This window comes from Kogia breviceps, chromosome 3, assembly GCF_026419965.1.
Source record: "Kogia breviceps isolate mKogBre1 chromosome 3, mKogBre1 haplotype 1, whole genome shotgun sequence".
NCBI classification, from domain to species: Eukaryota; Metazoa; Chordata; class Mammalia; order Artiodactyla; family Physeteridae; genus Kogia; species Kogia breviceps.
In genome coordinates this window covers 65,248,764-65,320,852 of record NC_081312.1, presented here as the reverse complement: position 1 = coordinate 65,320,852, position 72,089 = coordinate 65,248,764, and the positions used below count along the sequence as shown (strand labels likewise).

At 41.3% G+C, this 72,089-nt stretch overlaps 1 protein-coding gene and 1 non-coding gene across 5 annotated transcripts in view; both read left to right on the top strand.

Annotated features, from left to right (window-relative positions):
• Nucleotides 1-1,847, top strand: part of NPAS3 (neuronal PAS domain protein 3) — an 868,173-nt gene extending 866,326 nt beyond the window's left edge. For all 4 annotated transcript variants that reach the window (XM_059059545.2, XM_059059547.2, XM_067028590.1 and 1 more), the window contains one exon: nucleotides 1-1,847. This exon is cut by the window's left edge and continues 2,546 nt beyond it. The gene's annotated coding sequence lies outside the window, so the exon portion shown is untranslated.
• Nucleotides 1,848-58,310: 56,463 nt separating this feature from the next.
• On the top strand, nucleotides 58,311-58,436 carry LOC131754196 (U6atac minor spliceosomal RNA). Its single transcript, XR_009335227.1, has one exon. It is a non-coding gene; the product is annotated as a U6atac minor spliceosomal RNA (small nuclear RNA).
• The last annotated feature ends 13,653 nt before the right edge of the window (nucleotides 58,437-72,089 follow it).

Below are 72,089 nucleotides of genomic sequence, written 5' to 3'. Positions count from 1 at the left end.
AAGAATGGGTTAAAATAAACTTCAAACAGATATAACTGCAACGGAAAACTGCACATTAAGTTTAAAAAAAAAGAAAAAAAAGAAAAAGAAAAAGAAAAAAATATCCTATTTTGTCTTTGTTGCCAGAAATCAGTGTAGTGTCAAACACTCCAAATGACTGTCAAGTATAAATTCTTCTTCCACTCCATTTTTGGCAGCTGTTTGTTAAGGCATCTAATAACAGATGTGAGAACTGTAATGTGTGCACTGTGTATGTGTCCTTGGCTGTCAGTCCATTGCAGTTTCAATGTGTGTTTCTATATGCAGTATATACTAAGCTAATGTAGTTGTTTTGTCCTTTGTCTTCTCTGTGCTCTATCTCTAGTACAGTCCCATTCCTGCAGTCCTAGTGAATCAGTGATTCTTGGGGGTTAGTGATTTTTGTGTGGTGGCCTTCCTCTATAACGTCACCCTATGCTGCTTCTACTGTCTGTGAATCTTCCATTTCACTTTTTAAGATTTCTGCCGTTGCTTTGCTGGTGTATATTCTCCCAACCTCTCCTCTTTCTCTCCCCCTCTCTCTCCCTCTCCCTCCCTCCCTCTCTCTCCCCCCCCCTCCCTGCTCTCTCTCGTCTCCCCTTTTCCTGCCTCATCTCCCCCCAACCCCAACTTTTCGAAAATCTTTTTCATTCTCAGAGATAAAAAGACTCTTAACTAGCTCAAGGTTAATGGAGCCATTTTTCCCATAATGGAATTCTGGGTATGACTCTTTCTTCTGGAGTGCCACACAAAGCACTGAAGAATAATGCTCAGATATATGAAATAAATTGATGCCATATAGCCTCAGTTGTTAACATTCCCAGAGTCCCTTGTGTTCTACCTATAAGCAGTGGGTGCTTTGCTTTGGTTTCCTTCCAGGTTGGCTGATGGAGCAATATATAAAGCAATTTACCAGTGAGACAGAAAATTATTTCAAAGGTCAACCAACATTTTTTAAAAACAAAAGGGGAGGGGGGGGGATGGACTATAGAACTGTCGTATATATTTGTTTATGTGTGCAATGCTAATATAGTAACTCGGCTGTCCTTTGAATATCACTGTGTTGAGTGGATTCCTCCAGGCCCTTTGATTCCATGAGTTGGGCCCAAACCACTGTGGAATAGTGAAAAGAAGTTTAATGCCACAAATTCTAATAGTGAGCACTTACTTGAAGGATTTGAGTAGGTTTAGGAAGTGAAGAAGGCCAATCACGAAATTTAAAGAGTAATTTTGGAAGCTCTACTCTAGCTATTGAACAATCAAAGGAACGCACCTATCAGCTACAAAGAACAGCTAGACAGCTGTTTTTTATTTTCTTTTATAAATGTTTCTGTGTTGTGTCAAAATGATTTCTGGTGATTTAAACTAACAGATAATCACAGCTGCTGTCTAAATCCATAGTGTTAAAATTACAAAGTGAAAAAAAAAATACTTCATTACCTGTGAAGACTGTGTCTGTGTTTTTAACTATTTCTTGTACAAATATATGAAAACTTTTATGAGGAGACTGGTGCCAAGTAGCTGAATAATGGGGAAAGGGATATTCTGTTCGTAAAAATCGTAGCAGTGTTACCAACTCTACAATATATATATAAAAAAATTAAAACATTACAAAGCGACAGCTATGGTACATTTGTTTTGTGTGAAGCTAACGGGACCTAACTTCCTGAGTGCCTGGCTTATTTTGAAACATTTTTTTTCATTGACCATTTATAATGCTGCAAATCAGAAATGTACATACTTCATTTACAACAGGGTTCTTTTTATACTTTTGTAGATTCTCATACATGTCACATACATGGTTGTCTTTATGTAACTTAATTTTTCATCTGCAGGTGCCATTTTCATAATAAACTTCTCTTGGATTTGTTACTATCTGGCATCATTTCTTTTACATGTAACCATCCTAACTAATGAATGCTGGTAGTATTTGTTTAAGCAGGTACCTTGGTCATTATTCTTGATTTAAACAAAAAAGAAAAAAATTTTTAAAGCATCCATATTTTTGCTAGTTTCGGACAAAATGCGTAGCTTGTATACCGATGAGGCTGACTGACAAGGCACAGATTAAGATGCTAATCCAAATACTACACCAAACGTGCAACCATCCTAGATTTTCAGCTACCCCAACTCATTGTCATATGAGCATTATTATGTACGTTATCAAAGCTGAACAATGGGCCTGCGACATTAAGCACTATGGGAAGTGTGCATTTTTTCTTGATTAATGCACAGTAAATGATGAGAGTTTTCATACATTAATCATTTAAAATGCACTTGATATTTTCATTTATTATGAGCTCTAATGTATAACCAACTGTTCCATTGCTTATATCGTCTCCTTATACTAAATATGTATTTTCTTTCTCCAGATAAGCCAAGTAAGTCATGATTGTGCTGCGTTATTGGGTAGGTCAGCATCCAGCCTGTCCCTTTTTGAGGCAGGTCAGCTGGCCAACTCCAAAAAATAAACAAATAAAGAGGGAAAACTTCAGCCGCTCTCTCAAAGTTAAGGATACAGGTGGGTCACCTGTTAAGTCTGTGCTCTCCAGAAAATGAAGACATATGGATGGGTTGAGTGGAAAGAAAAAGCAAACGCTTTGTCCAAAAGCTCCCAACTATAGTAAATATCATGTCCTACTTTAAGTCTTTGATGACATTTGCTAATTTGAGGGTACTTTTGGTTAATGGAGGATAGCTTCAGACTGGTGGATGTGGAAATGCAGTTATGGTTGTGGGGTCCTAGATCTCTCCACTAGACCCTTTATGGATCCCTGGAAATAAGTACTTAAAAATTAGAAATAGGAAGAGGGTGACTGAGAATACAGAACTGGATTCTCTCAACTACTTTGCCAAAATCTATCTTTCCTTTTTGCTCTTGAGTCAGAAGAATGTAGTAGAGCAATATTGAGAAACAAACAAATTGATGAAGCTGGAAACGCGGTCCTGAACAGATGACAGTGAGTGTGAAGCCAGCTTACCCAAGGCACTCTGTCTGAAGGTGTTGATGGACCTGGCTGTTAGCCATGGCTTCCAGAGCTTTGCATGGGGGAGGGTCTACCAAGGCTGAGGGCTGACCCTCTGTTGGCTCGATGACAATGTTGGTTGGCCAAAACACTTTAATTCTGGACACCCCTTCACCCTGTGATCTGGAGGTAGTAGCAGTTGGGAGTTGAAAAAGGAAAGCCAGACATGGTGATGGGTAAATTGAAATCCTCATGATACTTGGAGCTTCTGCAATAGAGGTGCCAGAAATCCTCGATGCTTGCCCAGACTCAAGCCTCCTTAGCGTCAAGTTTCCTGTCCTTTATTTGTACCCATCAATGCTAAAATATGTCACTAATTAAATAAAGAACACCTCTTAGCCAAAAAGAGAGGGCGTGAGCTCTGGGCGCAGACCCACTGACAACTGGGCAGCCCTGCCACTTCCCCAGCCCTGGGGCTGCCAGCCAAACCAGAACCCTGAGCTCCTCAGAGGCACAGGACCTCTCCCTTGCCAGTCTGGCAGCAAGTCACTTTGTTAAGGCTTCAGTTTGCAGGTGATGGATGGAACAGGGACCTAAGGCCAGCCCTCTGCATCTCTTCTCCTTCCCAGCTGAATCTGACACCCATTTGGCAATGAGGAACAACAACAGCAGCAAACCTTTAAATAAAGTTGCAGGCAGGACAAGAGGGAAGATATGCATTCAGTTGAGCGTAAAGAAACTGGTCTTAGTCCTTTAGGACTATAACTCTTACCTGTCTTCACCTACCCCTAGACAAAGTATATTTATGTTGAACAGCATGCTGAAGAATGTGAAATCAACTTGGTCTATGCACTGCATTGAAGAGATAATGTATATTTTCAAGCCCAGAAGATAGTCTGTTCAAGCCAAGAGATTGTTATCCAGGTTCAAAAATTAGAAAGAGTGAAGGACTTGGAAGAAAAGGAAGAATACCTTTGCTAATCCTTCATATCATGTAGTGAAAAAGGCAAAGCTTATTCGTGAGCATGAGTCTCAAAGAATGATGACAGCTAGCAGGCTTAAGAAACAATTCTGGCTGCTAAGGTAAGCTAACACCCTTAGATGCTTCTGCTTTTCTGTATCTCCTAGAAAACCATTATAAGGGCGGGGGGAGGGGAGCTGACCTGGTAAACTCGCCACAGGCGTAAATCATGGCTTGTTCATCTTCATGTCCCCCCCACAGTGCCTAGCTCAATGAGTTATGAATAGTCTTGGCTCCGTGAAGATCTACTAAATACTGATGGATGAGGACACGTGGAAAAATGAAAATGAAACATGACTTGTCAAGAGTCAGTGATTCCACAAGAAATGACCATGTGGTTTGGCAGGATAGATTGAGTTTCCACCAAGAAAGGAATGGCAAAATGGATAAAGCAGCAAGTTCATTCATTCCTGCCTTCGCGGGTAGTCCATATGGCTGGCACAGAGTTGGCCATCGAGAAATGTTGGTTGGAGGATGTGTGTGTGTCCACAATACTATTTACTCTATATTCAGCAGTAAGTTAGGTACCACAAATAGAGAAAGGAGGAAGAGGAAACAGCCCAAGCAGTTAGTAACTGGCTTACAAAAACGTTGACAATGTAGCCCACGGACAGCTAGTCAGATGGAGCTTAGATTCACAAGAAGGTACCATTTAACAGTGTACCCTCACAGATGAGCAGTGAGCTACCTAAACTCAGTCATCACCCAGAGACTCTTAGCAACCGAGAGAGACTCTGTTGTATAGAAATCACATCTCCTTAATTCTAGTGGTGAGGGTCTTTCTAGCCCACAATTGAATTGTTAACATTTTTAGAAGGTGCTGAACTGAAATCTTCCCTCTGGAGTTATATGGACTAGATGTCAACCCTCTGCCATCTGAGTGGCCTTCAAATATGTGAAGATGGATATCAGAGTTTTGATAAGTCTCTAGGTTAACTGTCCCCTGTTCTTTCCATTGTCCCTCCAATGGCATTGTGGCAGGTCCCTTCACCATACCGGTCACCCTCATCTGGGTGCACCAGAATTGGTCAAGGCCCCCGAATTGGTTTCCTATGGTTGCCTGACTACCACAAACTGTGTGGCTTGAAACAGCAGGAATGTATTGTCTCCCAATTCTGGAGACCTGAAGTCTGAATTCAAGGTGCCACAAAGGTGGATTCCCTCTGAAAGGCTCTGATGGAGAGAGTCTGCTCCTTGCTTCTCTCCTAGCTTCTGGTGGGGAGCGGCAATCCTGGGCATTTCTTTTTTTTTTTTTTTTTTTTTGCGGTACGCGGGCCTCTCACTGTTGTGGCCTCTCCCGTTGCGGAGCACAGGCTCCGACGTGCAGGCTCAGCGGCCATGGCTCACGGGCCCAGCCGCTCCGCGGCATGTGGGATCTTCCCGGACCGGGGCACGAACCCGCGTCCTCTGCATCGGAAGGCAGACTCTCAACCACTGCGCCACCAGGGAAGCCCTGGGCATTTCTTGATGCATCATTCTGATCTGTGCCTCTACCACCACATGGCCATCTTCTCCCTGTGTGTATCTGCGTCTTCACATGGTATTCTCTCCGCTGTGTGTGTCTCTCCTCTTCCAATAAGGACACCAGTCATATTGGATTAAGGGCCCACCCTACTCCAGTATGACCTCATCTTAACTAATTACATCTGTAATGACCCTACCCTGAGAAGGAAATGGAACCAAGGTCACATGCTGAGGTATGGGGTTGGCCGGGGGTGGAGGGGAGGACATCAACTCTTTGGAGGACACAATTCAACCCATAATGGCCCCTTTTAAGATGTGGCACCCCGGACCAGTCACAGAGCTCCAGGTGTTATCTGGTGCCTGCCTGGGCTAAAAGTCCCATTACGTCTTTTGCTCAGGACTCTGAGATTTTAATTAAAACAGTCTGAAACTGAAGTCACTTCTTAGCAGCCAGGCCAAACTGTTATTTCATCTTGAGCCTCTGGTCAACCAGAACACCTTGGTCTTTTCACAAACTTTTGACAAGGTAGGTCTCCCACCTCCTATACATATATAGCCCTCACGTAATGCTGGCATGTGCTTAGGGTTAGGGGAAAAGCAATTTAAGGAAAGAAGTTCACTTGTTCCCTAGGCATGGAAGGTGAGTAAGGGCCTGTCCCTGTGAAAACATCGCTCATTTTCATTGTACTCTATGTGCCCTCTGAGACGACTTTGCCCAGTCCTGCTGGAGAGGAGAGACCTGGCCCCAGCATTTATAGAACTCTGAACCCTGGGATAAAAGCACATAATGCATCCATAACAAATTCCCAGTGGGCTACTCTCTTGTAAATAAACTGAGGCAGGGAAAAAACGACCATGAGAAGGAAGTTGAAAGAATTAGAGAAACTACGGCATCAGCCATTAGAAGCAGAAGTGGGGTGAGATGCCAAGACCCCTGATATGTACGTGTAAAATCATTCACTCAAACGTCAAATAAAAATCATGAGGCCAAACTCATCAACCTTCTGAAAATGAATAGACCTCTTTTTGTCTCCTTTCACGGACCAAAATCAAAGCGATTAGTGTAAGATTGTCTTTTACTTTCCTGGGGACAAAGCACAGTTGTTTTTTGTTCTGTTATCTTTCTACAGGCAGTCCTGAGATACACCAACAGGAGTGACCTAGATAATGTTCCTCTGTTGAAATTTTTCTACAATAAAATTAATTTCTGTTTTAAAAATAATATATGCAAACTACTAAGACCACTTTAAGAAAAAAATAAAGGAGCAGAGGGTAAGGAGATGGCTCTTCCTTGTACTGAAGGAGTTCTCAGATTTATAGCGGAAGTGTCAGAAACAGGATGTAATATCCCTGTGACCCTCCTACCTCCCCCCAGACAAAACCATTACACCCTTGATGAATTATTGACTTTAGAGTTTTATCTGTGCCATGAATAATCACAAACTTGGGAGTCTCAGGGCACAGTTCATAAACAAATAATTATATCATAATGATAATTTTTCAGGAATTACAACATCAATCACGGCCATGTTATTATCAAGTACATTTTCTGGTCGCCTCTATTCATCAAATCCTCCTCCCTCTCCACCCTCCGCACCACACAAGCAAAACTCATCACCAGATTGCCTCTTATTTACACATCACTCAAAGCAGGACAGAGCAGGCACACACAAAATGGGCCAACCCAGCATTTATGAGAGATGAGTTTTCATTAAGAAAGTTCAAATTAAATGCATTGAGAAAGATGCAGGGGAAAGAATTAATTATTCCAGACTCCCCCAAAGAAGCATCTTTGAAAAGATCTTATTTGGAAGACAAAAACAGACAGAAGGTTTATTCCATTTCAGACAGTTCTAGTACCAAAAAAAAAAAAAAAAAAAAAAAAAGAGTTAGTCTCTGAAAGCCAAGGAAATAACAACCATGCAATAACACGTGCCCTGTTTAAATAATGGTGATACATGTGCATCAAGCTTGAGCCCTGTTCTCATGGCTCCGTCCTTCAGCTGGAAGAGGTGAGTGGAGGTGGGGAAGGAACTCAGAACAGGTATAAATACCTTACCCAAGTCAATATACGAGTCAGGAATAGAGCTGCTCAGAATGTTCAGATCTAAACCACCTTTACTAAAACTATTACAGAAGGTTAATAACTCCAAACACAGTAATGGTTTGTGCTTTTTATGAAGCACCCACAGTCAAACTGCTTTACTGAGTAATTTAACATCACTTAAGGTCATAGGCCTACTCTCCCTAGATAACAGGTGCATCTCACAATTCAAAAGAAAAATAGCAAAGCAACATGGAGCAAGTACCCTCTTCAGAGAAAACTTTGTACAATAGGGTTAAATCCATCATACACTGGTGCTTACCATTAACTCCTCGTATGAGAGAACTTTCTCATTGGCCTCTGCTTCTAACCGGCAAGCTATGCAGGCAAAGCAGTGTAATTCAGAACGGAGAGGGAGGACATTCAAACTCCTCAAAAGTAGATACCAACCCAAGCACCTGAGACAATCCAATGAGTCCCCCAGTCACACTTCGCCCTCGAGGGCAGCCCTTGGGGACGAACGGCTTGCACTTAAATCAGAGTCTCTTCTCCTTGGCATTAAATCATCCGGGAAAAGGGAGGGCTGGTGCCCAGCAGTGAGCAGCACAGGCGGGGGAGGCGACACTGCTGACACTGGGAGCTCGGCTCCTGCGCCCAGGCCGCCCGCCGAGGCCGCCCCGGTGTTCAGGTGCCCGCAAAATTCCTCGAAACCTTGGTCAGCCCTCTCAACGCTCTCACTAAAACCTTCCAGTTCCTTGAATGTACCTAGTCTATTGTAGGTCACCTTGCCTTAAAATCAATCTTATTTAATATATAAACTCATCAAAGGGATGGGAAGGAGAAAGATAGGACACCAGTCCAGTGGCCCAGCAAGCTGATAAATCCGCCCCTCAAAGCCTCTCTCCCCCCCACCTCCCCCCCACCCCCGGCCTACCCTTGTCTTCACAGGCAGACCAACTCCCTCCCCTTCCCCACCCCCCAGGCAAAGGAGCACCACCTCTGGGGCGTGTTGCTCTCTCCTCACTGTGGCCGGCTCCCCTCAGGGCCTGGTCCTGTGCCGGCCTCCCTCCCTCCTGCACGGAAGAGCTCCTCTGGGGTCCTTTCATTGTCTCTCCTGCGGCGCAATTTGACCTCCCTTGGCCGCCTCCCCCCTTTCCTCCCCCCCTCCCCCCCAGTCACCCCACTCAGCATGAGGAAGCCCTCAAGCGAGCCAATAAGCCAAAGGTCCTTAGGCGAAACCTTCCCTTTTTAGAAAGCTGGGGAAGGACTGACCGTAAACCCTTAACCTTTTTATTTGGGGATCACATTACATGATCCCAAGAGCGCACATCAGCCTCCGATGGAAGCACCCCCCCCCACCACCATCCTCTCCCTGGAGGTGGAAGCAGGGCAGTGGGCAAGGAGGGGAGAAACAAGGCAGCTCACACCCCACCCCGGGAAGCCGACAGCAGTCTGCACTGGCAGAGTCCACCTGGCACGAGCGGCTTTTCTACTTCCTATTGAGTCATCCAAGAGGCCTTTGTCCCACACACCTGGAATTCACAAACCTCAGCAGACACCTCTGCTTTGGAGTCACATGGATGGGGGAAGGGGAAGACTTATAAAAGGACATTTTTCCCAATATGAAAATCTAACTGCTATTTCCTTAATAGCATTTTTCAGGATAAGGACACTAGCGATTATTTTTCCTTTTTAACATTTTGGATAAATTGAAAGAAAACTCAGATTTATTTCTCTGGTATTTACACCTGACTTTCCTACGTGCTACACTAGATATTTACATAGAGTTTCCCAAGTTAGAGACATTTTTCAGACACTGATTAATCTGCAATTCTTTGAAGTAAGGAAGCATTATTATCTCCACTTTACAGATGTGGAAACTAAGACACACAGGTTAATGACTTGCCCAGAGGTCAAACATCCAGTCAATTGCAAGAGTGGGTTTTAAACAGAAGCTCCCCTTTCTGCCCTTAGGTTTAATTCAAGTCGCTTCTGAGCTCATGTGCCCTGTTCACATCACAGCTGTCTCCTGCGTCTGGCCACCTCTTAAATCTTGCCTTAAAGGCCCTTAATATGCTTTCTGAAAGGCCAGTGCTTTCGCTGACTACTGTCAGCATTTGCCCTCTCCTATTCATGCCTTTACTCGTAAGTGAGAAATAACAGTTCCTCTCTGGAGCATTTTGTAATGGTTTTGCATCACTAAATAGTATCATTCTTTCCTTAATTTTTTAATAATAAATGTAAGCTCTATAGCTCTGTCTAAACCTAGATAGAATCTGATGTTTTGTTTAATTTCTGGCAGTTGCCCTACAATCAATTCAGTGAGAATTTACACAAGCCAGGCCAGGATTATAAAGATGAATAAAGCATTACCCTCTGCCCTTAAGTTGCTCACAAAGTAGGGAAGGAGACAAAGGTAAAAGTTAATCATTACAACAGCCTGACAACAGGACATGACAGACATATAGACTGGGTGTCAGGGTTGCACTAAGTGACGGCAATTAATTCAGGCTGAGAGGGCAGAGAAGCCTCCCAGGAGGCAGTGATGCTTAAAGCAAGTCTTGAAAGATAAGTAGGAGCTAATCGTGGGTGCTAGAGGAAGAGTGGTTCCTGGAAGGCACGGGCACCATCATGGAAGCAGGAGAGAGTCTGCAAAGAATCTGATATGCTGGAGTTTGGCCACACTCCCACACCATGTGTAGATGGGGCTAGAAGTCAGGTGACAAGCACACGGAATGAGTTTAGCCCAAGCTTTGCTAGCCAAGCCCTGCGCCCTCGTGCAGGGCTGCCCCCACCAATGGAAGGGGTGCCTTGTTCTCACATAAAGTCACGCTCCACTCACCAAGCCTTCCTTCTGCATCTGCTGGACTGCAAAGGGGTGTCTTCTTCTCGTTCATACAAAGGAGCCATGTAGACAGGCAGCAGCCCTGCAAGGGACTACCGTGAATGCTAAGTTCGGGAGTTTGAATGGCATCTTATGGGCAATGGGCAGTTCAGAGGATTTTATTCAGAGAAGTAACATAAGAGAGTTTTTGTATTTGAAAGATCACTCTGATGGCACTTTGAAGGACAGCCTGGGTTGAACAGAGGCAGTCAGGAGGTGGTTGTAGTAATATCCCATGTGATAAAGGATGAACAGTGGTAGGGCTGCAAGGAAGGGGGTGTTGAGAGACTCAAGGAAGAGGGCTTGGTGATTGGTTACATATGGAGAGAGATTACGGAAAGAAAGGAATAGATGACTCCTAGGTTGCTGGCTTTGAGATGGGTGTTTACCAAGATAGGCAGAGAATATAGGAGAAAGGAAAGGTTTAAGAGAATGAATGAGTAGGAGGAGTTGAAGAATTCCATTTTAGAGGTGGTAAGTTTTACGTGCTAACGGGGAATCCAGGGAGAAGTGTCCAGCGAGCAGTTGGAAAAATCGCTCTAGATCTCTGGAGAGAAATCTGTTTTAAAGATATAGGATCAGAGGGCTTCCCTGGTGGCGCAGTGGTTGAGAATCCACCTGCCGATGCAGGAGACACGGGTTCGTGCCCCGGTCCGGGAGGATCCCACATGCCGCAGAGCGGCTGGGCCCGTGAGCCATGGCCGCTGAGCCTGCGCGTCCGGAGCCTGTGCTCCGCAATGGGAGAGGCCACAACAGTGAGAGGTCCGCATACCGCAAAAAAAAAAAAAAAAAAAAAAAAAAAAAAGATATAGGATCAGAAACAGCAGCACTTAGACAGTAGGAGGAGCTGTAGGTCTAGGGGACATTGCACAGGAGAGAGGGTAGGGAATGAGAAAGGGGCCAAGAATGGAGTGCAAGCACACATCAGTGGGGTAGTCAGAGGAATGAGCTTATGACAGAAACGAGAAAAGTAAGAGGCAACGGGAAGTGAGTCACAACATCAGTGAGGGAGAGGCTTTCAAAAAGGCCAGAAGAAGCAACATCACCAACATGCTGTACAAACATTAGGTAAGGACTGAAGCGTCAAACGGTTGTGCAAACAGTGACAGCAAATGATGGCTACGTTTCCTAGAATTTGGCAGTGAAGGAAATGAAAAAGAAAAGGCTTCATTCCTAAGGAACAACCTTGTATTTGACACTGATTGGTATGACCGTTCTTTGAAAAAGTATAATCCTTTCACCACTCATATCAAATGGGTACTGAACAAGTGGACTTGAGGAAAAGCCTTACCCTTGTGGAACCTGCCATGTCACCTGTTCCTATGAGCATCGTGTGGACTTACCTACAGCTTAGGCTCTGGAACAAACACTGCAGTCATAGAAGACACTGTGCATGCCCTCAGGGAAGACACACAGGATGCTGTGCATGTATCAAGAACTTACTGTACTCTGACATTTTTTCCACAGAGAAATTAATTGACTTTTCTTGGCATGACCTCTCTGGTAATTTACAGTGGCTCTTGTGTGATATTCTATATTTTTAAAAAGAAACCTCTTTCCAAGAAAGATAAAGTAATGAAGTGTACAATTCGGGCTTTATTCCATAGAGAAAGACGAGTTTGGTCCCAAACCTGGATGAGACTGGGGTTGAGTCATATGGAGTCATCAACCCCAGGTAAGCCACTATAGCCAAATACCATTATAACAAAGACTGCTGGTTGACTATCCAATATCCATTCTCCTTTTTCTCCTTGGTAACAGAGCCCAAAACCTTAGCTAGGCACAGTGCTGCCCAGAATAAAATATTATATTTCCTATCCTCCCTTGTAGCTGAACATAACCATACCATACGACAAAGTTCTAACCAATGAGATCTGAGCACAGGATGGAACATCAAAGAAAGCTGATACACTGGAACAGCACCTTTCTGGTTTTGCCTTTTCTCCTTGTTCTAGCCTATAACTAAGATGTAATAACTGGAGATCCAACAGCCATGTTGGATCATGAAGTGACCTAAAACTGGAAGCTATGGACTAGGATAAGGGAGCAGAGTTTAGTTTTCTGACGACATCATGCAAGCCATGGACTACCTACTCCTGGACATCTTTTATACGAAATTGAATAAACTATCTTGTTTAAGCCATGTTATTGGGTGGCATGAGCTTATTTTGCTACTGAATTCAGTTCTTCATTGGTGTAGTTATTATATTAGATTCACGGGATACTGGCTGTTTATTACTAAAGCAATTTCCCTAGTTCTTTCCTAAAGTCTGTCTTTTGACTTGCACTGTTCCTTACATATTCTAGTACAGGAATGGGAAAGCATGAGACATCAAATGTGAGGAAAGCTAGAAGCTTCAACAATGTAGGAAGGATTCAGTGAGGTCCTTTAACTCTTTAGCAAAGAGTTGACAAGTGAGGATTCTAGATTACTCCACATATCTAAAGAGAAAAAGAATCCTGCAGGAAAGGTAAAGTACTTCACAATCAAAACCAGAACCAATTCTGGCTGCACAGACAATACACGGAAGTTCTGTATCCCATTTGTTGACAGGTGGAGTCTTCTGTGAAACACTCATCTCAGAAGCATCTTCTGAAGTGTTCTTAAACAACAAACATGGTCACAGCTCAAAGAAAAGGTCAAGAGGAATCTAGAGTGAGCAACTTGGAGAATGAATCAGGGAGCCCCCCAAATTAACTTTACTACCAGATTACGGTGAGAAGGTTTATGGCAAACGGATGTTTGGCAGGGATGGAGTCGGGAAACCTTCTTAGTGGAAGCTAGACTAATAATGAGAACACAAGATGCTGCTGCTAAGCAGCCACCAGTTATCTGGAGACATGGCACATTCCAAGCTGGGTGCTTTGAATGTTGCCTAATAAGAGGAACTGAAAATTCCACAAAGAAAACATCAGGTCATCACAAGAAGATAATCACAGGTAATATTTACCATATACCAAGCACTTTACATCCATTCTCTCATTGACCCAATATTGGTAGGTGCTACTGTTATGTCTATCTTACAGATTAAGAAGCTGAGATTCAGAGAAGTTAGGTGAGTTGTACCAAGTCTCATAACTAGTAAGTGGTGGAACCAGGATAATAACTCAGGTCTCCCTGGTTCCAAAGCTTGATTTGTCTTTAACCAGAAAGCTATGGGCATTTTTTTTTTTCTTGCTGTGGAAGGGAATTCAGAGGAGAAAGTCATTTCTGAAAGCACCAGTACCTATTTTTTCTTTTAAATACTTTGTGAAAGAGATTTTAAAAAACAACCAAAACAATGTACTGAAAATAAAGAGGGCTTCTTCTTCTTTCTTTCTTTCTTTTTTTTTTTTTTTTTGCATATTTATTCTTTAATTTGTATCCAAGAGCTCTAACACTTAAAACTCAAAAGAGCTACAGCACTCATTTCTGGTTTAAAAAGTAGCTTACCCTAGGACAGGTGAAGACTGGTAGCCTGAGGTCTTAAGGCTGATGTGGAGATCTAGACATGACTGTGATTCTGGGGGTCTGGCCAGAACTGTCATCTGCTAGGGTGACACTTACCTAGCACCCCTCTATGCAAGAACACAAAGCCTGCAAGTCATTATAGCCTCTTCTAAGCCAGTTGCTGAGCCTCGAAGTGTGAATGGGGCATGCATTCCAGCATGACTACCATCACCTTGGGACAATATCCAGTTTAAGTGTACAGGCCTGTTCCCCACACCACTTCTAAAACATGTTCCAGCTTTCCATCTTTTCTGGATGGAGGTTAAAATAGGGCTTCTTGATAGGACAAAATACTTGATTTACCAGAAATTTTAACATTTTACATTTTATTCCCTCATAACACAATCTAAACATTTACAAAACCAAAAATTTCAAAACCACAAACTCACATCAATAATCATGTTGGAAGATGTACACATATGTCTCTTGGAAATTGATAGAACAGGCAGGAAAAAAATAAGCAAGTATATAAATGATTTGAACATTATTAATAAACTTGACCTAATATATGCATATATAGAGTACTGCAATCATTGAAATAGTGAACTTCTCAAGTCCATATAGAACATTTATAAAATCAATCATATACTGGACGTTAGCAAGTCTCAACAAACGTCTAAGGATTTCAATGTTCAGGTTCAGTATGTTCTCTCTCCATAAAGCAATTAGGCTAGAAATCAATAACAATAACTGGAAAATCACCATATGTTTGGAAATTAAGAAAAGATTCATAAATAAAGAAGGAATTATAATGGAAACCAGAAGATAACTGAACAATAATGAAAATACTAAATATCTAGGGTTCTGCTAAAGCATTACTTACAAGGGCATATATAACCCCATAAACATATATTAGAAGAAAAATGACTGAAAGTTAATGTAAAGCATCCATATCAAGAAGTTAAGAATGATGAAGTTAATCCAAGGAAATAGAAGAAATGGAATCATAATAAAATCGCAAATTAATAACTGAGAACACTCCAAAGAAAACAAATATCATGTCATTGAAAGAAGATAATCACAGCATTCATTAATAGCAGAATGAAGAATTGTACCAGCCTTCCCCACTGACAATAAATAGAAAAACTGAACAAAATAAAAAATATTTTCAAGGGGTCAGTTCAAAACGAGGATATAACATTTGTAAATATTTATTCACCCAACAAAGTAGCACCTAAATATATAAAGCAAATGTTAACATACCTAAAGGGACATACAGACAGCAATATAATACTATTAGGGGACAACAATACCCCACTTTCAACAAAGAATAAATCAACCAGCAGAAAAGCAATAAGAAAATATTGAACCTAAAAGACACATTAGATCAGATGAACTTAACATACATCTACAGAACATTCCATCCAAAAGCAACAGAATACACATTCTCCTCAAGCGCACATGGAACATTCTCCAGAATAGATCATATGTTAGGCCATAAAGCAAGCCTCAATAAACTGAATAAGATTGAAACCATATCAAGCATCTTTTCTGACCACAATGGTATAAAACTAGGAATCAGTTACAAGAAAAGAACTAGAAAATTCACAAATATGTGAATATTTGTGGAGATTAAACAACATTCTACTGAACAACCAATTGGTCAGAGAATAAACCAAAAGAGAAATCAAAAAATATCTTGAGACAGATGAAAATGGAAATACAGCATACCAAAACTTATGGGATGCAACAAAAGTGGTTCTAAGAGGGAATTCCATAGTAACAAATGCCCACATTAAGAAACAGTAAATGTCTCAGATATGTGCACCCCAATGTTCAAGCAAAATTATTTACAATTGCCAAGATATGGAAGCAACCTAAGTGTCCATCAAAAGATGAACAGATAAAGAACATGTGGTATATATAAAATGGAATACTACTTAGCCATAAAAAAGAATGAAATTTTGCCATTTGTAGCAACATGGATGGACTTGGACGGTATTATGCTAAATGAAATAAGTCAGACAGAGAAAGACAAATACTGTATAATATTGTTTATATGTGGATCTAAAAAATACAACAAACTAGTGAATATAGCAAAAAAGAAGTAGACTCACAGATATGGAAAATAAACTAGTGGTTTCCAATGGTGGGGAAGAGGTAATATATGGGTGAGGGAGTGGGAGGTACAAACTGTTGCATGTAAGATAAGCTCAAGGATGTATTGTACAACATGAGGTACATAGCCCATATTTTGTAATAACTGTAAATAGAAAGTAACCTTTAAAAATTGTATAAAAAATGTTAAAAACATTTTTTAAAGAAACAATATGTGTTTCAAACAACCTAACTTTACACTTCACAGAACTAGGGGAGAAAAAGAACACACAAAGCCCAAAGTTGTAGAAGAAAGAAAATAACAAAGATGAGAGAGGGGGGAAAATGAAATGGAAACTAAAAAAGACAATTGTGAAGATCAATGAAACTAAGAGCTAGTTTTTTGAAAAGATAAACAAAATTAACAAACCTTTAGCTAGACTAAACAAGAAAAAAAGAGAGGACTGAAATAAATAAAATTAGAAAATAAAGAGGAGATATTACAACTGACAGCACAGAAATACATAGAATTGTAAGAGGCTACTATGGACAGTTATGTGGCAAAAAATTGGACCTAGAAGAAATGAATACATTCTTAGAAACACACAAGACTGAATCATAAAGAAACAGAAAATCTGAACAGGCTGATTACTAGTAAAGACACTAAATCAGTAATCAAAAATTTCCCAACAACAACGAAAGCTCAGGACCAGGTAGCTACACCAGTAAATCCTATACTGGTGAATTCTACCAAACAGTAAAGAAGAATTAACACCAACCCTTTCCAATTCTTCCAAAATAATTGAAGAGGAAGGGACACATTCAACTCATTTTACAAGGACATTTACTAACATTACCCTCATACTAAACTCATACTAAAGACAAGGACACTACAAAAAGAGAAAATTACAGGTTAATATCCTTGCTGGACATAGAGGCAAAAACCCTCAACAAAATATTAGCAAACCAAATTCAACAATACATTAAAATGATCATATGCCATGATTAAATGGGATTTATTCCTGGGATGCACAACTCAATTAACATCATACACCACATTAACAAAATGAAGGCTAAAAATCATATGATTATCTCAATAAATCCAGACAAAGCACTTGACAAAATTCAACATCCATTCATAACAAAAACTCTCAATAAACTGGGTATAGAGGGAACACAGCTCAACAATAAAGGCCATTATGACAAGCCCACAGCTGACATCATACTCAATGGTAAAAAGCTGAAAGCTTTTCCTCTAATATCAGGAACAAGATAAGGATGCTTACTCTCACCCCTTTTATTTAACATAGTACCAGAAGTCCTAGCTGGAGCAATTAGGCAAGAAAAACAAAAGGCATCCAAATCGGAAAAGAAATAAAACTGTCTCTATTTGCAGATGACATGATAGTATATATAGAAAACCCTAAAGACTCTACCAAAAACAAAAAAAAAATGTTAAAATTCATTTTAAAAATCTGTAAAATTACAATACACAAAAATCATTTGCATTTCTATACACTAATAAAAGACTATCAGAAAGAGAAATTAAGAAAACAATCCCATTTTATGATTGCATCAAAAATAATAAAATACCTAGGGATAAGTTCAACCAACAGGTGAGAGATCTGTACACTGAAAACTATAAAACACTGATGAAAGAAGCTGAAGATATAAATAAATGGAAAGATATTCCATGCTAATTGAAAGAATTAATATTGTTAAAAATGTTCATATACCCAAAACAATGTACAAATTCAATGCAATTCCTATCAAAATTCCAATGGCATTTTTCACATAAATAGAACAAGCCTAAAATTTGTATGGAACTACAAAAGATCTCAAATAGCCAAAGAAATCTTGAGAAAGAACAAGACTGGTGGCATCACACTTCCTGGTATCAAACTGTATTACAAAACTACAGTAATCAATACAGTATGATACTGGCATAAAAACAGACACATGGATCCATGATCAGAACTGAGATCCCAGAAATCCACACATATATGGTCAATTAATTTACAACAAAGGAGCCAAGAATATACAATGAGGAAAGGATAGTGTCTTCAATAAATGGTGTTGGGAAAACTAGACAGCCACATTTTAAAAAAGAAGGAAAGAAAGAAAGAAGGGAAGAAAGAAAGAAAGAAACTGAACCCCTACCTTACACCATACACAAAAATTAACTCAAAATGGATTGAAGACTTGAATGTAAGACCTAAATCATATAACTCCTAGAATAAAACATAGATGGTAAGCTCCTTGACATCTGTCTTGGTGACGATTTTTGAGATTTGATACCAAAAGCAAAGGCATGAAAAGCAAAAATAAACAAATGGGACTACATCAAACTATAAAGCTTCTACACAGTAACGGAAACTATCAGTAAGATGTAAAGGTAACCTACAAAATGGGAGAAAATTTGCAAATCATCTATCTAATATCCAAAATATATAAAGAACTCATAAAACTAAAAAAAAAAAAAAATCCAATTAAAAGATGGACAGAGGATCTGAGTAGACGTTTCTCCAAAGAAAACATACAGATGGCCAACAGGGACATGAGAAAGTGCTCCACATCACTTACCATCAGGAAAATGCAAATCAAAACCACAATGAGAGGGCTTCCCTAGTGGCGCAGTGGTTGAGAATCCACCTGCCGATGCAGGGGACACGGGTTCGTGCCCCAGTCCAGGAAGATCCCATGTGCCACGGAGCGGCTGGGCCCGTGAGCCATGGCCGCTGAGCCTGCGCGTCCGGAGCCTGTGCTCCGCAACGGGAGATTCCACAACAGTGAGAGGCCTGCGTACCACCAAAAAAACCACAATGAGATATCACCTCACAACTTTTAGAATGTCTGTCATCAAAAACATGAGAGATATGTGTTGGTGAGGATATGGAGAAAAGAGAACCCTTGTGCATTGTTGGTAGAAACGTAAATTGATGCAACCACTATGGAAAACAATATGCAAGCTCCTCAAAAAATTAAAAATAGAACTACCATATGATCCAGCAATTCCACTTCTGGCTATTTATCTGAAGTAAATGAAAACATCATCTCAAAAAGATTTCTGCACCTCCATATTCATTGCAGTATTGTTTACATTAGCCAAGACATGGAAAAAATCTAAGTGTCCATCAATGGATAAAGAAAATGTAGTGTATATATAGAGAGGATTATTATTCAGCCATAAGACAGAAAGAAATTCTTCCATTTGTGACAACCTGGACTTTGAGAACATTATGCTAAGTTATACAGGTCAGACAGAGAAAGACAAATACCGTACAATCTCACTTATATGTGGAATCTAAAAATATTGAACTCATAAAAACATAGAACAGATTGGTTGTTGCCAGAGGACAGGGGTGGGGTGGGGTGTGGGAAAGAGTGAAGGTGGTCAAAAGGTACAAACTTCTAGATATAATATAAAGTGCTGGGGATGTAATACAGCATAATGACTGGACTTAATACTATATTGTATCAGTGAACGTTGCTAAGTAGATCTTAAAATTCTCATCACACACAAAAAAATTGCAACTGTGAGGTGATGGATGTTAATTAAACTCAGTGGGGTGATCATTTCAAATATATACATATATCAAAGTAAGTCATACACCTCAAATTAATACAATATTATATGTCAATTACATCTCAATAAAATGGGCAAAAAAAAAAAAGACTATGGGAACTTAATCACCACAAAAGAATACCAAGTATTGGACTAAGAGTCAGGAAACAGAGAAATTGACAAAAGGTCTCGTACTATGTGACCTGCTGCTGGTCACTTCACCTGTCTGCAGTCCAACTGTTTTAACTCTAGAGCGAGTTAAGTTAGGGTCAGATGACTTCTGAGAACCATAGAGGAGAAGTTCTCTTTTTTTTTTTTTTACATCTTTATTGGAGTATAATTGCTTTACAATGTTGTGTTAGTTTCTGCTGTATAACAAAGTGAATCAGCTATATGTATACATATATCCCTGTATCCCCTCCCTCTTGAGCCTCCCTCCCACCCTCCCTATCCCACCCCCCTACGTGGTCACAAAGCACCAAGCTGATCTCCCTGTGCTATGCAGCTGTTTCCCACTAGCTATCTATTTTACATTTGGTAGTGTATATCTGTTGATGCTACTCTCTCACTTCATCCCAGCTTCTCCTTTCCACCCCACCCTCACCCCCTCATGTCCTCATCAGGACCTTTTTTTTTTTTAGATTCCACATATATGGGTTAGCACACAGTATTTATTTTTCTCTTTCTGACTTACTTCACTCTGTATGGTAGATACTAGGTTCATCCACCTCACAACAAATAACTCAATTTCATTCCTTTTTTTTTAAAAAAAATATTTATTTATTTTTGGCTGTGTTGGGTCTTCGTTTCTGTGCATGGGCTTTCTCTAGTTGCAGCGAGCAGGGGCCACTCTTCATCATGGTGCGCAGGCCTCTCACTGTCGCGGACTCTCTTGTTGCGGAGCCTCCAGACGTGCAGGCTCAGTAGTTGTGGCTCACGGGCCTAGTTGCTCTGTGGCATGTGGGATCTTCCCAGACCAGGGCTCAAACCCGTGTCCCCTGCATTGGCAGGCAGATTCTCAACCACTGCGCCACCAGTGAAGTCCCAATTTCATTCCTTTATATGGCTGAGTAATATTCCATTGTATATATGTGCTACATCTTCTTTATCCATTCATCTGTTGATGGACATTTAGGTGGCTTCCATGTCCTGGCTATTGTAAATAGTGCTGCAGTGAACACTGTGGTACATGACTCTTTTTGAATTATGGTTTTCTCAGGGTATATGCCCAGTAGTGGGATTGCTGGTTCATGTGGTAGTTCTATTTTTAGTTTTTTAAGGAACCTCCATACTATTCTCCATAGTGGCTGTATCAATTTACATTCCCACCAACAGTGCAAGAGGGTTCCCTTTTCTCTATACCCTCTCCAGCATTAATTGTCTGTAGATTTTTGATGCTGGCCATTCTGACTGGTATGAGGTGATACCTCATTGTAGTTTTGAGTTGCATTTCTCTAATGATTAGTGATGTTGAGCATTCTTTCATGTGATTGTTGGCAATCTGCATATCTTCTTTACAGAAATGTCAGTTTAGGTCTTCTGCCCATTTTTGGATTGGGTTGTTTGTTTTTTGGATATTGAGCTGCATGAACTGCTTGTATATTTTGGAGATTAATCCCCAGTCAGTTGCTTCATTTGCAAATATTTTCTCCCATTCTGAGGGTTGGTCTTTTCATCTTGTTTATGGTTTCCTTTGTGGTGCAAAAGCTTTTAAGTTTCATTAGGTTCCATTTGTTTATTTTTGTTTTTATTTCCATTACTCTAGGAGGTGGGTCAAAAAGGATCTTGCTGTGATTTATATCATAGAGTGTTCTGCCTATGATTTCCCCTAAGAGTTTTATAGTGTCTGGCCTTACATTTAGGTCTTTAATCCATTTTGAGTTTATTTTTGTGTATGGTGTTAGGGAGTGTTCTAATTTCATTCTTTTACATGTAGCTGTCTGGTTTTCCCAGCACCACTTATTGAAGAGGCTGTCTTTTCTCCACTGTATATTCTTGCCTCCTTTATCAAAGATAGGGTGACCATATGTGCATGGGTTTCTCTGGGCTTTCTATCCTGTTCCATTGATCTATATTTCTGTTTTTGTGCCAGTACCATATTGTCTTGATCACTGTAGATTTCTAGCATAGTCTGAAGTCAGGGAGCCTGATTCTTCCAGCTCTGTTTTTCTTTCTCAAGATTGCTTTGGCTATTCGGGGTCTTTTGTGTTTCCATACAAATTGTGAAATGTTTTGTTCTAGTTCTATGGAAAATGCCATTGATAGTTTGATAGGGATTGCACTGAATCTGTAGATTGCTTTGGGTAGTAGAGTCATTTTCATAATGTTGATTCTTTCAATCCAAGAATATGGTATATCTCTCCATCTGTTTGTATTGTCTTTGATTTCTTTCATCAGTATCTTATAGTTTTCTGCAAACAGGTCTTTTTTGTCTCCTTAGGTAGGTTTATTCCTAGGTATTTTATTCTTTTTGTTGCAATGGTAAATGGGAGTGTTTCCTAAATTTCTCTTTCTGATTTTTTGTTGTTAGTGTATAGGAATGCAAGAGATTCTGTGCATTAATTTTGTATCCTGCAACTTTACCAAATTCATTGATTAGCTCTAGTAATTTTCTGGTGGCATCTTTAGATTCTCTATGTATAGTATCATGTCAACTGCAAACAGTGACAGCTTTACTTCTTCTTTTCCGATTTGGATTCCTTTTCTTTTTCTTCTCTGATTGCTGTGTCTAACACTTCTAAAACTATGTTGAAAATTAGTAGTGAGAGTGAGCACCCTTGTCTTCTTCCTGATCTTACATGAAATGGTTTCAGTTTTTCACCATTGAGAATGATGTTGGCTGTGGGTTTGTCCTATATTATTATATTGAGGTAGGTTCCCTCTATGTTCACTTTCTGGAGAGTTTTTATCATAAAGCGGTGTTGAATTTTGTCAAAAGATTTTTCTGCATCTATTGAAATGATCATATTGTTTTATTCTTCAATTTGTTAATATGATGTATCACATTGATTGATTGATTTACATATATTGAAGAATCCTTGCATCCTGCGATAAACCCCACTTTGTCATGGGGTGTGATCCTTTTAATGTGCTCTTGGATTCTGTCTGCTAGTATTTTGTTGAGGCTTTTTGCATCTATGTTCATCAGTGATATTGGCCTGTAGTTTTTTCTGTGACATCTTTGTCTGGTTTTGGTATTGTGAAGCCATCTGGCCCTGCACTTTTGTTTGTTGGAAGATTTTTAATCACAGTCTCAATTTCAGTGCTTGTTATTGGTCTATCCATATTTTCTATTTCTTCCTGGTTCAGTCTTGGCAGGTTGTACTTTTCTAAGAATTTGTCCATTTCTTCCAGGTTGTCCATTTTATTGACATATAGTTGCTTGTAGTAGTCTCTCATGATCCTTTGTATATCTGCAGTGTCAGTTGTTACTTCTCCTTTTTTATTTCTAATCTGTTGATTTGAGTCTTCTCCCTTTTTTTCCTGATGAGTGTGGCTAATGGTTTACCAATTTTGTTTGTCTGAGGGGAAGTTCTCTTATCTGACCTCCACCTAGCTGACCATCTATTGATACATTCACTGATATGCTCTACTTCTGATCACAGATCCCCAAAGCATACTGCATTCTCACCACTGTTGGATTACTCTTAGGCTATGAATGACAATTTCCTGTTTACCAAGAGTCAGAGTTTATATAGACCTGTTGTGTTTGTTATTGTAACAATGTATTTTGTTTAATTTTATATAAATATCCCTATTTGAGAACAAAAATAATTGTTTCTATCAGAATCAGGATGAGTGTTTTATAGAGATAATTTCATAAAGGAGAGTGACATTAAAAATTTGATATTGATTGAGGGAAAAAAAGAATTCTACATGGATTCTGCTCTCAGATTATATCAGTCATCTTTAAATTTGCACCTCTCTTTCAATAAACTAAAATTTGGACAATGGACATGATGCATCTTGGATGTCATTTATGTAAGAAACATGATGCAGGACTCTAATTGGTACACTTGCGCTAAAAAAAAAAGCCTAGAATTTATAAATTTAATATGAAATGTTATAGGTACATACATGCATTGGATTTTCTATACTTTTTTAAAAAACAAATTCCCTGCCTCATGCAACTTTTTTTTTTTTTTTTTTTTTTTTTTGTGGTACGCGGGCCTCTCACTGTTGTGGCCTCTCCCATTGCGGAGCACAGGCTCCGGACGCGCAGGCCCAGCGGCCATGGCTCACGGGCCCAGCCGCTCCGTGGCATGTGGGATCCTCCCGGACCGGGGCACGAACCCGTGTTCTCTGCATTGGCAGGCGGATTCTCAACCACTGCGCCACCAGGGAAGCCCCCATGCAACTTTTTGATTAAACTGTCAGTCTTGATTTTGTTAGGTAACAAGGCTTCTTCTGAAATTTTGTAACTGGAATTATGTTTATGCGAAATACTGTTCACTCAGTAGGTTTGTTAAAGCACCCAGCTTCAATAAAATCTCCTTCTCAGCATTCTGAAACGGCTTACATGTTGATTCTTCAATCCTGTTTCTGTGCTTTTTATCACATCATCTGGCTTTTCTAAAGAACAGGTCAATCGGAGACAAGCAAGACCACCGCAGGGACAAGCATTTGCAATGCTGGAGGAAGTGAACAGGAGAGCAAGTTCACCTTTGGGTTCTCTGCAAATATCCATGCCCTGTGCTAGCCCCACTCTTTCACATAGTAATCTTTTGCTTCTACTAGTAGCCTCAGTACCATTAGGTTGGACAGGAAATTTAGTAGAGAGAGCATTATACTTCAAATGAGGAGACACAGGTCCTCAACATAAAAATGACCTTTGCAAGACACTGTCTCGGTTTCCCTATGCTATTCTTCTTGTTCCAAAATAAAGATGTAAGGATAAATGAGGTCCAAAAAAATTTATATAAATTTTCTTCAGAGTATTTAAAATTTTATCTGGTCTTAACACATTTTAATACAGATGAATTAATCAAATATCGAACTGTGTTTGGTATAGGAATAGAGAGGGATAGAGAGAGATGGAAGACAGAAGTAGAATCAGAGAGAAGACCGGCTCACTCTTGTCAATGTCCAGGGGCAATCAGACTGAAAAATACGGACTCACACTAACTAAAATGTACAGTTGACCTGAGGAAAGTAGCAGGCTGGCACTATATTAATTTAAAGTGAGAAATAGAAATGTCACACAGATTGGAATTATTCAGGTTGGCATGACAATCTCCTTTTCTCCCTGTAGTCAGGGAAAACCAAATGGTAATCAGAAGCCACTCATTAGCATAAGAATCACTGTAAAAGACTCAAATATTTAAAATCTGTATATTTTCTGCTTTCTCTCTCTACATGAGCAGACCTTCACTGGAACCAGAAAACTGCTGTGAGGACATGGAAACAGAAAAGAGGGAGTCAGATGAAGCTCATGTTTTAACATCAGGCTCACAATAGGGACACTCTTGCCTTTGGGACTGGAATTTCTGGAAGTCTGATGGTAAATTCTCCCACTCCCAGGGACAACTGTTATGGAGTAAAAGAAAAGGGATCCTTGGTGATTCTCTTTTTCCTATGCTTCCCATACAGACCAAGCCCTCTTCTTTAGACACATTATTTCTGTAAATAAGTGCATATTAGGTTACAGTCTTGCAAGCCAGGAGGCCAGGTTTATTCTTCTAAGTGACTTTTTACATCTTTCCTTGGCTCCATCAGCATTGACCTTGCAGTGTAACTCCACTTCCCTCACTTCTTAGTTGTAGGAGAGGTACTCCAGCCCCCAAGAACCAACCATCTTGACATCATCTTGTGGAGGACACATGCCTGTCTGAAATATAGGTTCAAAATAGATTTCTGGTTTGACTTTGATGTTCTGGATCTTTACTAATTGTGTCAGTTTCCCTTATAGATGAACAAATCTTTTTGAAACAAACAAAATTCCTGAAGGTTATCTAACAAAAACATGGTTTTCCCATTCATCAGAAATTGCTGTTTTGTCATTGCATCTTGTTCCCATTTTCAAATAAGCATTGTTCAATATGCATGTGTAAATATGCATAAATTTTAATAACTTACATTTATAGGCCTGCAGGTTCTTATACAACCTCACTGAAACTCAGGACTTGCTATCTCCTCCTCATATTCAAGCTTCTTAAAATGGAATTCTATTCAAACCAACTAATAGTGAGCCATGCAGAATCACTGAAAAATTACTTGGTGTCATGTTAAGATGGCAGACTGAATTTTTGTCCCTTGATACCTAACAGAATAAGAAAAAAATAACAGATAGGCAAAAAAATTTCATGACATCAGCCAAATACAAAAAGGGTCATAATCTAAGTTAATAAGTTTCAGCATGAGACATTTTGGAGCAAAGAGAAGAGGCTCAACACAAATCCATTTCTGAACAATCCCTTATCCTTTCCCCCAAGAATTTAAACTGTTGATTTTAACAAAATATCAAGAATTCTCACTAATACACACAGACCTGGAGAGTAGCAAGCAGAGTTGTTAACAGTAACTCTCTCCTCTCCTGACAGGAACCATTGCCAGGAGAAATGTATTAAATGGAGAAAATGAATGACAGGGCAGACCTGAGCCAAAGTGAGTGCCCCAGGGCAATAGGCACTATTGAGAAAATGTTCAATACACCTTGAATTATATGCAGTGAAGCCATAGAAAACATATGAAAAAAAAACTCGGGAAGGGGCCCAGATAGTGAAACAAAGACGCTTAACTCTGAGATGAGCTCTCTCCCTTTACCCACCCTCCCCCGCACCTAAGCCCAAGATCCTGACATTTTCTCACATTAGGAAAAAGTAGAAACTCAGTCTCATACTATAATTTGGAGGAAAAGCAAATTGGTTTGAGATATTGTGGGAATAAAGTTAAAAAGTCATCCAAACTATATCAGAGCAAACAGAAAATCTAGACAAAGTTCCCTGAACATGAGCAAGATATAAATCAAGCAAACAAAAATAAGCCAGCATGGAAACTATGTGTGCAAATACAGCAAAACAAACCAAAAACAAGTGGATTGCACCCTAGAGCAACTAAATAAGAATTTTTAAAATCAAGAATTCAAGGACAGGACTTCCCTTGTGGCACAGTGGTTAAGAATCCACATGCCAATGCAGGGGACATGGGTTCGAGCCCTGGTCTGGGAAGATCCCACATGCCATGAAGCAGCTAAGCCTGTGCGCCACAACTACTGAGCCTGAGCTCTAGAGCCCGTGAGCCACAACTATTGAGCCCATGTGCCACAACTACTGAAGTCCGCACACCTAGAGCCCATGCTCCACAGCAAGAGAAGCCACTGCAATGAAAAGCAAGCACACTGCAACGAAGAGTACCCCGCAACTAGAGAAAGCCCATGCGCAGCAGCAACGAAGACCCAATGCAGCCAAAAATAAGTAAATAAACAAATTTGAAAAAAAAGAACTCAAGGACAAAATAATAAGAGTTGGGGTGAAAAAGTAAATTAGAAAAACTAGTTGAGAGCTGAAGCAACATTATAATAAAATGAATATAAAAATTAGAAAAATCCAGGAATAGATTAAGTACTTCTGAAAATTCATTACTAACATATAGGAATGACTAGAGATAAATACAGTAAATGCAGAGGAAAAGACAAATGTAAAGAAATCAATGTGAAGCTAATAGATATGGAAGACATAAAAAGACCTTTCAATATAGAATAATCAGGATGCCTGAAGTATATCCCTCCTCTCCCAATGAAACAAGACATGTTCAAAGATATAAGAGCATTCTCCTGAAATGAAAAACTAAAGCTACAGATCAAGTTCTGGGAATACGTGATATAACAAGTTCAAAATTGAGACAAATTCTAGTTACATTATTGAACTCCAAAGATTAAAATAAATGAAAGAATTATTCAGCATCCAGATAGCCAAATCAAAATCACCTAAAGAAAAAAGGAAAAAAATATCAGTTGGTTTCAAACGTCGGTGCCAGAGAACATTGAAGAAATAGCTACAACATTCTAATGGAAAGAAACTGTGACTCAGATACGTCCAACTAGTACTTCATCTGGGTACAATGGGAAGACAATGGGACACATGAAACACACAAGCAGCTTCTTAAAAAAACTTTATGATCATGAAATCCAACCAATTAAGAGATGCAGCAAAATAATTAATTCAAGAATAAAGAAGTCATGTTAAGAAGGTCAAATGGTAAACACTGAATCCGTTTGAACATTGATTCAATACTACTATAGAAATTATGAATACTGAAGATAATGTGAATGTTGTAAACCTGTACAATAAAAAAAATATAACTAACAAAAATTGAGAGGTATAGGAGAAGAGATGAAGAGAGGATGAGAGTAACAAGGTCCTTGTCTTTCAAAGGTAGATACTAGCTATAATGGTACCCTAGTTTAAAAACTATGACTCCACACAACTGAATGTTTGCCTTAGTTATTTTTAAGCATTATAGGGGTCTTTTAGAAAATAGTATCTCTTATGGAAACAATCTAAGTGTCCATCAAAAGATGAATGGATAAAGAAAATGTAGTATATAAATACATACACACACACACACACACACACACACACACACATATATACACAATGGAATACTACTCAGCCATTAAAAAGATGGAACCTTGCCATTAGCAACAACATGGATGGACCTTGAGGGTATTATGCTAGATGAAATAAATCAGACAAATACCATACAATTTCACTTATATGTAGAATATAAAAATATAAATAAATGAGCAAACCAAACAAAAGCAAACATATACATACAGAGAACAGATTATTGGTTACCAGAGGGGAAGAGGGGTTGGGGTAGGTGAAATGGCTAAAGGGGGTCAACTGTATGGTGAGAGATGGAAACTAAACTTTTGGTGATGAGCATGTTGTAGTATATATCTAGAAGTTATATAGAAGTAGAAACATAATGTTGTACACATGAAACTTACATAATGTTATAAACCAGTGTTAACCTCAATTTTAAAAAATGAAATGGTATCTCTTATGGTATAAAAAATAATTATTCAAAATTCAGCATTCTTTAGTTTTACTTGTGTATTTTTTTTCTATTAAACTCAGTAAACTTGAACTAAATATTTATTTAAAAGAGTGTATACTATGATTTCAGTTTTTAAAGTTTCTTTTTTTAACATTTTCTGGAAACTTTCAAAAACCCCAAAAGTAAACCATCATATACCTATTATATAACTTCAGAATTATTAACATTTTTACCTGTTTTCTCTCATACACACACACAAATATTTGCAGTTAATCTACTAAAGAATAGTAACATCTAGAGAGTAGAATTTGGGGTGATTTAAATTTTATCCTTATATTTTCTGCATTGTTGTATTATTTATAATAAGCCTATAATATTTTAAGACATAGAAATACCCTTTCCTCCCTCCTAGCCACCCCCCACCCCTTGCCTTTCCAAAATAACTGGAAACAAATAAATCAACCACTAACAGTGATTACTTTGGAGTAGTGAAAATGTAGATAATTATTTTTATCTTTTCTATATATATTTTTTATTAGAATTCAGATTTATTTTTTTTTAACATTTGACAGTCTCTTTCTTTTTTCAAACAGAAAGTCACAAAAATTATAATCATCCTCATCAGTTCACTCAGTCCCATGTAATTAATTTTTTTTCATCTTGATCTTTTGTTAGCACTTTTATGAATTCATCAGTTTTCCATTAGAGTTCTGAAAATGCTTATTCATTCAGTTCAGCAGTATAGCCAGTTACCAGATCTTTTCTATATTTTTTTATTTCCAAAAATCAGGAAGACTGTTGGAGAGAACAATGAGAAGATATACTATACAAATTAACAGATTCCCATTAGACATTATTGTCCTCCCCTCAAATCCTTTTCATTCTCACTACAAAGCCTCAGAGTTAGAATGTTCCCCCTTTCTGTTTTAAATTGTGTGCAAGATAAGAGCTGTTATTCAAGCTTCATAACAGCCCTCAAAGGTTGATATTCTTGTGATTACAGCTTTATAGATGAGGAAACCAAAGCATAAAGAATTAAGTAATTTGTCCAAGGTCAACCACTAGTAACTGCTGGAGCTGGGCTTCAGACTCAGGTGGGAGAAAGTGATTCGTGAGGCCCCGATTCTCCTTGTCTGCTGCTTCTTGCTGGAGAAAAGGAGGCCTAAGGCTTGTTTCCCCCCTGGAGTGAGTTTATCAGAGTTCTTTTCATAAGGCCAGGCCCCACAGAAAATTCTTTCATCAGCTGCTAAGAAGATGTTTTTCTCCCAAGGTAACATTCCTCTTGGGGTAATCTCAGTGGCTCTGGCAATCTCTAGTCATTATTTAATGACTAGATATATTGCTTACTGGACTGAAAAATATTCAGTAAATGCCATAGCCACTTGGCCATGAATTGTAGCTAAGAAAATACTAACTCTCCTTTATTATTAGGTTGGCCAAATAGTTTGTTCAGGTTTTTAGTATGATCTTATGGAAAAACCCAAGCAAACTTTTTGGCCAACCCAATATTTCTTAGGCTCACAATCCAATATTAAAGCGTTAAAAGTACTTTTTTTTTTTTGGCCACACTGCACAGCTTGTGGGATCTTAGTTCCCCAATCAGGAATTGAACCTGGGCCCTTGGCAGTAAAAGCACAGAGTCGTAACCACTGGACCGCCAGGGAACTCCCTAAGAGCCCTTTTCTAAAACCATGTGTATCTCACAATGGAGGAAGCACTCTTGCCTTCTGACAACTGCAACATCATCGTCCTCCTTTTATAAATAATGTAGGGACTTCCCTGTGGCGCAGTGGTTAAGAATCTGCCTGCCAATGCAGGAGACACGAGTTCAAGCCCTGGTCCAGAAAGATCCCACATGCCGTGGAACAACTAAGCCTGTGCGCCACAACTACTGAGCCTGCGCTCTAGAGCCCATGAGCCACAACTACTGAGCTCGTGTGCTGCAACTACTGAAGCTTGCGCGCCCAGAGCCTGTGCTCCGCAACAAGAGACGCCACTATGATGAGAAGCCCACACACCGCAATGAAGAGTAGCTCCGGCTCCCGCTCGCCGCAACTAGAGAAAGCCTCACGCAGCAATGAAGACCCAACGCAGCCAAAAATAAATAAATTAAAATAAATAAATAATGTGTTAAGGTACAAAGGTTAAGGAATTTGTCCAAGGCAGGAAAAGTAAGGAGCAGATATAAGAACAACAACAGTCTTCAGGCTTAGTATCAAACAAAGAAAATCACGTTCACGTTTGATTATAAAACTCTTCCCAGGATCAGGCCCTGCACCTCTCCCACGGCGTTCTGGGAGACGCACAGGGAGACACTCTCAGCCCGTGATTTGGAGTCTGACTTGGGTTTTAATCCCAGCTGTTCCTAGCTTAGTTGCTTAACTTCTCAAAGCCTCAGTTTCCTCCTCTGTAAAACTGGAGAAAGCAAAGGTCAATTCACTGGTTGCTGGGAGCATCGAGAAAGATAAAGCATGTAAGGCATTTCTCAAGTTCCCAGCAAATACATTCCCCAAAAATGTTAATTACAGTCCATGTCAAAGTAAAAGATATTCAACACCTCTCAACCCTGATTTTCTCCTAGAGTCTTTCCTTGTTCAGAGAACCCTGATATATTTCATGTGCTGAGCTGCCTGCATGTGAGCATCAGGCTGCTTAGAGCATGAGATCCACACACTTAATCGGTTGGAAGGGGTACTGCCTTCGCCTCTGTTTTGATTTGGATTTTACCAAACAGAGCAGCCTCTCCAGACCTGCAGAACAGAACCTACATACATACCACATTGGCTCTATGAAGGTTCTTTAAAAGAAGGTTCTATAAAAGACCTTTCTTTTATATTGAAAATGGGACCCAAGAAAACTCAGAAGATGTAAAACCTAAACAAGCTGAGCCTGCACGGCCATTCCTTCTCAGAGCACAGCTTCCCAACCAGCGCACCATGAACAGTCACAGGATGCCCGACCTTCATCCTTGGGGCTGATGGCTGCCAGCCCGGAATGTCAGTTTTGTCCCAGGATATCATAAATATCACCGTTATCTATTAATACTTTGACATGTAAAGGGTTGGGAAACAACAGAGAGCTCAGTACTACTTATCCTAGGGTTAAGAACTATCAACTATGATTTAGAATCCTAGTTGCTAACACTTCAGTTAAAATTCCTTGACCATAAACCATCCCAGTCATGGAGTGTTTGCCTCTCCAACTCGGGAATCAATTGGGCAATATTTGCTGCTCCCAAGGACTGCGGCAGTAACCGAGAAGTGGGGATCCTAATTAGACATCCGGTATAACTTAGCTTCTCCCACAAAGGATACTTTGATATGTAACTGTGACTCCGACTCATCTGACAATCCAGAGCTACACCCCGATCAGCTGCCTCCACAAACAGGCAGATATGGCCAGAAGCCACCACATTATGAAAACACACCTTAATGAAAAGCCGCTTTTCCATCAGACCCACACCATTTGAATAGAAAAATGAAATACTTTGTCGCTTCTAATAAGTACAGAGAGCCGGACAAGGTAATGACTTTTTTCTCCCCCGGCACGAATCTCAAATATAATAACGTCTAAATACGATGTTTATCGTTTGACATCCTGTTATGGAGTAAAAGCTGAATTCTTGGACTATGCACTTTGGGTTTGCCTCTCAGTCACTGACTCGGAAATAAAGATGAGTGGGATATACTGTATGAACCGGACTCCTGCATGGAATGGTTTATGACAGATGACGATATATGATGAGAATACAAAACCCTGATGATAATAGGTTTATTTATCGATTGTGAATAAAATTCATGAAGCGTGAAGCTGAAAACTGCACTGGAGGGAATTGGACAGGGAGGCCATCAGGCAACGTGCTCATGACACAGAAACGGAGTGAAGAGCTGCCTGATGGAGGCCAGCGTAGCCGTGGAGATAAGGCTGGGGTGGAATTTGGATGCAGCTGCTGACCTGCTCAAGTCCTTGGGCAGAAGACTCGGTCCTCTTTCTGCCTCTGCCTCCTCAATGGCACGTTAGGCCTGTGGGACGTGGGGCGGAAAGAAAGGCACGGGAACTCAGGAGGCTGGGTTTTCAGAACCAGCTCTGCCACTAGCAAGCTGTGCGACCTTGGGCAAGAGTTTGAGTTCCTAATGGCCTCCATTTTCCTTCTCTGTGAAAGAGGATTTATTCATTGAACAAATATCCCAGGGCACAGTGTTGAGCCTGATAATGCCAAAATGAGTACAGTGAGGCTGCCATATTTACTGGAAGTCCAGCACTGTAAACAGCTCCAGTAGAGACCAGTCCAGTGCAATGAAATACACAGCCAACTCAGCGCTGTGTCTTGGCATCCCCAGCCTTTATGAGTCTAAATTCTACACTTTAAGCAACAAAAGCACGTTGTCCACGCTCTTGAAGATGCTCCCGACAAAAATGGGCTAAAGGGCAGCAAAACATGAGAGGCTTTTTAACTCTCAGGCAATGCTCAGAAGGCCAGGAGGACAGGATCGCAGTCCTGAGAAGTCACGCGCATATCGCTGGATGATTTGCATACCGGAGGGAGCCCACAGTCCCAGAAGCACCTTCCCTTTCAGTCTCCCTCACCAGACCACTGCTGAGAGAGCTCAAAAGCCTACGGAAGGGCTGTGGGTAATGTACACGGGAATTTGCATACCATCAGTTCACAACACAAGAACCAGAAGAAAAGCACCTCTTTGTTTTATTTCTCTTCCTGCAGCCCCCAGAAGCAAGCTCACAGGAAGCCCTTCGTGACAGAACTTCCTGAGAGGTGGTTTCCAGAGAGTCAATGGCAGGTAGTGATTGAAGGAGAGAATAACTGTGGCTCCAATTGAGGTTAGTGACAAGAAAGTCTTAAAGTAGACGGCATCTTGAAGACTTGTCGAGATTTCATTTAAAAACAAACAAACAAACAAAACAAACCACCAGGATCTGTATTTGTTTTCATTACCACTAATTTAGCCTCTTAAAATAACACAGTTTTATCATCTCACAGTTCAATGTATCAGGAGACCAAGTGTGGCTTAGCTGGGTCCTCTATCCAGGGTCTTGCCAGGCTGAAATCAAGGGGTCAGCAGGGGCTGCAATCTTGTCTGAGGTGTGGGGTCCTTTTCCAGGCTCACTGGTTGTTGGCAGAATTCAATTCCTTGCAGTTGTAGGACTGAGGACCTCAGCTCCTAGAGGCCACGCACAGACAACTGCCATGTGACCCTCTCTCTAACATGGCAGTTTGCTTTTTCAAGGCCAGCAGAAGTATCTGACTTCTTCTGTCTCTGATCTTTAGACCTTTCTTTAAGGGCTCACCTGACTGGGTAAGCCCACTTAGGATAGGCCCCTTTTGGTTAAAGTCAATCAATCAGGGACTTTAATCATAGCCATCAAATCTCTTCACCTCTGCCATATAAGGTAACATAATTATGAGAGTAATAACCCATCCCCTTTGCCATGATAGCAAGTTACCCTATCTGCCCACACTCAAGGGGAGGAGATTATACACGGACATGGTCATTGGGGGTCATCTTAGAATGCTGCCTACCACAGAATATGACTTCGTATTTTTTTGTAAGGTTTGGTTTACTTATGTTGGGTTCATTGAACGGGATTTTCTGTTTTTGCTGAAGAGAAATCTTCCAGAAACAAGTCTCTCTATTCCGTCAGTACTGTGCCCAGACTCTGTCATTACTGCTCTGAAGATTGGGAACTAAAGGTGACGGAAAGTTTCTACCCCCCTGCCCTGGCAAATGCTTACTGCTTCTACTGCACTCTGTCAGGAAAAAGAGTCAACAGGTACAATACAGAGATCCCACCAGCAACTCAAAATCCCCATGGATTACATGAAATTACCCTGGAGAACGTCACCTCACCCAGGGAGATTTCTTATTGAGAGCAGCCCAAGCAGAAGTTGTGTCCGAGGGGAGATCACAGAGGAGGTCCAGCCCCCAACACATTGCAAAGGCAGCGTCAACCATCAAATCAATAGCTCCTCTTGTTTCAAAGAAAAACCAACTGCCTCCCTCCTCCCCTGTATGGCTTTACCAAGCCGCCTGCAGTCCAGATCAGCAAGCTTATCCACCTCACCCCACACTCTAGCAGCAAGAGATTTAGCTTCTCACTGTTATCTTCTCAACAGGAAAGAACTCTGGGGTTAATGTGAGCAATGGTGTTTCCACAAAACCCATTTTGTTTCTGCACTCATTCCTGGCACTTTTCTATGCACCTGCCCTTCCACCCGCCTTCTCCCTGGTACTTCTGGCTCTTTTTCTGCCTCCCTCCTGCCTTGCTGGATGACGTCAGCCATCACTTCAACCCATTCGCCAGGCTTTCTGTCATCCTTTCCTGGGCCTGCCACCAGCACTCTCCTTAGCCCATGATATATTGATTGACTAAAAGGAGAAGCCCTTTGCACGAATGAAGAACTGGTGCCAAATCACCCAGCAAGATTGAAAGAGAGAACACTCTTTATAAGCAAAGGAGAAAAGGAAAAAAGTTAGGAGAAGAAAGAAACGCAGCAGGACCTCTCAGAGACAATGGAGAAATCAACTGAATTTCTATAAAATAAAACTGGATCTTCAGACCAAGACTGATTCAGACTTTGGGTAGGGAGAAATCAAGACCTAACACTTCCAAGTCAAAGGAGGTACTGATTGCACTACAAAGACCACGCTGTTAGAGGAGCCGTTTCCATGGGTTCCAGAGAGCCAGAGCTGGCACAGCATTAGCATCTCCCTAGGGGATCATCAGCACACATCCTTGGGGGTCCACTTTTAAGAATGTGGGGGGACTTCCCTGGTGGTACAGTGGATAAGACTCCGTGCTCCCAATGCAGGGGGCCCAGGTTCAAACCCTGGTCAGGGAACTAGATCCCACATGCATGCCACAACTAAGAAGCCCGCATGCCACAACTAAGGAGCCCGAGTGCCACAATTAAGACCCGGTGCAACCAAATAAATACATAAATATTAAAAAAAAAAAAAAAAAAGAATGTGGGTCAAATGAGCCTCAATTGGAATCCTAGCTCTCTTACTTCCTGACTGCATGATCCTTATCAAGTCACTCATTGGCTGTGTATCCAGAGCCTCAGTTTCTCCTTTGTAAAATGAAAGCCATGTAGCCACAACACAGCTGCTCTTGTGAAGATCATATTAGATATATGGCCTGTGATAAGATTAGCGCAACGCCAGGCATGTAATAAATATTGTTGTTGACACTCCCTGGATCGGGGAGCAAACACCTGCCAGCATCATGCTGCTCAGGCTTTACCCTCCTCCCTCACTTCAATGTTCTGACCAGACTGGCTTCTTTGTTTTTGTTTTAATTCATGAGAGAGAAGAGGATTGGTTAATTCCCAGATTAAGAGTTCCTGTAAAATAGTCACTTGAGGCAGGAGCCGTGGAAATGACTGAGCCATCTGCCCCAAGATTGGGGGTCTCGTAAGTGGTTTTCCTTGGGGACAAAGTTCTGTAGAAGCACGCTGGCAACAGAAGACCAGAGGAAAGCCTGGGCTTCTTTTTTCTGTGACTGTACAATTGATATCCCAAGAAGGTCAAGAGAGACAGCAACATTAGAAGATCAGCTTTTGGACTTCCCCAGTGGTCCAGTGATTAAGACTTTGTGCTCCCAATGCAGGGGTCCTGGGTTTGATCCCTGGTCAGGGAACTAGATCCCACATGCCAGAGCTAAGAGTTCACATGCCGCAACTAAGACCTGATACAGTCAAATAAATAAATAAATAAATAAATATAAAATAAAAAGAAGAAGAAGGAGAGCAGCTTTCCTGGAACTAGAGTGAATCAGATCATCTCCATGAGCTCATTTGGAAACTCTAAAGACACTGGCTCAAAAAAAAGCATCAGCAAACAGAAGGGGCCATTTCTAATCAAAAACCAAATAATTTTTAAATGTTTTGAATATTTTTTAAAAAAACAGTTTGATTTGGAAAGATTTCAAGCATACAGTCAGCAAGTGAAATGCTAATTGTCTTTTCTGTAATAATCCCCTTAACCATAAACCAAGTTCAAGCCCTTCAGAAAAGTCTCATAATTACATCAGACCCCGTTCTATAGACACACGTACCAGCCCTCTCACAAAGTATCTGGCAGAAGGTCATGATCTCTGGTTTCCAGCCAAGGTCAAAAGTCATCAGATATGAAGCAAATTATAGAGAGCAAAGATAAGGCCCAAATTAGATTCTATTTATGGCTTGATTCCTAATAAGTAGAACTTCTAAAGCAGGAGTTCTCAAAACTTAGTGAGCCTAAAAAGTGGCTTGAGATGATTGGCATTAAGACCCACATATTGGTTTTTATTCATTCAACAAAGATTTATTGAATGGCTTATGTGTTGAGCAGGTCTCTAACCTCACAAAAGCTTATGGTCCAATGGGGATATGGACAAAAAACCAGACCATCGCAATAGGGCAACACTGCTGAACCGCTGTCATAGAGACCGCTCTCACTTACTCTTAGATCGTCCCAGAAATAAAGGAGTTAGGCCAAAGAAAGATGAGAACCAACATCTACTTACTGGACAACGATGATGTTCCAGGCCATTTTCATATATTTGGCCTTGAAGTCCTGAGGCAGGTGACATTCTCCCCATGTCACAGGGAAAGAAACTAATAGTTTAGCAGGTGGGTGCCTACACTGAGCCTGGAGCCTCCAAAGCCCGTGTTCATACCTACAGGCTCAGGCTCTCAAATGGTAACAACCCCATTCAAGGCTCTATGGCTATGAAATGGCACTGGACTTCGGGTCCCCTGGAGTTTTCAATCAGTCAGCACGTTATTGTAGGGCATGGAGAGAGAAAGGACTGAATGAAAGGAACAGAGAAATTCATGCAAGAGAATGAACGCTTTGGACAGAGAGATTGTAAGGTGCAAGGCAGCTCCAGCAATACCGCCCTGCAGGGGTTTGAGTGGATACCCCTCAGGTCGTGGGAAAGCTTGGCCACAAGGGGGCAGAATGTGCATTGAACAATCACAACAAAAATCCCAGTAGCCCTTTGTGAGGAAGAAACCGAATGGGGCAAGCTTCATTAGCTGCCCCATGCTTATAAGTATTTGCTGCCTCCTGTTCAGACAGGGAGCACAGAAGGGATTTTTTATATTATGATATGTTTACTGCATCTCAGACCACAATGTGTGGGAAGAGGCTTCCCTCTGATCAGATCCATTCATTCCCAATATTATAAAGCTGCATGCAGTTCAATTACCCTAGGTCTTAAAAAGAAAAGCCTTCTTTGGTATACTGTAAACTTTTCGCCAGCATGAAGTACACAGCACAGTTTAAAAACAAAAAAAGAAAAGGTACTTCCCTGGTGGTGCAGTGGTTAGGAATCTGCCTGCCAGTACAGGGGACAGGGGTTCAAGCCCTGGCCCGGGAAGATCTCACATGCCACGGAGCAGCTAAGTCCATGTGCCATAACTACTGAGCCAGCGTTCTAGAGTCTGCGAGCCACAACTACTGAGCCCTCACGCCGCAACTACTGAAGCCCACGCACCTAGAGCCCGTGCTCCGCTACAAGAGAAGCCACTGCAATGAGAAGCCCTCGCACTGCAAAGAAGAGCAGCCCCCGCTCGCCGCAACTAGAGAAAGCCCACACGTGCAGCAATGAAGACCAAACACAGCCAAAAATAAAATGAATTAATTAATTTAAAAAAAAAAAAAAACAAACCTTAAAAAAAAAAATTTGGCCCCTAATGTCAATGTAATAGTAACAGCCATACAATAGTGGTAGTAATAGCAATAGCAGGGGTTTGGGAATCAGCTCAGAGTTCAAGTGCTGGCTCTATTACTGACCACCTGTGACGTTGGTCAAGTCACTTAACCTCTGTGAACCCCAGTTGCCTCATCTATAAAAGAGAACCTATTCCCTAGGTCGGTTGTGAGGACCTGACTAGTTCATTGTCCTCTCCCCCTTCCCGGGCCCCTTCCGTTCCCACACTGAAGCACGCTCTAATCTCTTCTGCCTTAAAGATAAATATACGTCAACCAAACCAAACCACCCCACAACCCATATGCCCCTTGAGGCCCTTATTTCTCCCCACTTTGCTGCAAAACTTTTCAGTGGAGCTTTCTACAGCCCAGACTCCATGCTTCCTCACTCCCCGCTTACCTCTAGGCCCATTCCCACCAGATTCCACCTGATCTGCTCCACCGCCCCCAGCAAGTACCCCTGAGTTCTCTTCTTACTTGGCTGCTCCACAGTGTGTAAGGCAGGTGACCCTCTGGAAACCCTGCTGTCCCTCAGGCTCAGTAACCCCAGACTCCTCCTCAGTGCTCGTGGCTGACTGCTTTCTCTAGTCCAACCCAGATGCTGGCATCTTCCAGGCTCTGTCTTGGGCTCTCTGCTTTTCTTATCTACTCCCTTTTAGATGCTCTTGTCTAGTCCCAAGGACCCAGCGGCCATCTCCACATCTTCACCTGAATGTCTCATAGGCACATCCAGCTTCAACGGGTCCCAAATGGAATTCCTTCTCCCCAGCCCCTCCACCTGCAGTCCCACAGCTGAATCAGTCTCTCATTATGAAATCTGTACCCCCACGCAGCCAGCTATTTAAGTCAGAAGTTTGGCAAGAACTCTTCATACTGTTCTTCCCCTTATCCCTCACATCCAATCAGTTGTGATTCCTATCCATTCTCCCTACTGGATTTTTTTTTTTTCCAAATTTCTTCCCTTTTTCTCACTGTCCTCATCAAAGTTATCAACTTTTGTCTGCCCCTCTCCATTCTTGCCTGCACTGAGCCAGAAAGGGTTTTGAATGCCGATTTTCCCATATCATTTCCCTCATTTGAAATCCTGTGTTGATTACAGTTCTTTGGGTAAAATCCAGACTCCTCAAAGAATTCTAAACTTCCCTTCTCCATCTGGCCCTTTCCTATCACCTCTGCAGCCTCATCTCACCTCACTCATACCTTTTCTTTCTCCTCAGCTTCCCCAAATCCTTTTTCTTCTCATCTCAAAAACACACATTTGAAAGTGGGTTAACTTGAGAAGTTCTTGCATGCCAGGCACCAAAGAAATTTCAAAGCTGTGTCAGTCCCTGCCCTCCAGGAGTTTCCAGTCGTGGGAAAGGGGAGTCCAGCTATGTCCATGAGTACAAAGTAAAATGTGGTCAATAGCATTAAAAAAAAAATGCACACAGAGGGAAGTTCAGAGGAGAAAGCAGGTGGGGGAAATGTACAGGGAAGTCTTCAGAGGTATGATCTGCGCCCGTCACTGTGTAGGATGGTGACAGCTGGCTATTCCCAGACACGTGTGGGAAGACGAGAGCGTAGACAAGGATGAGAGAACGCAGGAGACGTAACGTTTACGTCAGGCTGATCAAGGGAGAAATGGTCTCAAGAGAAAAGTGTGTTCAGTATGAAGTACTACAGACACCAGAAAACACAAGCACTTAAGTCTGACAACCGGAGGCCATTGTGGATCTTCGAGAAAGCAGTTTCGGTAGGAGGGTTTCTGGAGAAGCCAGATCACAAAGGACAAAGCAGCCCATGGGAGCGTGAAGACTGGCTATAATAGTCTATGTCAAGAAGTGTGGTCATAAAAGAAGAAAGCATGAGAGAAAGAAGTGTGGGAATTTAGTATTTCCTCATCTTAGCCTGCACTAAGTCCCAATTGGGATGACATCAAACTAGTATCTGTTGCTTTAGACCACAGACAGTTGGTAAGAATCCCAGAAAAGGAGAGAACCAAAGAAATGGCTGTTGACACCTTAGGCTCACCTGGAGAGCCCCTCGCCAGCCCCTGGGAGCAACCTTGGGGCCAACAGGAGGCAGGGACAGCAAGCCCCACACTAAGCACTAGCTATACAAAGTGTGGAACCACAGAAGCTGATTGTAAAACTTAAGCAGATCAGACACTATAAAATACTTTGTAATGCGCCATTGAGGCGACCAAATAAGAGGCTTGAATAAATTTATATTCCAATTGCTAAACATTACAGTCAATTTAAACACCCACAAAAGTTTTGCTGAACAACTGTATAAATTAGAATGGATCTGCTGCACTGCACAGTACCTAATAGACTGAGACATAAAACAATCGGAGCTCACTCCCTCTCACCTGTTAAATCATCGTGGACTAGATCTGCTAGCTCATCTCTTTTTTTCTTTTCCCCTCTCAAAACACAGTGTGAGATCATTCTCAGGTTAATGTGAATTTTATTTATTTATTATTTATTTGCCTTTTTGCCCCTTAAGACAGAAAAGACTAAAAGTTGTCAGGGCTAGGAATTTATCCTACCTGAACCTGTCTCTTCCCTTGGAAGCTCTCCACCTTACTATTGGGATGTCTCTTCTATTGAGCTGTAGTGGAATAATCAGCTGGTGGCTATTTATTTATCGAAGTTGAAATCAGTACATACACACATACACGATCACACACTAACACATACACATGAATACACACACACCCATACACAGAGGCAATACAACATGAAGAATATGAAACTAAGCCAAGAGCCAAAGAAAGCAAATTCTGCGTCTGTTCCTGTCATAAATGTGCTGTGAGAGTTTGGGCAGGTTCCCGGTCCTACAGTTCCTTGGTTTCCATGCCAAATTCTTTGACTGACCACAATTGGAAAACATGCACTGAAGCAGTGCAGAGGTGAGGATGGTTGATCATCCCCTCAGGTATGTGTTCATGTTTAAAACCCAGGAGTTCAACAGTAGAGCAAAGTGCAGTGCTCATGTAATTCTCACAACACTCCTATGGAATAAATATGATTATCTTCCCCATCTTTCAGACATGATAACTGAGATACAGAGGTTAAATAATTTGTTCAATGTCACACAACTAATAAATGGCAGTTCGGGGGTTTGCACTCGAATTTTTCTGAGCATACCATATAGAAGACAGCAGCAGTGTGGCCAAGTCAGGAGCAGAGAGAGGACTAACCCCCTCTTCCTCTAATCCAGGAGCAGAAGATTGTCCTGAAGTGGGGAGAGGCTGAAGGTGGGTTACTTGTCTGTTTCTCTCACTAAATATTACCAACTCTGGAGAGAAGCTTCCTCCTCCCACTGCTATAGCCTGGTCAAGATTCTGTGTCTAGGGAAAGCAAGATTATTAGACAGATGCAGCCTTAAATCTCAAAGAACATCCAAGGATAGAAAACAAGTTCAGTTGAGCCTTACGGGGTCTAGAATCTCTTCTATCCTTACTGTTAACTGAAAAATATTTTTTGGAGTGGGGAAGGCCTTTGTTCAAATTTCCCCCCCCAAAAGAGATGAATCCAGTTCATCTTCATTAAGCCTGAGCCACAAAGCCAGCTTATGAAGGGATTGCTCTTGGGTCGCAAACCTATCCCCGGGCCGGTAAGATGAAGGTGGGGCATAAGGAAGGGACTCAAATAGTACATATGAAACCTGGCTGCCTGGGCAGCAGCAGCTGTGAGCAAGCTGTGAGTTTCCCTCAGAAACTGGGGAGGGAGCACGGACTGAAATGGACAAGGTGACGGATCCAGCTGAAAGGTGCACTATCTTGTCCAGGTGTTTCAGTGACCTCCCTTACTGCGTGAATAAGGAAACCTGGGCCCTGGGAGATCAAAGGACTTGCCCAAGGCCACCCAACTTCGTTGTGGCTCAACTTAGACCAGAACTTAATTCTCCTGTCTCAGTCTAGTGCTCTGTCTTCCAGAAGTGAGTTAATTGCCCAAGACAGCAAGAAAAAGGTCCTAGGACACCCCTCAGAAGGGCACAATCCTGTGAGGAGGAGAGGTATAGGTGGCCCAGGTGTGTCCATGATGGACGAGGTAAAAGCTGTAACCCCCTCCAGACTCAGCTGTAACTCAGCTGGGATTCGGGAGTGGAGCAGGGTGGACATGAGTATATGTGCTGTGGTCGGGGGTAGCAGGATTGTACCTCTGCCAAATCCAAAACAATTGTAGATGAGCTCCCCAATTTACAAATCGAGGGCTTTGCTGATGTCATTTTTTAAAACACCACCTCCATCAAGTCTTCAAGGTGTCATGCATAGAAAGTGATCCTTGGAACCTAATCTACTTCATGCCACTTGGGGGCAACACCTACATGCTTGATTTATTGCGACTCCCCACCTCTGCTTGCCTCCTGAAAGCCGAGCAATGTTGCAATTCTAAAGGCCATCTTCTCTTTAAATGACCGCAGCAAACCCCCAACCTGCCCGACTACTGAGAGCTCAGGACATGTTTATATACGTATTTCTTTAAAGTCCAATTGCTTTCTGGTTATTGCGGGACAAGGCAAGGTGAATGTCAGCTACGGAGACTTGATTGTAGGTACTGGGTAAAATCTCTCCCCGGGGCATGAGAGGGGGTTCTTCGCAGACAGACCATGGCTTCCTAGAGGGTCTCCAAAGACAAAAGGCAATACAGTCCAGACGACCACCAGCAACAGTCTGGCCTTTTACAAGTTGGGTAGGCAACTTTCAGAAATCCAAGGAAGCGGCAGGCAGCCAACACTGAGAACATGAACAGGGTAGCAAAGCAGCAGCTATCGTGGTGATGCATGTGCAGGACAGAACTCCAGGCTCGGGGCAGATAACCAACCAGAACAAACCAGGGCACCAGGCAGAAACAGACTTGGAGGCTCAGGTCCCAGGACGAGTCTAGGGTCCAGCTGGAGCTGTCGTTTCTCCTTGTAGGGCTAGTTCTAGGCCTAGGCTGCTCCCAAGCAGCATCAAACAAACTTCTCTCCTGACCTCCAGATCCCTACACGCTAACAGACTTCTCACCCGGATGTTCCCCAGGCTCTTCAACACCACGTCAAAATGCACTCATCATCCTCCCTCCAAAACACCTTTTCCATCTTTGAGTCCTTTACCAGAGAATGGCACCACCATCCAACTAAGCAGGCAAATGAGACTCCTTAAAATAGTCCCAGCTCCATCCTGTCCCTCACCATTTACACTGGTCCCAGATGTACTACTTCAGATCCATCCCAGCCTTCGCTGCCTTAGGTCAGGCCCTCATCATCTCTCACAACTAGGGTAGTAGCCTCCTAATTGGTCTCCTGCCTCCAATAATCCCCTTCCAAACCATCCCCCTTCTCCTGCCACCAGAATTAGTTCTCTGAAACTCCAATCTGACCATGGCATCTCTCCTATTTTATAAACTTCAGAACAACAAAATGTAAACCAGAGGATGGATCTGAAGGTCCTTGTGCCCCTGCCCATTCTATTTTCCATTTGCCAGCCTGGCAAACTCCTATGCATTCTTAAATACCCAAGTCAAATGTCATCTGTATCATGAGATCCTCTCCAATTTCTTCCCCTCCACTGCTCTCCTTGGCTAATTAATTCCATTCTCTTCTATAAGACCTTTGTACTTAGTCTGGAGGCTTCTACTGCAACATTCACAACATATTATAATTATTAATCTATCACTTGTCTCCTCCATGAAACAGCAGGTACATCAGAGGCAAGCACTACTTTCATATAACCAGTAACTAATATGTAGTATAGGTGCTCAATAAATGTTGAACTGATTCAGGCAATCACCCAGTTATCACAGGTGGTAGAAGCAGTGAATTAATGTTGATTACTGAGCTAGACCTCCTAAAATATCTCTAGCATAACATCGGACATGGTCATAGAAAGCAGGTAAGTATTTAGGTAAATTAGATTTAGTTTTGCTTGCTCTTCTCAGAGAATTGCCTCCCTGTCTATGGGCCCAGACAAAGTAAGAGTTCAGAGGCCAACAAGAAGCACATGAAAAGCTGCTCAACATCACTAATTATTAGAGAAACGCAAATCAAAACTACAATGAGGTATCACCTCACACGAGTTAGAATGGCCATCATCAGAAAATCTACAAACAACAAATGCTGGAGAGGGAGTGGAGAAAAGGGAATCCTCTTGCACTGTTGGTGGGAATGTAAACTGATACAGCCACTATGGAGAACAGTATGGAGGTTGCTTAAAAAACTAAAAATAGTATTACCATATGACCCAGCAATCCCACTACTGGGCATATAACCAGAGAAAACCATAATTCAGTAAGATACATGCACCCCAATGTTCATTGCAGCACTATTTACAATAGCCAGGACATAGAAGCAACCTAAATGCCCATAGACAGATGAATGGATAAAGAAGATGTGGTACATATATACAATGCAATATTACTCAGCCATAAAAAGGAACGAAATTGGGTCATTTGTAGAGATGTGGATGGATCTAGAGACTGTCGTACAGAGTGAAGTAAGTCAGAAAGAGAAAAACAAATATCGTATATTAACGCATATATGTGGAACCTAGAAAAATGGTACAGATGAACCGGTTGGCAGGGCAGAAATAGACACAGATGCAGCGAACAAACATATGGACACCAAGGGGGGAAAGTGGCAGGGGAGGGGGGATGAATTGGGCGATTGGGATTGACATGTATACACTGATATGTATGAAATGGATAATGAATAAGAACCTACTGTATAAAAAAATAAATTTAAAAATTCAAAAAAAATTAAAAAAGAGTTTAGAGGCCAAGTTTGTGTCACATGACCCTACTCCTTTTGGCAATAGTTGATTGGACCAGAAATGGATAGTTAACTATAGGTTCCAGAGACCAAGTCTCAAAAATTGAAAGAATGTACTAAAGCATCAAGAATAGCATTCACTTTATATTAAAACAAAGCTACAGGCAAGAAAGTTAGGACAGAGCTCAAAACAATGATAATAAAACATTGATGATACAATAACAGCTAGCGTTTCTAATACTTTCTAGATGCCATATTGTGCTAAATAATTTGTTATCCGTTATTTAAACCCATCCTTACAACAAGTCTGTGAAATAGCTGTATCAGTGACCTTTCCATTAGCTCCCCCTCCCTTTTATTTTAACTTAAATCACAGCTGGTTTCTACTGTTTGCCACAAAGAGCCCTGACTAGTACAATCACTATCTACATGTTATACACCAGCCATCAACGAAGGCAACAGAACTTTCTGAGTTCATACTGGTAGAAATACAAAGATCTAGGATTGAAATCTAGTCCCCCCACCTCCAGAAACCTGAGCTATTAATGCATCATCATCATTTGTAATTCTAGTCCCCATTAGGCCTTTCTGAATTTTACTTTTGTAATACCTGTATCGTTTATTGGAGAGAGTTCATGAACTACTTCTCTATTGCCATATTCAAAATGAAAGAAAGGAAGGCTGGAAAGAAGGAAAAACCAGACAGAAGGTCATGAAAGCAGGTCAAGTGGTGGTAACCAAGCAGAGAAGAATGCAACCACAGCTGGGCATCAAGAAGAACCTGACAAGCAGTCCGTCTTGAGTTTTTCTAAAAATAAGCCTTAGAGGTGGAAATGAACATTCTCTCTCTGCTTTTTTGCACCTAGGTTGAGTGAGGTCGTATTACCAAGGCTGCTGCCCCAGAATCATACCTCTGCCCTTCCCCTTAATGGAAACCAATTGCTCCTATCTGAGTTTCAGGAGGAAGCTGCAAAGAGAAAAAGGAGAAATGGTTAGAACCAACTAGGTCCAAGATGGCAGAAGGTTTGACTTCCAGTAAACCTTGAGCCTCGTTATATGCTCATTGTAATACATTAGCATATGTTAAAAGACACACCCACAGGTGCCATGACAGTTGACAACTGCCATGACAACAACTGGAAAAGCTCATACAAGGACTGAAAAGGAATGTTGCCTCAGTTCCAGGTCCAAATCACACCCTTGTTCTCAGATAAATCATGATAACTCCTGCCTCTCTTTCCAATTCCCTCCCTTTTCCCTCAAACCTCCTGTATACAAGGTGTCTCTGCCCAAATCAGGTTGAGAAATTGATTGGCCAATTAAGTTCTGACTTCTCCATTCTTTGGCCATTGAATAAAGCTTGCGCTCTTCCAGTCTCAGCATCAGTTTCGTTATTGGCTGTACGAATCTGAGCAGAAAAAACCTCCCTGACCCTGACAGAGACAAGGGATCCTGGCCTGGGCTAGGACTCCAGCGCACGTCCAGGCAAACAATTTGCTAACAGTCGGAAACCTAACCCAAGGCTTGTGCTTCTGGAGCCTAAATTCTAAACCATTAAACCACACAGGCTGCGTTTGTTAAACCATCTAGACCTATTGAGTTTTTCCACTGCAATGAGCTAAACCAGGCTTTGAGATACTGTCCTTAGGCTGGAGGTGGGGAGCAGGAGTGAAGCAAAGTAGGCAATTATTACATAAGGACGATTGAAAGAAATTTCTAGGCCCACGACAAAGCTGCTTCTACCCAGGTACCACGTCAGCAAACTGAAACTTGGATAACTTTCCTGTCCCAGAAAATGTTCTGTTTGACAGAAACGCAGTCTACCAGGTCAGCCAACCCCCAAGGTCAAGCCAGCTCTGGGCTCTATGCTTACTTCTTTGTTCTTCTCACCACAAACAAGGTTGACTATGTGGCCCCAGCCAGAGAGTTTCTATTTTTCTCTCCTTGCTCTTATTTCGTTATCGTATAAAAGCTTCCTATCTCCCGCCCCATTTTGTAGTTCTCTGGATGGAGACTGCCAGCTTTGTGAAGTGTTAAAAAAAAAAAAAAAAAAAAAGTGTGTTCGCATCACCCAAATGGTCTTCTTTAATTAATTTTTTAGAGGCAGGACCAAGATGCTGAAGCACAGGAAAGTCAGGATACATCACCCTATTTTGGGGTGGGGACATTTCCTGTGAAGAGACCATGGCGGGGCTTCCCTGGTGGCGTAGTGGTTGAGAGTCCGCCTGCCGATGCAGGGGACACGGGTTCGTGCCCCGGTCTGGGAAGATCCCACGTGCCGCGGAGCGGCTGGGCCCATGAACCACGGCCGCTACGCCTGCGTGTCCGGAGCCTGTGCTGCGCAACGGGAGAGGCCACAGCAGTGAGAGGCCCGCGTACCGAAAAAAAAAAAGAAAAAAAAAAAGTGGCCATGGGGATGAGAGTGAGGCAGGGCATGTGTAAGGTGTGGGAACAGCACACAGCGTGGCGCAGGGAGAAGAGCACTTGCGCAGTGTGTTCCAGACACAGAGGCTGGGGTGGGGGGCGTGAGGGGTGAGGGGTGGAGGGGGAGGCCCCTGAGCTGCCAGGCTGCGCAGGGACACTGGGGCCAGAGCACGAGGGGTTGGGCCTCCATCTTGGTGCACTGAGGACCATGGAAGGATGTTAAATAGGGCAGTGTCTTGACCAGGTTTGTGCCTTTAAAGTACAACTGTGGCTTCTATGGAGAGAATGGATTGGCAGAGGAGGATCAAAGAAGGATGCAGCAAAAACAGTCAGGAGGCCATTGTGATAGTCTAGTGAGAGGATAGGAGTAATAGACAGAGGGTAGATGGAGGCAGACAGAGTCAAGAGACAGGGAGACATAGGGACAAGACCTAGTGTTTGACTGACTGGCTCCGAGAGAAAAGAAGAGATCAAGGAGGCCTCCTTGGTTTCGGACTTGGGCAACTGAATGGACAGTGGTGCTGTTTGCTAACACAGGAAACCTGGCAAGAGGAGCCGTGGGGAGGAGGGCAGGTGTAGTCATGTGTTCAGACTGGAGCCCCGAGTTTGAAATGCTGCTCAGCAACTCAGCGGGAATGTCCTTCAGGCAATTGGACACACATTGTGCTTTAGCTGCACAGCTGTGGGAGCACCATCTTTCTTCCAGTTTGATTGCTGGTCATCTAGAGGCCAGGAGAGGATGGTAACTTTTTTAAATTCTCAATGCCTAGGTCACTAGGCCACTGAAACGCTTGATGAGCAGATACAACGTATGAACAGACTGAAGGGGGAATAATCCACAAGGGAGTAAAGGGAAGGAAGTGAGACAGGTTGGGACCTGGGACCCTTTGCTGCAGTGCTTGCACCTGGACACACGTCTCCTCCAGCAACAAAATACAAAGAAAATGTATGGGACTAAAGATAACTGTGTGCATGAGCAGCTGGGGCAAATTCTGGAACAAGAGACACAAAAAGACCCCAAAAAACCCAACTGCCACTTCTGAAGAGCCGGGAGCAAAAACCAGCTATCAGGAGCAAAAGCAGGGTACTGTGCATGCCCCCGGCACACAGCATCACAAAGGGGTGGGCAGGACACCTCTGGCCCGACCCCTGGACACACCCCTACCCTCACCCCATATAAGGAGCCAGCTGACTCCCCCCCCCTTGGGGAAGCAAGGGAAACTGTACCTTGTTTTCTCTCCCTCCTGCGGCCACAGGGGCCCCAATAAAACCTTGCCTGAATTTCTTGTCTGGCCTCTAGTCAATTTCTGTTGCTTGGGGAAGGCCAAGAACCCTGGTCGGTATCAGAAGGAGAGAGGGAATACACACCACAACAATCACCAAAAGGCATGAAAACAAAGAGAGACGGAGGTAAGTCTACAAACAACTCTGATGGGTAACAATAAACTGGATTCAGAAATAAGGTTTCAGAAATAAGGTCTTTTTCACAAACAGTTTAAAAACTAGTAGAACTAAGAAAGAATGGAATAGAGAGAGTTGATGATGAAGTGTTGAAGGGGCACAGTTGTGTAACAAGAATATATTTCTCTCATATATTTACTGAAAATAGGTCAGGAAGAACAAAGCTAGATCACTGGCAGTAATGGAGCTAGATAGTTTAAATGAAGTCATGATCAGAGCTGAGACTAGCTGCCCGTGTGCCCGTGTTACCCACCCCACTAAGCCTCATTGGACTATCAAATTCTGACTCCCGAAGGACTCATCTAGAATGTCTCAGCTCTTCAGGGTTTTGTTGGGATGACTTCTGAAGCTACTTTCTAAAGATCAATAATGCATTAATTCCACTTGCCTTCAGAAACCTTGAAAGTGGTAGAGTAAATCAGAAGAAAGTTTCAGAAACAACTTTGGGGTTTAGGAAGGGATAGGAGAACAGGGCTGGGAAGTATGAGGAGATCCCAGTGGCACTGGGCCAGAAATGGACCCGTCCAAAGGCATTTAATCGAGGACGAGGAAAGGACAAGATCAGAGTGATGGGCTCCAGGTGCAAAGAATTTAGGGAATCAGCCTTTCTCCCTCATTTTTATTGAGAGGGAAATCAGAGCTCATAAATCTGAACTTGTTATTCCTTCATTTAAAACCCTTCAAAGGATCCTCACTGCCTCTTGGAACAGGTATAAGCTCTTTAGCCTCAGTGAAAGCCCATGTGCCTCCCTTACTTCTCCCCAGTCCTTCGCTCCCCATGGTCTGATTCTTACCACTGCTGCCTTGTCCAATAGTGAACCTAAGACCAAGCCACACTTGGGAGGGAGCCCTATTTCAGGGCTTTGGGAACTGGACTAGTTTTCTGTTGCTGTAATCAGTAATCAGTATCTCCCAAGGCTGTAATCAGGGTGTCAGCCAGGATTGGGCTCTCTTCTGAAGGTTCAGCTAGGGAAGTATGTGCTTCCTCATGTTCATGGATGTTAGAAGCACTCAGTTTATTGTGGCCATAGGACTTGTGGCAGCTTTTGCTTGTTCAAAGCCAGTGACAGAGAGAGAGAGAGAGACTCTAGCAAGACTCTAGCAATATATCCGGAAAAGAAGAAAACTCTAATTCGCAAAAATGCATGTACCCCAATGTTCACAGAAGCACTATTTACAACAGCCAAGAAACGGAAACAACCTACATGTCGTCCATCAACAGATGAATGGATAAAGGAGATGTGGTATATATACACAATGGAATACTACTCAGCCATAAAAAATGAAATAATGCCATTTGCAGCAACATGGATGGACCTAGAGGTTATCATACCAACTGAAGTAAGACAAATATCATATGATACCACTTATGTGTGGAATCTAAAAAAATGATACAAATAAATTTATTTACAAAACAGAAATAGACTCACAGACATAGAAAACAAGCTTATAGTTACCAAAGGGGGAAGGGGAGCAGGGATAAATTAGGAGTTTGGGATTAACAGATACACACTACTATATATAAAATAAACAACAAGGACCTACTATATAGCACAGGGAGCTATATTCAATACCTTGTAATAACCTATAATGGGAAAGAATCTGAAAAGAATACGTGTGTGTGCGCGCACGCGTGCACACGTGTGTGTATAGTGTGTGTAACCGAATCACTTTGCTGTATACCTGAAACTATCACAACATTGTAAATCAACTATACTACAATTTTTTTAAATGGATGCTACAATCTTATATAATCACTTAAACACAATCAGATACATCTCATTGCCTTTACCATATTCCACTGGTTAAAATCAAGACACAGGTGCTGCCACACTCAAGAGGAAAGGATTATATGAGGGTGTGAACACCAGTAGGTGGGGACGGCAGGGCTATTTTATTCTGTCTGCCCACAGGGTCTATGGCCTGCAGTCCACCTGCTGCAATAAAGCTCTGGAGAGTCTTCCCACCAGGGATGCTTGGAGTGGAGGGAGAAGACAGAATATGGAAGGAGAAGACATTTTCCAACACAAACATTAATCACAATGCTTTAAAGATTATTTCTTTTTGTCTCTTACTAGACCTGAAAGTCTTTGGGGGAGGTATCATATTTTTTATACCAAATCTAGCATCATGCCTGGCACACAGCATTCCTTCAATACAAATCTGTGCCTAAATAGACAGACTGGGTTTTGGATATACAGGTATCAATAACAAAATCTCTATTATTTGCCTGAATCCCAGTAGAGATTTTCTGTGCGCTTGTCTTCAACATGTTATTTCTCTCTCATAAGGTTTGTAGAAACTCTGATAATTATTTTGTCCATCACAACCCTAGGATATAAGCATAGTTCAGAATATAAACTGCCTCATAAGTCCTATCTTTTATATGTTAAACATTCCTATTTATGAAGGAATATTCTAGTTAATGTTTCCCTGATCACAAACAAACTTGCGTCAAGAGCCAAGAGACACTATACTACAGATTTGGTCAAATTATTAACGAGCTGGGGAGGGGATGGAAGGATTTTTATTTTACTCTGCCAGTTCACTCACATGTTCCTTGGAGATAACAATCCTTTATATCATCACCTAAATTCCCAATGACGAGAGATACATGTGAAAGCCCTTACATTATGAACCTTTGCAGGGAGGAATGAGAGCTATATGTCTCTACAGATTTTCTTGAGCTATTTTCACGTACAAAATAAGTAGAGAGAAAACCCATTGACTTAACTTTCTATGTTGGATGTTTAATACATTAAATATTCTACCCAAATGCTTAATTTTTTGGTTCCTTCCAGGCATATGCCCAATAAATGTCTATTACATGGTACCCATGTAATGCCAATTGGTTCAATCCCATTGCTACCTTACAAACCAATAGATGAATATGGTTTTCAGGAGCGTAAGATGTGACTAGCATCATGCAATCGCATGACAAGTCTTACAAAGTTAAAAAGGCTTATATACCATTACATTTCTTTAGCTCCTGGGAAATCAAGTAAATTGAAAACCCACATTCTCATGTGGCAAAAATATTCTTCCTGTGCACCAAATTCCACCTGAAACCAAAAGGACTCACTTCCCTCCCCCATCCCAGAGTTCCAGCAGAATTCTTCATTTTTGTTAAGGTATACAAAACAAAACAAAAATTCCTGCCCACATGAATTTGACAATCTAAAAGGAAAGACATAAGATATACTATTAATAAATATTGAACAACTCAACTGCTGTTAAGTATTATGATAGGCTGAAAAATGTCCCTCTAAAACTATCTATACCCTAACCTCTGGACTCTGTGAATACTACCTTAAATGTAAAGGTTGCCCACCATCAAGCCAGCAGCCACAGCAGACCCCCTGCCTCTACCCATGGCATACCCTAAGGGGATTCAGGATGGAGAAAAACAGGATACTGGCCAGAGATAGTTAGGATGCATATCAAAGGAATACTTTCAATTGAGCACAGACTCTTGCATCTTCCCAAACAAAGAAAAGCACTAAAATCATTAACTCGAGATGGCTGTTTTTTGTGATTACCAGTAATCTTTTGATGTTCGACTACACGTTTTGTTTTTGTTTTTGTTTTTTCTCCAGCAAAAACTCCTATATATCCTGGCTCCACAGTTACCTCTTCGGAACATTTCCTCAGAGCTATCTGAGAGCCTGTCTCCCAGGCTATAGTCCTCAGTAAGATCCCCAAATAAAGCATAACTTGCAACTTTTAGGTTTTGAGTTTTCTTTCAGTTGACAATGGCAAAAAAAGGACTGAAGCTGTGATTCAACAAGGATCTTGATATAAGAGATTATCCTGGATTATCCAAGCATTTTAAATGCAATTGCATGTATCCTTATAAAAAGGGAGGCAGTGAGAGATTTGACACAGACACACAAACCGAAGAAAAAGCAATGTGACCACAGAAGCAGAGATTAGAGTAAAACGACCACAAGCCAAGGACTACAGGCAGCACCCAGAAGCTGGAAGAAGAAAGGAATGAATTCTTCCCTAAAGCCTCAAGAAGGAGCGTGACCCTGCCAACACTTTGATTTCAACCTGGAGAAAATTATTTTTTTATCTTTTAAAAAATATACTTGAATGAAGGTGAGCTGAGCCTGGGCAGGTAACTGTAGCCCCTGAGCCACTACACACCAACAAAGACCCAGGCTTTGTAGCCCAGCTCTGTTGCTGCAAGTCCCAGTGGACACGTATGACAAACATTCCTGGCAAGTAATTTGGTCGATAAATCGAGGTTCAAGGAATAAAAGGAAAATAAGACTTTCCATCCTCACATATTGCATGGGCAACTTCAAGGATTCTTAGTGAAGAGAATATTGTTGTTAAGGACAAGGAGAAAATATCATGATTATAAATGTTAACTGACTAGACAGAATAGACAAGTGAAAGATCTGTAGCAGATGTTCTTGTGTTAAAGAAGAGTGACTATTTTCAGAGGACCACCAATAAAGCAACACTGAAGAGAAATATAAGAATATGAATTTAACAATGAAATCAATCACAAGCATCCAGTAGGTGTTTCAATCATACTGTAAGTGAATTCAGCTGGATTTGGAGGATTCTGCAGTAACTTTTGAAACACTGAAGGAAGTGACAGATACTTAGGGCTCAAATTTCACAGTTGATCTCTGAGAAGTATAGATGACAGTTCCTACATCCCAGGATTGTTGGGAGGATTAAATGAGATAAACACGTAAGAACCTCTGGCCATCACCTGTCCTTAGGAGGCCAGAGCATACATAGCACCCTCACCCTCTTCCTCTTCTTTCTTCTCCTCCTCTTCCACCATGAGCCACAGGCCCTCAAAGGTCTAGCTCCACCTACCCCTGTGATTTCATTTCCACCCAACTTTCCTCCCACTGATTATGCTTCAGATTCACTGACCTTCTTTCTGTCCCTTGAACACACCCTACTTGCTCTCACTTGAGGGCTTCTGATCAAGCTGGAAAGCTCTCGCTCCAGATCTTGGCATGGAGGATTCCCTCTCTTTATTCAGGTCTGAGGTCAAATGCCATCTTCTCAAAGATGCTTTCAACAACTGCCACATTAAATCCCTCCCAGTAGTTTATCCTCAATCACAGCATCCTATTTTATTTTCTTTATAACACTGAATTTCTGGAATGACCTTATGGATCTAAGTCCTGTCTCTTCCCACTAGTGACAAAAACCTTGTCTGTCATATTTCTTGCTTCTCACTTAGCACCTAGAACAGTACTTGGTACAGAGCAGTGGCAGTAAATAAATACCTGATGCAGTTAATCATTATCAGTGTATAGAGTATGTACACACAGTTATTCTAGGTATAGATATTGTGTGTGTGTGTGTGTGTGTGTGTGTGTGTGTGTGTGTGTGTGTGTGAGAGAGAGAGAGAGAGAGAGAAAGAGAAAGAGAGATGGAGACAGAGAGAGACAGAAGCAGAAAGAGAGAATGTAAATGAGTTGAGGAAAAGAATAAGCACCAAGTCACATGCATCAGTTTAAACCCAACTTTGCCACTTAAACCACATGATGGTAGGTAAAATAACTAGGCTTTCTATGCTGTTTCCTGTCCGTCATTGAAGGGTGATAGGGATCTCTCTAGTATTAGGAGAATTCAATGAAATGCTCCAAGTCAAGCACTTAACATAATGCTGGATATAACATACTAAGCTCTTAATAACTATTAACATGTATTTCCTGTCAAACAAAATTATTATCCCTTGGTACATAATGTAATACCCCACGCATCCTTAGCAAGCTATCATGACTATAGCAGCATAATCTTTAAAAAAAACAAAACCATATTCTAGGATATCCAGTTATAATAATGAAGAGTCACCAGGGCCCTGACATTTGCCAAAGTTGAAGGTCATATCTAGTCTAATGTTAAAAATTCTTCAGAGGGGGAGGAGATCAAGATGGCAGGGCAGAATGACATGTAGCTCACCTCCCTCCACAAACACATCAAAAATACATCTACATGTGGAAGAATTCTCACAGAATACCAACTGAAAGCTGGCAGGAGATCTCTTATACAACTAAAACTATAAGAAAGATAGCAATGTAACCAAGTAGGACAAAAAGAAAAAAAAAGGAATTTGGACAGGATGTACACCCCTGGGAAGGCACTGTGAAAGAGGAAAGTTTCCCTCACCCTGGGAACCTCCTTCGCAGTGGCTGGGTGCTGAAACTCAAGCTTCAGCAGACAGACCCAGGGAGAGGACTCAGTTTGGCTGCATGAAGACAGCCCGAAAGGCCTGGAGTGTTGTCCAGGTCAACAGAATGGGTGTGTGCAGGATATACCTGAGTCTGCCATAGGAACCTCATTATCAGTATGCTCATGGTGGGGTGCAGCTTTGGCTTCAGTGGACTTTGGGAGCTCACCCTCATGGGAGGCAGGGTTGATGTCTGAACCGATTATCAATGCTCCCACAGTGGGGATAGGTCCAGGGTCTACACTAGGAGCAGCAGATTGTGAGTGCGCAAACCAGGTGGCAGGAGGTGTCACAGAGTTCCATGTCCCAGTGACAGCCCCTGGGGAGAAACACATAGTGGCTCCTTTCCCAGCAGGAGCACTCCAGTCCTGTCTATCTCACACCACAGTACACCTCAACCCGAACTGGATCTGGGGGTTTCTACTCCAACAACTGGGGAGCAGACCCTGCCCCTGACAGAGCTGTTACAGCCACATAGCAAAGAGGAATCCCTGCCCAACATCCAGTGTAGACTCCAGTCACCACAACACCAAACACACCCCTATCAAGGGGACAACAGCCACACACTGAGGAAAACCATGGCAGGCATCTATGCCAAAAATAGCCCTTGCACAAAAAATACTGGATTCACACAGTTCACACAGGGATATTTCCACATAAAAACAGCCCTTCAAGACCACTGCAGATAACTGTTCCTCCTAAATTCATAGAGTCAGAGAAATTTAAGTAAAATGAAACAGAGGAATTGCTCTCAATTAAAAGAACAAGAGAAATCCCTTGAAAGAACACTGAAACAGATCTCTCCAGTCTACCAGATCCTGAGTTCAAAAAAGATGTAATAAAAATGCTAAAGGAATTAACAGAGACTGTCAAAAGAAATGCAGATCACTGTAACAGGAACTAGAACCTATAAAGAGGAACCATTCAAAATTAGACAACTCAATTGCTGAGATAAAAACTGAGCTAAAGGCAATGAATAACAGCCTAAATAATGCAGAAGAACAAATAAGTGATCTGGAAGAAGAATAATGGAAATCACCCAATCAGAACAGCAGACAGAAAGACAAGTGAAAAAAAAAAGAAAAGAAAGCAAAATATGAGATCTATGGGATAACATAAAGCGTGTCAACCTATGCACAATAGGGGCTCCAGAAGAAGAAGAAAGAGAAAAGTAACCAAAGATGTATTTGAAGAAATAATGGCTGAAAACCTCCCTGATCTAAAGAAGGAAACAGATATCCAAGTACAGGAAGCACAGAGGCTCCCAAAGAAGAGGAACCCAAAGAGACCCACACCAAGATGTATCACAATTAAAATGGCAAAAATTAAAGGTAAAGAGAGGATTCTAAAGGCAGCAAGAGAAAAACAAAGAGTCAGTTACAAGGGAACCCCCATAAGGCTATCAGCTGATTTCTCTACAGAACCTTTTTCAGGCCAGAAGAGAGGAGCAAAATATATTCAAAGTGCTGAAAGGGAAAAACCTGAAACCAAGGATACTCTACCCAGCAAGGTTGTCACTTAGAATAGGAGAGATAAAGAATTTCTCAGAAAAGCAAAAACTAAAGGAATACAGCAATACTAAAACTGAAAGAAATAGTGAAAGTCCTTCTCTAAATAGAAAAGAAGCAAGAATCTATAGGAAAGGGAAAATCACAATACAAAAGGCAAATATTTAAAAGGACTGAAGATCACTTAAACAAGCTAGTACATAGACTTTAAACAAAAATCAAAAAGTTTCTGAAAGCAATTATAACTACAATGAACAGCAAAAGTATAAACATAAAGATGTAAAATAGGACATCAAGATCACAAAACATAGATGAGGGGAATAAGAAAATGTAAATCTTTTAGAATGTGTTGGGAACTTCCCTGGTGGTGCAGTGGTTAAGAATTCACCTGCCAATGCAGGGGACACGGGTTCGATCCCTGGTCCGGGAAGATCTCACATGCTACGGAGCAACTAAACCCATGCGCCACAACTACTGAAGCCTGAGCGCTCTAGGGCCTGCATGTCACAACTACTGAAGGCACGTGCTGTAACTACTGAAGCCTGCGTGTTCTAGGGCCTGTGTGTCACAACTACTGAGCCAGGGTGCTGCAACTACTGTAGCTCACACACCTAGAGCCTGTGCTCCACAACAAGACAAGCCACTGAAATGAGAAGTCCATGCACCACTATGATGAGTAGCCTCCACTCACCACAACTAGAGAAAGCCTGCACACAGCAATGAAGACCCAACACAGCCACAAAAAAAAAAAAAGTGTTTGAACTTATATGACTATCAGTCTAAAGCAAGTAGATATAGTTATTGGTTAACATACTTGAAAACCAGGCTAATCACAAATCAAAAATATGTAAAAGAGTCACAAAAAGAAAGAAACAAGCACAATTTTTTAAAAACCCATCAACCTACAAAATGGAAAAGCAAAAAAAAAGAACAAAGAAGAAATACAAAATCAAATGGAAAACAAGGTTTGAAATGGCAATAAATACATATCATAATTACTTTAAATGTCAATGGAATAATGCTCTAATCAAAAGACACAGAATGGCAGACTGGATAATAAAACAAGACCTACCTATGGGCTTCCCTGGTGGCACATTGGTTGAGAGTCCGCCTGCTGATGTGGGGGACGTGGGTTTGTGCCCCGGTCCAGGAGGATCCCATGTGCTGCAGAGCGGCTGGGCCCATGAGCCATGGCCACTAAGCCTGTGTGTCGGAGCCTGTGCTCCGCAATGGGAGAGGCCACAACAGTGAGAGGCCCGTGTACCACACACACAAAAAAAAACCCCACAAGACCTACCTAATTAAAATTCAGGAGAGGAAAAAAATATTCAGCAAACAATTCAGGTGAGTATCTCAAAACATTACTCTGCCTCACCACCATAAGTGATGCTGCCTCAGGCTCCCTGGTGCTATCATATTAAAATTTTCTAAGAACTAGTAAGAAAGAGTTTTAGCAAGATACCCAAGACAGTCTGACTTAAAGTGTGAATCCTTTGTGCCTACATGGACACACACACACACACACAGATGATTTTGGAACAATATTTGTGTTTGCATATGTATAACATTTTTGAAGATCTATTTCATAGCTTTTTGGAAATATTTCCCAAAGTAAGGGCAATATCACATTGGTTTTAAAATACGGTCCATCAGAAGAAAGTGTATGCTGTTACTTTAAATCTCATTCCAGAAGGTTAGTTGCGCTGTTCAGGAATTAAACCTCATCAGTTGCTTTCAGCTAAACATTTCGTCAAAAAATTCTCTATCCAGTGTTGTATAAAAGGAGACAAGGTTAGCACTCCCCTTGACAACAATGGAAGAGGCCCTTGGGCCTGACAACATGCATATGGTTAAGGCATTTCCACCTACTTCGTGGCATCTAACCATTGTTTTTTATCCAAATTGGAAGGGAAGAGGTAAAATTGTCACTATTTGTAGATGACATGATACTATATATAGAAAACTCTAAGGACTTCACACAAAAACTACTAGATCTAATAAATTAATTCAGCAAAGTAGGATACAGGATTAACATTCAGAAATCAGTGCATTTATTTACACTAACAATGAAATATCAGAAAGAGAACATAAAAAAAATACCTTTTAAAATCTCACTAAAAAAATAAAATACCTAGGAATAAACCTTACCAAGGAGGTGAAAGACTTATTTGCTGAGAACTATAAAAACATTAATAAAGTAAATTAAAGAGGATTTAAAGAAATGGAAAGATATCTCATGTTCTTGGGAAGAGTTAACATTGTTAAAATGGCAATACTGCCCAAAGCAATCTACAGATTTAATGCCACCCCTATCAAATTATCCATGACATTTTTCACAGAACTAGAACAAATAATCCTAAACTTTATATAGAACCATAAAAAACCCAGAAATGCCAAAGCAATCCCAAGGGGGAAAAAAAAAACAACAACAAAGCAGGAGGCATAAATCTCCCAGACTTCAGACAATACTACAAAGCTACAGTAATCAAAACAGTGTGTTATTGGTACCAAAAACAGACATACGGATAAGTGGAACAGAACAGAGAGACCAGAAACAAACCCACACACCTCCAGTCAATTGTTCTTTGACAAAGGAGGCAAGAATATAAAATGGGAAAAAGGTCTCTTCAGCAGGTGGTGCTGGGAAAGTTGGACAGCTGCATGTAAATCAATGAAGTTAGAACACACCCTCACACCATGCACAAAAATAAACTCAAAATGGCTTAAAGACTTAAATATAAGACCTGACACTATAAAACTCCCAGAAGAGAGAATAGGCGAAACATTCTCTGACGTAAATTGTACCAATGTTTTCTTAGGTCCGTCTCCCAAGGCAATAGAAATAAAAACAGAAATAAGCAAATGGACCCAATCAAACTTACAAGCTTTTGCACAGCAAAGGAAACCATAAGACAACCAAAAAGACAACCTATGGAATGGGAGAAAATATTTGTAAATGATGTGCCCAACAAGGACTTAATCTCCAAAATAAAAAAAACAGCTCATACAGCTCAACAACAAAAGAAACAAACCCAATCAAAAAAAATGGGCAAAAGACCTTAATAAACATTTCTCCAAAGCAGACATACAGATAGCCAGTAGGTACATTAAAAGATGCTCAACATCACTAACTACTAGAAAAATGCAAATCAAAACTACAATGAGGTACCACTTCACAAAGGTCAGAATGGCCATCATTTAAAAGTCTACAAATAACAAATGCTAGAGAGGGTGTGGAGAAAAAGGAATCCTCCTACACTGTTGGTGGGAATGTAAGTTGGTAGAGCTACTATGGAAAACAGTATGGAGGTTCCTCAGAAAACTAAAAACAGAGGTACCATATTATCCAACAATCCCATTTCTGGACATATACCCAAACAAAACTATAATTCAAAAAGATACATGCACCCCAGTGTTCATAACAGCACTATTCACAATAGCCAAGATGTGGAAACAACCTAAATGTCCACTGACAGATGAATGGATAAAGAAGATGTGGTACATACATACAATGGCTTACTACTCAGCCATAAAAAAGAATGAAATAATGCCATTTGCAGCAACATGGATACAACAACAGATTATCATATTAAGTGAAGTAAGACAGAAAGAGAAAGACAAATACCATATGATATCACTTATATGTGGAATCTAAAATATGGCACAAATGAACTTATCTACAAAACAGAAACAGACTCACACACATAGAGAACAGACTTGTGGTTGCCAAGGGGAAGGGAGAGAGATGGACTGGGAGTTTGGTAGTTAGTAGATGCAAACTATTACATTTAGAATAGATAAACAACAAGGTCCTACTATATAGCACAAGGAACTGTAACCAGTCTCCTGGGATAAAGCATAATGGAAAAGAGTATTAAAGAAAGAATGCTGCTTCCATGTCTTGGCTATTATAAACAGTACTGCAATGAACACTGGGGTGCATGTATCCTTTTGGACCATGTTTTTCTCCGGATATATGCCCAGGAGTAGGATTGCAGGATCATATGGTAGCTCTATTTTTAGTTTCTTAAGGAACCTCCATACTGTTTTCCATAGTGACTGCACAAGTTTACATTCCCACCAACAATATAGGAGGGTTCCCTTCTCTCCACACCCTCTCCAGCATTTATTGTTTGTGGATTTTTTGATGATAACCATTCTGACAGTTGTGAGGTGACATCTCACTGTAGTTTTAATTTGCATTTCTCTAATAATTAGCAATGTTGAACATCTTTTCATGTGCCTCTTGTCTATCTGTATGTCTTCTCTGGAGAAATGTCTGTTTAGGTCATGGAAGCAACCTAAATGTCCAATGACAGAAGAATGGATAAAGAAGATGTGGTACCTATATACAATGGAATATTACTCAGCCATTAAAAAGAATAAAATAATGCCATTTGCAGCAACATGATGGACCTAGAGATTGTCATACTGAGTAAAGTCAGACAGAGAGAGAGAAATATCACTTATGTGTGGAATTTTTAAAAAATGAAACAAATGAACTTATTTACAAAACAGAAACAGACTCATAGACATAGAGAATGAACTTATGGTTATGGGGGGATGGGTGGGGGGTAGAGATAGTTAGGGAGTTGGGATTGACATGTACACACTGCTATATTTAAAGTGGATAACTAGGGGACTTCCTAGTGGTGCTGTGATTAAGGATCCGCCTGCCATTGCAGGGGACACGGGTTCAAGCCCTGGTCCAAGAAGATCTTACATGCTGTGGAGCAACTAAGCCTGTGTGCCACAACTACTGAGCCCGTGTGCCACAACTACTGAAGCCCGCACACACAGAGCCCGTGCTCCCCAACAAGAGAAGCCACTGCAATGAGAAGCCCGCGCACCCCCGCTCACCGCAACTAGAGAAAGCCCACGCACAGAAATGAAGACCAAACGCAACCAAAAATAATTAATTAATTTTAAAAATGGTATTAAAAATAAATAAATAAATAAAATGGATAACCAACAAGGACCTACTGTATAGGACAGGGAACTCTGCTCAGTATTATGTTACAACCTAAATGGGAAAAGTATTTGAAAAAGAATAGATACATGTATATGTATAACTGAATCACTTTGCTGTACACCTGAAACTAACAACATTGTTAATCAACTATACTCCAATATAAAATAAAAATTTTTTAAAAAAGAATGTATATGTGTATAACTGAGTCACTTTGCTGTGCAGCAGAAATTAGTACAACATTGTAAATCAACTATACTTCAATAAAAATAATAAAATAAGTCTCTGTTCCAGAAGCAGCTACTACAAGCTCTTTAGTTATCTCTTTCTCATCAATTTCAGACATTTTGCTAAGATAATGGATGTTCAAATTGTGTTTTCATTAGTGAAAGTAATCATATCCAATATATATGCAGTAGCTAAATTATTTTAGAGATATTTCCACCCCTAAAATGAATAGGGTTTAAGAATTTGGAACTATGCTGTCCAATACGGTAGCCACAAGACACTGGGCTATTTAGCATATGAAATATTGCTAGTTCAACATGTTAAAATGATAATATTTTGGATAAACCAGGTCATATAAAATATATTATTCAAATTATATTGTTTTTCATTTTTAAATATGGCTCACATTATACGTTGCCACTGGACATCACTGGTCTAAAGACCCTTTAATTGTGCTGATGATGGTGCTCTGGGTTTGATCTTTAAATAGTCTTTGGTCTTGTCACTGATTCAGTAGATTCCATGCTTCCACCATAACTGACAGGGTTAGCTGAATCCTGTCCCTGGAATAGTGACTCATTTGACTCAGGCATCATGCCGTACAACTGTATGCTGGCCTTTGCCGCTGCAGGCTCGCCCCCGCACTCCGTGCCCCTCCCTCCCCCCAGCCTGTGCCAGAGCCCCCGAATCAACTGCTCCTTTAACCCTGTCCTGTCTGAGCGAACGGCAGACGCCCTCTGACGACCTACGCGCAGAGGCGGGGCCAAGTCCAAAGCTGAACCCCAGGAGCTATGCAAACAAAGAGGAGAAGGGGAGGTCTCTCCCAGCAGCCTCAGAAGCAGTGGATTAAAGCTCCACAATCAACTTGAAGTGCCCTGCATCTGTGGAATACCTGAATAGACAGCAAATCATCCCAAGTTGAGGAGGTGGATTTTGGGAGCAAGATATATTATTATTTTCCCCTTTTTCTCTTTTTGTGAGTGTGTATGTGTGTGCTGCTGTATGAGATTTTGTCTGTATAGCTTTGCTTTCACCATTTGTCCTAGGGTTCTAACCGAACCATTTTTGTTTGTTTGTTTTAATAAAATTTTTCTTCTTAATAATTATTTTTTATTTTAATAACTTTATTTTATCCTACTTTATTTTATCTTCTTTCCTTCTTTCTTCCCTCCTTTTGTCCTTCCTTTCTTCCTGTCTTCTTCCCTTTCTTTGTTCCTTCCTTCCATCTCCCTTCCTTTCTTCCTTCCTTGCTTTCTTCCTTCCTTCCTTTCTTTCCTTTCTATTTTTTCTCTCTTTTATTCTGAGCCATGTGGATTAAAGGCTCTTGGTGCTCCAGCCAGGCATCAGGGCTGTGTCTCTGAGGTGGGAGAACCAACTTCAGGACACTGGTCCACAAGAGACCTCCCAGCTCCACGTAATATCAAACAGCAAAAATCTCCCAGAATCTCCATCTCAACACCAAGACCCAGCTTCACTCAACGACCAGCAACCTACAGTGCTGGACACCCTATGCCCAACAAATAGCAAGACAAGACTACAGCCCCATCCGGCTACTGACATCTGAAAACACACCACCAGACGTGGACCTGCCCACCAGAAAGACAAGATCCAGCCTTATCCACCAGAACACAGGCACTAGTCCCCCCAACCAGGAAACCTACTCAACCCACTGAACCAACCTTAGCCACTGGGGACAGACACCAAAAACAATAGGAACGACGAACCTGCAGCCTGCAAAAAGGAGACCCCAAACACAGTAAGCAAAATGAAAAGACAGAAAAACACACAGCAGATGAAGGAGCAAGGTAAAAACCCACCAGACCTAACAAATGAAGAGGAAATCGGCAGTCTACCTGAAAAAGAATTCAGAATAATAATAGTAAAGATGATCCAAAATCTTGGAAATAGAATAGACAAATTGCAAGAAACAGTTAACAAGGACCTAGAAGAAATAAAGAGGAAGCAAGCAACGATGAGCAACACAATAAATGAAATTAAAAATACTCTAGATGGGATCAATAGCAGAATAACTGAGGCAGAAGGACGGGTAAGTGACCTGGAAGATAAAATAGTGGAAATAACTACTGCAGAGCAGAAGAAAGAAAAAAGAATGAAAAGAACTGAGGACAGTCTCAGAGACCTCTGGGACAACATTAAATGCACCAACATTCAAATTATAGGGGTCCCAGAAGAAAAAGAGAAAAAGAAAGGGACTGAGAAAATATTTGAAGAGATTATAGTTGAAAACTTCCCTAATATAGAAAAGGAAATAGTTAATCAAGTCCAGGAAGCACAGAGAGTCCCATACAGGATAAATCCAAGGAGAAACATACCAAGACACATATCAAACTATCAAAAATTAAATAAAGAAAACATATTAAAAGCAGCAAGGGAAAAACAGCAAATAACACACAAGGAAATCCCCATAAGGTTAACATCTGATCTTTCAGCAGAAACTCTGCAAGCCAGAAGGGAGTGGCAGGACATATTTAAAGTGATGAAGGAGAAAAACCTACAACCAAGATTACTCTACCCAGCAAGGATCTCATTCAGATTTGAGGGAGAAATTAAAACCTTTAGAGACAAGCAAAAACTGAGAGAGTTCAGCACCACCAAACCAGCTTTACAACAAATGCTAAAGGAACTTCTCTAGGCAAGAAACACAAGAAAAGGAAAAGACCTACAATGACAAACCCAAAACAATTAAGAAAATGGTAATAGGAACATACATATCGATAATTACCTTAAATGTAAATGGATTAAATGCTCCCACCAAAAGACACAGACTGGCTGAATGGATACAAAAACAAGACCCATATATATGCTGTCTACAAGAGACCGACTTCAGACCTAGGGACACTTACAGACTGAAAGTGAGGAGATGGAAAAAGATATTCCATGCAAATGGAAATCAGAAGAAAGCTGGAGTAGCAATTCTCATATCAGACAAAATAGACTTTAAAATAAAAACTATTACAAGATACAAAGAAGGATACTACATAATGATCAAGGGATCAATCCATGAAGAAGATATAACAATTGTAAATATTTAGGCACCCAACATAGGAGCACCTCAATACATAAGGCAAATACTAACAGCCTTAAAAGGGGAAATCGACAGTAACACAATCATAGTAGGGGACTTTAACATCCCACTTTCACCAATGGACAGATGATCCAAAATGAAAATAAATAAGGAAACACAAGCTTTAAATGATACATTATACAAGATGGACTTAATTGATATTTATAGGACATTCCATCCAAAAACAACAGAATACACATTTTTCTCAAGTGCTCATGGAACATTCTCCAGGATAGATCATATCTTGGGTCACAAATCTAGCTTTGGTAAATTTAAGAAAATTGAAATCGTATCAAGTATCTTTTCCGACCACAATGCTATGAGACTAGATGTCAATTACAAGAAAAGATCAGTAAAAAGACAAATACATGGAGGCTAAACAATACACTACTTAATAACGAAGTGATCACTGAAGAAATCAAAGAGGAAATCAAAAAATACTTAGAAACAAATGACAATGGAGACACAACGACCCAAAACCTATGAGGTGCAGCAAAAGCAGTTCTAAGAGGGAAGTTTACAGCAATACAATCCTACCTTAAGAAACAGGAAACATCTCGAATAAACAACCTAACTTTGCACATAAAGCAATTAGAGAAAGAAGAACAACCCCCCCCCCACCAAATTTAGCAGAAGGAAAGAAACCATAAAGATCAGATCAGAAATAAATGAAAAAGCAATGAAGGAAATGATAGCAAAGATCAATAAAACTAAAAAAAAATTTTTTTGGCTGTGTGGGGTCTTTGTTGCTGTGCTTGCGCTTTCTCTAGTTGTGACAAGCAGGCGCTACTCTTCGTTGCAGTCTGCGAGCTTCTCATTGCGGTGGCTTCTCTTGTTGTGGAGCACGGGCTCTAGGCGTGCAGGCTTCAGTAGTTGTGGCTCGCAGGCTCTTGAACACAGGCTCAGTAGTTGTGGCGCCCAGGCTTCGTTGCTCCACGGCATGTGGGATCTTCCTGGACCAGAGATCAAACCCGTGTTGCCTGCATTGGCAGGCGGATTCGTAACCACTGGGCCACCAGGGAAACCCCAGAATTCGGATTTTAGAAGGCTGGTAGGGGAGAAAGAAAAAGAAAGAAAGAAATTCTGGAGAGAAAGAAGAGCATGAAAGAAGGAATGCCTTGGCAATGAGCATGGCAAGTGCCCAGACCCTAAGGACTTCATCCTGGCTGGAAGAGTGTTGAGCTGTGGAGTAACATTAGGAAGTGGGGGTTGGTGGGGAGTGGAGCCAGATTCCAGTCTAAAGAGTTTGCCAACACCAGGTCTCTCAGCCAACACCTCATCTGTGGCTCCTGGATGCCGGTATCTCAGAGCCATGCACGGACCAGAAACTTAATCACTAAGCCTCTGAAATTAGGTTATTGCAGACACCTGACCTCATCTTCCCTCATCCTTAAGTTTTTCATCGTCTCCTTGCCCCCAACGTGAGGAATTAATTATAAGACTATCAAAATTCCAGCAGGATGAATTCTCAGCCTTCACACGTCTTCCATATCCAAGTCAGGGCCCCGATAGGGAAGGAATAGACTTGGAATGGGGCTCTCTGGGTAGACAGGCTTAACAATTTTAAGCCCCCAATTTCCCAGAATCCTTTGGCCTGTAAAAGCAGCTCATTTCCTTTATTAGAGGATAACAATTACCCCTTGTTTGAAGATAATGCATGATCTTCTGTGGCGGCAGGTACCTTATAGGACAATGTTTGCCCTCCTCAGGATCTGCCCCATCCTGGACCAAGACTGGGGTCAAATGTGAGCATGGTCCAATGGGACAAGTCCAGGCCTGCGAAGGGATTATACACTGAAGGAGCTGCTGGAGCTAACCAAGATATACCAACAGGAAGGGGTAGAATTTGCCTGGACACGGATCTTGAAGGTCTTGAATCAAGGGGAGTAGAAAATAAAGCTGGATAATCATCAGTATGGGGGGACTCTTCCATGACACAAGACTTAACATCCTGATAAGGCCCCAGGGCTTTTCCTAATTCCCTGTTAGGATAGCTCTTAGAAGCCTGACCCACTTAAATGAAGAAGAGATACAAGAGCTACTGTGGCAGAGTATGGAGGGAGGATTAAAAGGCTCGGAGGAATGGCCAAGCTGGAATGGATTTATTACAATCCATATGCCAGAAAACCCTCTATATTCCTTGGGAGAACCCAGAGGTCATTCTGGTTATCATGACAATATGAAGTGTGCTGGGGAGGGAGTGTCACTGGCGTAATTAAGAAGCTTCATAATTGCTGTCCTCTGTAAACTGTCCTCTATAGGTAGAAGGTGCTGCTTCAATACTGGACTTCTTACAAGCTATGGGGATCACAGAAGCCCAAAATAGCAGAGGCCTCATGGCAGCACTTACTTGCCAGAAGCTAGGTGGTCATGATTACCACCATGGGCAGCAAAGTCAGAATGGTAGCCAGTGGCAGCTGACCTTCAGGGTGCTATAGGACATGGTGTCCACAGAAGCAAGATATATAAATAGCCAAGAGATTATTGCTTAATAATATTCAGCAATACCAAGAATGTATGAGCAAAAGGCCACGATCAGCTGTCCCAGTAGAAAGTCATGATCCTTTGCCCAATTTCCAAACCCAAGTCAGTTCTCAGCTCCTGAATCCAATGATTGAAAGAGAGGAGACAGAAAAATTGGGGACAATCTGAGCATCCAAATAATGACAGTAAGGGATTGTAACATGAAATAAAGTAAAACCCCATAGGGGCTACCATGATATAAATAAATAAGGGAGAAGGGAAAGCTCTTTCTTGCAGTAGAAAGCCAATAGAAGGAATAATGAAATCAGAAACCACCATTCAACAAGCACCTTGACTCAGGCAAGAATAACCAATGATAGCTAAAACAGTGCATGAAAATTTGGTAAGAAAATAGGAGATAATATTCATATACTCTCAAGTATCACCCCCACCAGATACTTATTAATCTCAGAATGTAAACTAGTAATGATGGTAACCTGGCAGGTACCATTTTAGCCAAATCATCAAACTTAACGTCGCCAGGATGTTCAGTAGTAGTTCTGCCCAAAATGTGTAATTTGAATCTGATCCTGAGGCAAACAAACCCACATTGAAGGGCACGCTACAATATAATCGGGCTGTACTCTTCAAAAATGTCAATTTCATGAAATACAAAGACAGACTTGGCAACTGTTGTAGATCAGTGGAGACCAAAGAAATACGACAGCTGAGAGCAATCCTTGACCCTGGATATTCTTTTAATATAAAGGATGTTATTGAGACAATTGGTAAAATCTGAGTAAGGTCTATAGTTTAGCTAATAGTATTATATCAATGTGAATTTGGGGGGTTTGATTATTACACTATGGCTATTTAAGAGAATTCCTTGTTTTTAGAAAATACGCACTGAAGTGTTTAGAAATAAAGGGGAATCATGCTGCAAATTAGCCTTAAACAGTTCGGAAAAAAGTACGTGTATGTATGTATATACATACATACTACACACACACATCGAGCCACCAATCCATCCATCTACAGAGAATAGGATACAGCAAATGTAGTAAAATGTTAACATATGAGGGATCTGGGTAAAAGATATCCAGGAATTCTTTGTACTGTTCTTGCAACTTTTAAGTTTTAAATAATGTAAAGATTAAATATAGAGAGAGGAAAGGAAGCTTCAATACCACAAGTGTATATAGCAATGATTCCCAGAGTAGTCCCTGCCTGTGGTCATTATTCCAAATAACCATATATTGGGGGAAAGTACAAGGTGACACTGATAACCAGAAAACCAAAGCACCACTCTGACCTCCTGTTAGAACAGAGGTACTTGATACCAGGTAATACCTGGATTTCTGAACCAATCCTACCCATTTCACAGTGGGTCTACTGGGTCCACTCAGCTTTCTAGTGGTCATTTCTCCAGTTCCTGAATGCATAAATGGAACAGACATATTTAATCACTTATTAAACTCTTGCATTGGACATTGGTTCCTTAAACAGTAGCGTAGAAGAACTGTAGAGGAAAGGTCACATGAGAGCTCATGAAACTACCTCGACCTTTAGTCTAAATAATAAAAACCAAATTGCTTCCCAAGGGAATGAGAGAGATTAGGCCCACTCTTGGACTTAAATAATGCGGTGGCAATGGTCTGTATCCCCATTTATATTCTCATTTAATTTGTCTCCATGGCCCCTTACAAAAACCCGGTGAATCATGGTGGATAGCAATGGACTAGCAAAAACTTAACCAAGTAGTAGCCTCAGCTTTAGTTATTGTGCCAGATGTGGTTATCCTTACTAGAGATTAACACAGGCTATAGAATGTGGTCTTTAGCTCTTGATCTGGCAAATGCATTCTCTCCCATGCCTATCAGGAGGGAAGATCAGAAGCAGGTTGCATTGCCATGTGATGGACAACAAGGTACATTCAAGATCTTGTCCCAGATTATTACTTCTTTGTCACATTATAGTCCCCAAAGCAACTAAGAACATCACATTGATCTACTATACTGATGATATCGTGTTATCAGGCATTTGTGATGTCTTTATAAGGGCTCCACAGAGTGGGAGATAAATCCTACAAAGATTCAGAGGCCTTCTACTATAGTTTTTGGGTCCAATGCTCTGGAGCATTCCAGAATATTAACTCCAAAGTAAGGGCAATTTATTATACCTTGTACCTCCTACCACTAAAAGAAAAACACACAGTGCTTGATGGGCCCCTTTGGACTTTGTGGGTAGTATCATGAAGTCCAGGGCTGTGGGACAAGTATTCTTGGGAACACTGCTCTGACTCATTTATCAGATGATTTTGAAGGCTTTCATTTCCGAATTGGGCCTAGAGTAAGAAAGGGATCAGTGGCAGGTTTAAACCATAGTATAAGCAACCTGCCACTTGGGCCATACTATTAAGGCAGATTCAATAGTACTAGAGGTAGAAAAAGGTGTCTTGCGAAATGTCAGGCAAGCTATGAGAGTCACAGCACAGATCATCAGGGTTCTGCATGTATAGGGCGTACAGGGAATTAATTATACACCATTTGAGAAATAGCTCCTGGCATGTTAGAGATGGAACATCTTATCATGGGCAAGTAAGTAGCCGTGTACTATAAATGCCCATCATGACCCACATACGCTGAGAAACAATCCACCTATGAATAAAGTGGCACATCTGGGATCAGCCTCAAGCAGGTGCAGAGGTCGCAAATAAGCTGCAAGAACAGGTAGCCCAGATTCCCAGCACACCCATCCCTACTGCACTGAAGTCTTTGCCTTGGCTCACACCTGTGACCTTATGGGGCCATTCCCTATGATCAGCTGACAAACAAAAGAAAAGGAAAACCTGAGTTGATTCTTGGGCTCAGACCCCTCTGGGGTGAGAATTTGGGTCATCCCATCAAACAAGTCACCTAGACAAGCAGAAATGGTAGCTGAGGGCGAGAAGAATCTAGGATCAATGGTAAAGGTTGGATATGAGTATTAATTGTGACTTCAGGACCAGCTTGCCGCTAACTCTCCTCTTGTATGTCTTCCTAGAAACTAATCAACCAGAATCCCAGAGAATCTATGCTTCAATTAAAAGTGAACCAGAACACGGTAGATTGTATTGATAGTTGATGCTGTCGGTGTCCCATCCAAATCTTTTTTTTTTTTTTTTACTGGGTTGTACATATTCTCTCAGCTGCTATGAGTGTTGGCTAATAATAGCTCCCAGGCACCCTGCTATGGAAACTTGCCCTCAGCTGAGAGAAACCACCTTGCCCAGAAGGCTACAAAGCCAACCTCCATACTCATCAACATTGCCAAAGAAAAAGAGAGTGTAAGATACAAAAGACAGTGTGATTTATACTCCAGACCATCTCTCCCACCATCCTCATGGATGGGCTACACTTTACCGGAAACTACATTCCTCGCTTTGCCTCTTTCCCTACCTTGTCGCACTCCCCTGTTCTTCTACAGATTTTTCTTCTGAAAACAACTCCTTAAATAAAATACATGCACCTGAATTCTTGTCTCAGGATCTTCTTCTAGAGTAGCCAACCTAAGACATCTGTGATACTGATATGACTCAAATTTGAAAATCTGTAGATGGAAGGATTTTTTTTTCAAATTTTCTTTGTATTTCTATTGTTTTTTAATTTTTAAATTTTATTTTATTTTTTATACAGCAGGTTCTTATTAGTTATCCATTTTATACACATCATTGTGTACATGTCAATCCCAATCTCCCACTTCATCACACCACCCCACCCCACCCCACCACTTTCCCCCTTTGGTGTCCATACGTTTGTACGTATGGGAATTTTTGCTACCAATTTTTGCTCAGATTTTACCTTAGTTAAGAAGTTAGCTGTTCAACAGCATTAGTTCATGATTTCTCCCAGGGCCAGTGTATATTTTTAATGAGCTTAAAAACAAAAGAAGCCAAAGATGAGGTGGAACTCAACTAACATGCCAGGATTGTCATGAAAGTCACATCCTCGTGTATATCTGTGAGGTGACGGTGAGGAAAGGATTGGAGAATAGGGTGGGGGAGATCGCATGCTCTCTCCACCCCATCCTCTCCATCACACCCCATCACTTCTATCTTGAAGCTCCAGTGAGTGTGTCCATCTCCTTATATTCAAGAGTTTCTAATAATATGACAAAAGCAGTGCTTTAGATCAACCTGAGAATGAACCAAAACGGACTGGAGCTGACCAAGATGAGGAGAAGGAAACCTGTGGAGAACCTGTTACAGAGATGAGTTAGATATGAGATGGTGAACGCCTACATTTTTATGGTGTCAGTGAATGGAAAGGAAGGAATAGAAATGATATTTATTTTACCCTGAAGGTTCTCAGGCTCCACCATCCTGTGGATTCAATTAACATTGAAGCAACATTAATACCCTAAGTTCCCTGGATCATCACTGCCACCTGCTGGTGTAAATCTCATCTTCCCCATTCATTCCTGGACCACCCAAAGGGACCCCTTAGGTGCCCCCATCCTTCTGCCTCAGCCTCCTCCTGGATGTAGGCTTCCTACACACCACAGGAGGATCCTGCCTCAACACTGTTGAACTGGAGGCTCCCTGAGTGCTGACTGCTGTTCCCAAGGCTTCAAAACTCTTGAAGTGACAGTCTCTGCTCTTTGACTGCCAGCTGAAAGTAGGCCAGAGCCACACTGGGCTTGAGCAGTGCTGAGGAGACGAACACTGTCCCCACCCATTTGTTCTTTGTGGAGACTTATGGCACACAGAGCCCCAATGAAGAGTTTCTTTAGAGTAGTTGATAATGTTGATTATATGCCACCGTC